This window comes from Alnus glutinosa, chromosome 12 (genome assembly GCF_958979055.1).
Source record: "Alnus glutinosa chromosome 12, dhAlnGlut1.1, whole genome shotgun sequence".
NCBI classification, from domain to species: Eukaryota; Viridiplantae; Streptophyta; class Magnoliopsida; order Fagales; family Betulaceae; genus Alnus; species Alnus glutinosa.
The window spans coordinates 11,161,667-11,233,755 of record NC_084897.1 but is presented as its reverse complement, the minus strand read 5'-3'; the positions used below and the strand labels follow the sequence as shown (position 1 = coordinate 11,233,755).

Here is a 72,089-nt window from a genome sequence, read left to right as displayed (position 1 = left end):
TTGTTTTATGTCATATTACTTTATCCTTTTTTTAAGCATATTTGCAATTAATTGTTCTTGTTCTATATTTCAAATTATATTGATGCATGAAGGACTGTTTTAAAAATAGTTTTGAGATGAAAATTGTTGGTATAAATGTTAATCTTGAAATCACTGTTTTAAAAGAAGCTTTGGTTATAAAGGATTTTCTAATTATTAGTAAATTGTTTAGTTGGTTCCCGAGACGGGAAGTTACAGCTTTTTGAAATTAATGAGAAAAGGAGAGTAAAAACCCTCCCACACGTTGCCTCAAGAGTTATCAAAGGAATAAGAATAATTTATGAGATTGAGATTTTTATAAATAAGGCATGTATGTGGAGGAGACTATTATTTTGGCCCCAGATATATTCACAGAGATTTGCAGAGTTTAAGCTCGGTACCGTTGCTTGGATGGAAGCGCAACCGCTGAAGGACTTAGAGAATGCGGTAATCCATCCCTATGTCATGCTAAGTGCACTTCAATTAATTAGCTGACGGGGCAGGCCTGTGGCCAAAGTTTACCTGCCTGAGGTCGCAGTAGACCGCGTAACCCTAGTACACAGGGCGTAATAGTGTACATGGGCCCTATATATGAGAAGTCTTAATTGTTAACAGGTATTTTATGTGTTAAGTAAAATGCCAAATTTTGATTTGTGTTCTAGAAATTTAGATTTCAAGTGTATTTTAATAATTGTTTTAAAGAAAATGAAGTTAACTCAACCGTTTTATGGTTGAGGATTGTCTTACTGAGCATTTCTCGCTCACCCCTTATTTTTGTTTTGTTTTCAGGTTATGAACAAAGAGACCTAGGCGGCTAGGATGAGATCTAGGCTAGCAGTAGGATATTATTTTTCTGTTACCTTAATAAGTGCACTCGCACAATAAATCCAGTTTTCCTTTGCATTTTCATTTATGGTATCAAACAGTATTACTCTTTTTGAAATAAACGTTTCTGCATTTATTAAAGCTTTGAGTTTTAAAATTATTATTATTCTCTTTATTTAATTTATGGGAAAAATATATATTAGCCCCCCAAACTACCACCCTTTCTCCGGATGGCCTCCCAAACTACCAATGCTTAGATTCTGGCCCCCCAAACTACCATTTTCTGATTTTTTGGCCCCATCCGTCCATTTATGCCGTTAATTTTAAACAAAATTCCAAAAATACCCCTCCTACACTTTGAAATTCTCACGGTTAAGGGAGGGGTATTTTCGGGTTTTTGGCCAATTTCCGTTAGAATTAACGGTATAAATAGACGGATGGGGCCAAAAAAATCAGAAAGTGGTAGTTTGGGGAGTCGGAGTGCAAGTGTTGGTAGTTCGGGGTGCCATCCGGAGAAAGGGTGGTAGTTTAGGGGGCTAATATATATTTTTCCCTTAATTTATTTAATTCAGCATATTAGCTAGGTTGTTGGCAGACCTTACGAATCTTTGCAGTTTGGTGTATGAAAATGGACGAACCTAACCCTTAGCTGTTTGGGGGCATTACAGTCGGTGTGTGCTCCTTGTTCGTGTGAAGTCTATCTTAGGGGTCGGCCCTAAGGTAAAGGAATCCATCAAAGACCCCTTCAAGTTGGAGAATTGGTTGGGAAACGTTCACAATGGGCTTCGTGTTATAATTAAAGGTATGACTACTACAATAGGTTTTGTGAGTATGAGTGCTTTGTAACTTGCTTTGTTTTTGGATAGTGGAGTTTCTGGATTTGGCTGCACCGAAGTGGTTTTTCTCTTCACAGAGTTTCCACTTCGTCAACAAATATCTTATCTTCTTTAAATTCCGCATTTAAGATATTTTGCTGCACACAAACACACACTTAGTTCTTTTAGAAGTTAATATTTATTTTCATACCCCAACAAAGTTTCCTGAATTTTTCAATGTAAGCACTCTGTTAGCCATTTCCGTCGTCTTTGACAGAAAATGGCTCATGTGCGCTGCATGTGCATTTTTTGGTACAAAATTTTTGAAATTGCCTCATATACACATGTTGATTCTGAAAATGCCCGCATTAAAAATCAAAAAAGAATGGGGTGGCTACGTGGCCAGATGGGGGTGGATCGGCCACCCCTTTGGCCAAATGGGAGTGGCTGAGCCACCTTCAAACGATTTGTGGGTGGTTTCGGCCACCCCCATTTGGCCCCTTGGGGCTAACCGAACCACCCCTATAGACCATAGGGGTGGATTGGCCACCCCATTCTGGCCAGATAGGGGTGGATTGGCCACCCCCAAAGGCCAAATGGGGGTGGCTAGGCCACTTATTTCTTCGTTCTTTTTATTATTATTATTATTATTTATTTTTTTAAAAAAAAGCCACACACACATATGTGGGCATTTAGGTCTTTTCAATAATTTATGTTAAAGAAGACATAAATAATTACCGAAGTGCTTACATTGAAAAATTCAAAAACTTTGTTAGGGGTACATTGCCACTTTTAAACATCGGAGACAAAAGTGAAAAAGTTGTCAAACTTGGAGGGGTAAAATATATTTTCCCCAAATACGAAATTTTCTCTTGAGATAGATGTTATGGCTCAGTCTTTGGCCGGAGCATCTTGGTAAGGAATACCGAAATACCATGTACATGTGATAAGTTTTTCACAATTATGAGAATAATCAATAAACTCAGTGACTCAAGGATAAAGAGACAGAGAATTAAGTGGCAGTATCTTTAGTTTTAATTTTGTTATGGAAGATTTCATAGAGGAATTAAAAATCAATATTAAGTAAGTCTAAGGGACTATTTGATTTAATAAAAAAAATATAAATTAGAGTATAATTACAATTGTTTAGTGGAATCAATTGTAATTAAATAGTGACTTGAGAAGTCAGGACTATTTAGAGCTAATTTTTATGTTTCCTTTAAGTCCCTCACAAAGCTTATGTAATTTAACAAAGTCAGGATTTTTTTTATTTATTGGGCTACTTGTTTTATCTATTAAAACATGAGTTAGAGAGAAACTGTGCGAAGATGCAAAGAGAGGGAGACTGGGCTTGGGATGAAACCCAAGCCCAGTTCTAGTTTTATTTCAAGTCTTAAGTGCAGTGTGAACAACCAAACATAGGTGGTCATCTTTGGTTACCCAAACCTTTTGAGGTTTGGATGTGATCACAAGATGGACAAACTTTCCTTGAGTTGTACTTTTAGTCAACACATCAAGTCTCTCACTAATGAACACAACTTGTTCAGCTACGGCTTAAACTTGATTTTATATACAACCTCATCTTCCCTAGGTGCATTTTGTTCAGTCCAAGGCTTTTGGGATCTCAAGAGAAAAGCATTTTGGTCTTATGCGACTGATGATCCCACAATGGTAACACGTAGGAACAAACTTATTTGAAGTTTTATTTCTGCAAGAAGTCATGGATTTGGGCTTAACATCAGTCTTTCCCTTGTTCACATAGGCTTCTTTAGCCTTGACTTCGTTATCAAACACAGGCTTGACAAACCTGGTTTTATTCAAAGCCACACAAGCATGTGATGAGGAAAACATTAACATCACAATTTATATTTGAAGAGTGTTCACCAAGCATATTTTTCAATTGATGATTGGAGAGTTTGCACAATTCTGTCTCAAGAATGTTTATCTTGTCCTTTGGCCATATATTTTTGGCTTCCAAAGAATGGCAAATATTACAAGCACTCTTAAATTTTGAGAGCAAGATCTCTTTTCCTTCTCAAGTGTCTTAAGTTTCTTGAAAATTCTTTTATCGAGGTTAGACATATCTTCAAGGAGTTTGTCTTCTACAAAGTCGAAAATTACACGATTCTCAGAGGTCTTTCAGACTGTTGGGGATCATTCACATACAGAGTAAGCGCAATGGAAACAGATCCGAAGAAAGTTTATGCTTTATGATAAACAATGCTAGATATAACAAATACATAAGTTTGAGGTACTTACAATCCAATTTGGCCTCTCCTAGGCATGTAGGGCTATTTAACTCTGACTGGGATTCTCCTTGCATGTTGAATGATCAAGAACATGTTATTGACATTCTTGGTGTTCTTGATTAAACCTTTAGATATTCTCTTTGATGATTGATTATGACTGCGAATGTGGGCTCACACACTATTCTCAAATCAATAGAATAGGTAGAAGCATAACCTTGTGAAAATCAAATATTCTCACTTGACTATTTATCACGAACCTCTTTGTACGTTTCTGTGCATTTCACAAAAATATTTATGAAACTTGAGTCTTGCAGTTTTTCAAGTTATTTATGAATTCTATTAACAATGAATTCGTGAATTAGTCTTCATTATGGTCCTCTATTTATAGACTTGGATTTACAATTATGATTGGCTTAGAAGATAAAATGGAGTTGTAGTAGAACTAGGACTGGAATCATGGATGAACCAAGATTGAAGCCACAATAGAACTAGGGCTGGAGTCATAGAAGAATTAGGACTCCTAGTCCTATCATACTAGGTGCATGGCCAAGGGGATAAAAACACTCCCCTTGGCCTTGCATCACACGACCATAGGGAGTAAAAATCTCCCCATGCGCCCTAGCCCACTACTACATACTTTCAAGTATGGGCTTGGGTTTTATCCCTTAGGCCTAATTCTCCTTTAACAGTTTAACTCCACTTAAGTAGGAGTGGGCAAAACCCGCCCAAACCCGACCCGCTCAGCCTCGCCAAGTCCGAATTTTAGGTTTGAAATTGTGGATCCTGGTACAATATCCATGCAGGCCAAGGCGGGTCACAGATATAAAAATTTTAAACACCCGAGTACCCGTCCGCCCTGTCCTGCCTCGCACGTCTAACACTAAAAGACCAAAAGATACCCTAAACTACCCTACCCCCTCATCTAGCTTTCATTTTCGTTCAACTTTCACCCTCATGCCCCTCTGAAAGTTTTCCGCTCACATAATATTCAAACCTTTCCACATGCAAAGTAATGCCTTCCAAGTTTTTCTATCTCTTAACAATTCCTTTTTTCGTCATCCTTTTCTTCTTTGGCTCTCTATCTTATGGTGACAGCAACTCAACTAGTACGGTCTCGCTGGGAACCATTTGCATTTCCACCCCATATCCTTCTTATTGCAAGTTTATGCTCCCCAACCAAAATGGCAATGTCCATGACTATGACCAATTTTCATGCACAAAATACTCGTCTCGCCCCGCCCAACTCATTCAACCTGCCCCTCAAAACCCGAGACCCGGCGGATACTACTCACTGTAGCCTGGCCATGGGTAGGGTTTTTTTAGAACCCACAGTGTACAGGTCCGAGTGCCAAAATGGCTAATACCCAACCCACCCCGACCCATGCCCACCCCTGCACTTAAGCTTTTTTGGAATAAATTCTGAAGCCCAATCATCTCTAAGTAATAAGCCATTTATGAATTAAAATCCTTCAGACCATGCTTTATCAAATAAAACAATCCAAATTAATAAATGCATAACCGAGACCCAAATCAAATGGTCAATATACATCAGCTCAAAGAGGGACCTAAAGGAAAAAATACAATTAGCTTTAATAGATCTGTGACAATATCACAAGACACTATTAATCACAATTGATTCTACTAAACAAATGTGACTGTACTCTAATATGTATTTTCAAATTAATGAATTAATTCTTGTAACGTAATTATTTATTACATTTTACCTGTCCATGTAATCATTCTGTAGTTGAACCAAAGTCAATACACAGTAACTTTGTTCACTACCTATTTTTCTTGATAACCTAATTTAATTATATGATTTATCCTTTTTGTACCCTGTGAAATTTCATCTCACCTTACACAAAACAAAGTTTCAATAAATAGCATTGAAACACTCAAGCATGAGCTTTAGGATAATCATTCCCATTACATCTACATCAAGGGGAATATTCCCTATCTCTTTGTTTCATGGCAAAGGATTTGTATTCTTTCTTTAAAAAGGTCTTCCCACAATGCTCCACGCGATCACCCGATGCACAAATATGTTGACCATAGATTTGATCTCACTCTCATACATGACCTACACTTTACATCTGAGTTCACAATCTTCTTAGGATTTAGAGTAACTGTTATAAGTCGTTATGCACATAGATCATTCTTTATAGTGTTGAAAGAATGATAACTTAGGTAGTCTATTCAGTGCATGACACTAACTTGCTCTTACACCAACATATTAACCCGAAGCCTTACTTGCTTCTCCAAATCAAGATGGATCGTTAAGGTTGATATGTTATAGTCTAGATGGATTTTTCAGTTCCATTTACAACTATGAACAATCTTTTATAAGTTATAAGGACCTATGACTATGATCTTCTATGAGATAATCTCATTACTCACACCATAGTCAAATACAATGTAACTTAGAGACCTTAAACGTATATAATATGAAAATATTCAAACATATATGTACATGTAAAACATTAATGTATATGTCTAATGTTCAATATTATACAATTATAAAAAACCATCATCAATGCAATTGAAGTTTTGGACACTAGTCCCAACAATCTCCCACTTGTCCTTAATTCCAATTGAACACTTATTTGTAATCCATATTCACGAAGTGAAACACCTAGTGTCTCACCAAAGCAAGTAACTTGTGAACGAGATGTTACATAACTTAGTCTAATTAGAACAATGCCATTGTGTTATCTTCCTAAGAGATTTTCCCTACGAGACATCTCTCTCTTGAGATAAACATTCTTGGTCTAGTATGGAGTTAACAACCTTTTTGTTGTTATACTTCTGCAACTAACTATCATCCAATGTTTGAATTTTGACTGCTGATAGTACTCCTATATCATCATTAATGATTAGAGTCTTATCAATTCTATGTATTACCATTTTACTTAATATCTCCCGTACTCATAGCTATATCATAGTCTTTGATCTAACATTCGACTTCTTAGATCAAACTTGATATTCCAATACTTGGATGCATGCATAAGTTCAACAAAGTACTTTTGCATCTTGCATATTACATGCTTCTAGATCCTTGTTAAAACATTTGTCTAACTATATCTTTCAGATACATTTGTCATGGTGATTATCTCAAAATAATCAACCTTAGACTTTAATCTTGAATAGACATCAAGCATGGTTACAGGTAAAGAATTTTCTCATAGTATATCCCTTTCTTTCTGAGAAAAACTCTTTAACCACCAGTGCTTCAAAGATTTTATCTTTTCTATCTATTCTCCCTTTTACTTGTAAACTCAATTACAACATCTGAATTTTAATGTCGGTAGGCACTTTTACAAGTTGTCAGACTTGGTTGGAATACCAATCAAGTTTACATAGACTTGATCTAACTATCCGCATCTGAAACCATTCCACTGTATTCTTTGGAATATGATTCATCTAATGAATCTCAACTTCCACTACAATATGGTTACTACTTTAGATATGTAAATAGTAAAATACATAGTGTATCTGAAACATCCGTAATGTCTTCAGATAAATATTAAATTATCACTTTTAATATCTGAGCAGTCTTTTAGAATGTCCCTACTCTTTCCTTTGATATACCCATATAGTCTTAATTTTTAGGAACTTGGTGTGAACCAACATCTTCCTAACAAATAGGACTATATAGTTTTCATAACCTTTGTTTCTTTAAGGAAATTAGGTAGAGTATCTTTTATTACGAAAAAAGTTTATTCCTCATATCTACTATATCTTTGGTGTGAACCAATGCGTAATTAACTAACATACTATTCATATTTTGATGAGTTATCCTAAGAGACACTTTGATTAAATCAAAAAAAATTTATGTATCTAAAAACTCAAAGAATTTCATACATAAAACATCTCTTCTTATAACAAATCAAAATATCCTAAACAAAACATATATACCTTTGCATGCTCTCTTTTCAAAGAAAATAACCTATTGTTCATATTATCCTCCAAGAATGATTCTTAGACTTGGATCTCATCAAGATCCAATGGGCCTCTTGAACTCATCCCGAACTAGTCTGTGGATCCTTGATGAATGCACAAATACAATACAACATATTGGCAATACTTATGTTTTGTTAGCTCAAGAATAAACATCAAAAGTAATAAATAATTCTAAAATAAATGACATTCATACAAATCATAAATTACTAGATTATCAACAATAAATACTCAATTGACTATCAATCCTTTATTGCATTGGCATATTACAACAATATCCATAAAAAAACTATAAAAAATTACATTTCTATAACATAGTCTGAAAAATAAATGATTTAAACAAAAGAACATCCATGGAATCATCATTCTATCTTCAAATTTCAAGGTCTATCTTTCCTTTTCTTGGTTCCCTGGTTTCCAGGAATCCCTGCAATCATATTGTAGACATGTTTTAGTGAGAATCCACCAAAATTGAATAAAAAACTTTAGAAAACTTTAGACATGTTTTCAGACTATTAGCAATAAATACTGAATTGACTATCAATCCTTTATTGCATTGGCATATTACAAAAATATCCATAAAATACTTTAGAAAATTACTTTTCTTTAACATAGTTTGAAAAATAAATGATTTAAACAAAAGGACATTCATGGAATCTTCATTCCATCTTCAAACTTCAAGGTTTGTCTTTTCTTTTCTTGGTTCTCTGGTTTCCTGAAACCCCTGCAATTATATTGCAGACACGTTTTAGTGAGAATCCCCCAAAATTGTCTATCTTTTCTATTCTTGGTTCTCTGGTTTTCTGGAACCATTGCAATCATAATGCAGACATGCTTTAGTGAGAATCTACCAGAATTCCACAAAAAACTTAAGAAAAATTTTAGACATGTTTTCAGACTATCAGCAATAAATACTTAGCTGACTATCAATCCTTTATTGCATTAGCATTCATCAAAAACTTTAGAAAATTACTTTTCTGTAACATAGTAAGAAAATTAAATGATTTAAACAAATGACATCCATGGAATCATCATTCCATCTTCAAACTTCAAGGTCTATCTTTTCTATTCTTGGTTCTCTGGTTTTCTGGAACCACTGCAATCATAATGTAGACATGCTTTAGTGAGAATCCACTAGAATTCCACAAAAAACTTTAGAAAATTTGGACATGTTTTCAGACTATCAATAATAAATATTGAATTGACTATCAATCCTTTATTGCATTGGCATATTACAAAAACATCCATAAAAGTTTTTATAAAATTACATTTCTGTAACACAATCGGAAAAATAAATGATTTAAACAAAAGGACATCCATGGATTCATTCCATCTTAAACTTCAAGGTCCGTCTTTTCTTTTTTTGGTTCTTTGGTTTCTTGGAACCCTTGCAATCATATTGCATACATGTTTTAGTGAGAATCAACCAGAATTTCATTTGTCTCTTCCTTACCTTTCGGTTCTGAGAAAGAAGTTTCACCAACCATCATACCAGATTTTGGTTTCATCATGCTATCCGCTGTAACGACCCGCTTTTTACAAAAAAGCGTAAGTAATTATACCTGGATAATTACGTGTCATTAACCATTCAGAGACGATAAATCTCGCAGCGAAAAATACAAATATCTTTTCCTTTATCTTTTTTTTTTTTTTTTTTTTTTTTTTTTTTTTTTTTTTTTTCAAACATCAGGGACAATTCCCTTACAACACATTCAGAGTTTTAATTGAAATTCCTCTAAACATACATTGAAAATCCTTTAATGTTCTTTACACTAATTACAATGAAATACGTGTCACAAATGACACAATAGCATACATGGAAAGTTTACTAAATACAAGTAAATCCTTAAACATGTTACATACCAAAGAGTACAAACATTGATAAGTACAAGGCACTAAAACCTAACTACAATAGTTTTAAATCTCTTAAGCTAGCAGTTAATCCATTCTATAATCTTCAGAACTTGCATAGACATCTATGAGACGGTGGTTATAACCACAACGCCATTGTTCCATAAGTGAGCTAACTGTCATTCAACAACATCATGATTTATGCGTTATTTAAGGAATATAATGCTGACATGACATAATGATGTAGTGATAGTTTTCTATGCAAAGTTTAACAGTTCAATATAGTTATTGCACTCCTCTCGTTTAGAGCCTGTACTCGATTAACGCCTTTCTCGAAGCCGTTCCCTCTACATTACATTTTGATTAGCTTCTTTTCACACTAGTAGAGTACGTTTCACGTCACTCTACTAGCACTTTGAGAGCCATTCCAATCAATGTGAATTATTGGGTTTTCGGTTTGAGGCACTATTCCCATCTTGAACCTTTGGGAAACATTGCTCCCAATATTAACAAGTTGATTCTTAAAAGTATGCAATAGTCAGTCGCACGCATCCAATTAAAATAAAACATAAACACAACACTATTGAAATCCAATACTACCCTTAGTAAGTAATTTATACTTACAACCCTTTCGTGCAATCTCAGTTCATCATCTGCATCAAATACATACATATATGTGCATAGAAGGTCAATAACATTTCTTTTAGAAATTCATGCCTAAACATGAATCTTAATCACACACACATATATACATAGAAACAATTATCTTTGGAACATCTACATTAATTATTACTTAACATAACATGGTTAAGTCTCAATATTAACACTTAACACTTTTAACAAAACCTAATCATTTTTAAGGAACATCAATCCAAGCACTAAATCAACTAACAGAAACATCTGTTTTAAAACATATTAACTCTAACAATTATTTCAACCAATATATATTAGAAATCACAGTAAAATAGCATACTCAATTTCCATAATTAATTCACAACAATACTCATATATCTAATTTTCAAACCCTTTCCTTTTAAAAGAATTCCTTTTTTTAAAATATCAATATCAAATTGTTAATAACCAAACATAATTTGTCAAAACCACATATAGGCAACATTAGAGGTACATATGATAATTTCCATAATACATACATTCGGCTATTTCAATTAAAATAAAAATACACTCAAAACGTAGAGCATGATCCAAAACTCAATAAATTCACAATCATTCCAATATCCAATCTTCAAACACCACTAAGCTTCCAATAGTTGAAGACAACCCGAACACTTACCAAATCACCCAAATCAAAACGTCACCATACTCATAATTGTGTCTATAAATACATCTAAAACCCAAAACACTGCTCAATACACTACACGGCCAGCAAGAATACCAAACAGAAACTCAGCTAAAATCTCCATCAGCAGTGAACATTGTTGAAACACATACACAAAACACCCAGTACTTATACTACAAACAAGGAACACCCAAAATCAGTAAACACTCCTCTCACTGAACATCAAACCATTATCACGGCTAAGCCGTATTTCACACACACTGCTTAACCGGAACACACACATAGCTAAGAACCAACTATATCATTCGGCCACCCCTGCATAAAGACAACCCAAAATAGAACATCGGCTGTCACATATACACAAGGAATTGGCTAACCAAAACAACACATAGTTGTCCAACATAGGGAAAAACACTATCTTAACCAAAACCCAAAGACTTTAAAGCCACGGGGATTTGGCCAAATAGAAAAATACCCACAACTCACCCGTATTACCCATACACGGCCAAACACAGTTACACATCACCAAACACCTATCCGGCTAGCACAAAAATAGGGGAACATCACCATAACCATACGACTAGCATATCTAAAATCTCTACACAGCCAACACCAATTCAGGGAACAACCCACATAAAATATATATCCAACAACTAGTAAAACTAATATCCATTCAAGTATGTCTAAACCAAATCAGCATTTACACACACACCTAAAATCATTAATAATTCTATAGCTTTCAAAATCTAGCCAACAATAGGTGAATCGGTCCAACCACAAAACAGGGACTATTATAATCAAGTTAATAGATTAAGCTAAATCATAGGGTTTATATACCTTGGGGATTTTCACAAAAAATCCACCGGAATTCGCCACTGATTCCGCCGAAAAAACACACATGGAGGACCGGGTCTTCCTCACGGGTTCAACAGGTCACTGGTCACGGGTTTCTCTCTCTGTCACACCCAGGCAAGAAGAAGGAAGAATGAAGAAGAAAGAAGGAGAAAGAAGTAAGAAGAAGAGTGGTGCGGTTCGGTTCTATAGGCTGGGGAGAGAGTAAGTCATAGGGTGAGTCACCGAGCAATCATGACAGTGATTTGTCATGATGCTGAGTCATCAAATGAAATGATGACTTTATAAAATATCAGTAGATATTATGATTAATCTATAGTTAAGATTTATCTTAGTTAATTTAACCTGGATTAATATGTAGATATTTATTCAAAACTTACTAATTACATTTTTACCGTAGATATTTCCACATAGATATTTTCATATCAAATCTTTACCATTTTCATCTAACTCATTAAGATTATAATCTATAAGTCCGTTTTGAGTCTAGTTCGTTTCATCGTTAATATTATTTTCTCAATAATATTATAGTACCATAAATATATACCAAATATATATTTATATATATTACACGGTAATATTACACATAGTAAATATTACACAATAATATTATTCATTAATATTATTATATCAATTAGTCCACTGAATAATTCTGTCTGTCAATTTATTAATCCTGTAATATTATTAGAGTCTAATAATATTATTCTTTATTTATAAAATCATGGTTTATAAATAATAAGACTAAGGAATATTTATTTTCATAAATATTCATATATTCCTTATTATTTATCGAGGATTAAAATCGTGTTTAAAGCCATGTATTTTATTAACAGTAGGACGTGAATATTGTTTCCTACAATATTAAGCTGTTCGAACGTCGAGTCTTGAGAATCGAACGTCAATTCTAGACTTGTCTATTTTATTCAATCTTAAATTCTAATTTAAGACATTTTATTTATTTACTTAAAATCTGGGGCGTTACATCCGATGCTACGCTCACCAATTCAGATGAAGAGCAAACCTCTTTGCCTTTAAGCTTACGTCTGAATTCTTAAAAAGTGTGTATCATGGATTTGAGGATTTCATCAATCTTAGATTGATCATCAACCCCAGTGTTAAATAAACCATTTTGTTTAGATTTGAGAACCTTATTCTGTATTGAAACAACTTCAACCATTTTTTTTTTCTGTGTCCTGTTTGGAAATATGATAATGTTCCCCAAACCTTACTTCCACATATTCCAACATATCTAAAGCAACCTAAAAGTTTTTGAAAAATTAAATGACTTCTAATTTATCAAGTGTGTGCAATAGTGTGCAACAAAATATCATAACACGAAAATTAAAGATTGACTTCAGTTTCAAGCACAGCAACAACACTTGGCAATGGCTTGAGAGTGAGCAGATCAGCACAGTAACTCTAAAATATAACTCTCTAAGCACTACAGAATTCACAACCGAATTCCTGCAGTTCTCAAGCCTAGGGACCTCTATTTATAGGCTGCAGGTTCAAATGAGTGTTTGCCTTGAAAAACCTAGGAGCCGTCTGGACGGACAACTGTGCATCGACTTTCCAAAATTTCGTTGAAATTCTTTCCTGATTTGAGCCTCGTCTGGATGGTGTTGCCCTGTTGTCCGGACGGTCGCACCTTCACTGCACACAATTTCCATATTAAGGCTTCTCGCGTCTGGACCATAGGAATGATCGTCCGGATGGTTGATCTGATGCACGCAATTTCCATATATGTAGCTCGCGCATCCGAACCATGAAGACTGGCGTCCAGACGTCTGAATTTTGAATGCCCGACTTGCCTTATGGATGAGCGCATCCGACGGAAATCCACATCGTCTGGATGGTTGCAGCGATCTTCCCATATCTGTGTTTTGGAAAGAAATCCCATAGCTGATCGAACTCTGAGTGGCGTCTAGACGTGGTGTTGAAACTCCGAACGGATGCAAGCTGGAGCAATTCGAAGCTTTTCGACACAGAGGAAGGTCTGGACAGAAAGTTCTCGTCATCCGAACGGATGATGCTTGGACAGTTGAGCGTCTGGACGGTATATCATGTTGTCTAGACGGATGCAAGGGATCCGATTTCTTTGACTTGGAATTTGTGTAGAATCTTCTAGAAACATATCTCTAAAGAAGACTTCTGAAAATTGATTGAACCCCTGATTTAAAAGCATCATTGTTTATGTTACTGACTGATGAGTGTCCAGGCGTTTCACTAGGCCATTCAGACAATAAACTCGGGATCCGACTTTTGCTGAGCTGTAGACTTTGCAGAGTCTTTTTGGAGTCTGGACATTCATTCTTGACGCTTGTGACACTAATCTTGTCATAATAAGGCCCTTTCCATATTAGAGAAATAAACTCTGAATATTTGAATACTCTGAACTGATACGGCATCCCTGTGAAATCAGCAACAGTACATGATAGTGATTTTGTCCAACAAAATGCAACCAACACAAAAACTAACAGTTTTGCAACTTTACATAAAGCTCAGCTGCTAATGATGTTAAGACAAAACCTCTTGCAACATCAATAATATGCGACCACCGGTTGTAATTATTTACTTCAACATCAGTGACTATTAATGCAAGATAGTCTGGATGAGTTTGCACAAGATTGTGTCCTTTTAGTGTCATAGATTTATCGTAATCCTGTTTCCAATCTTTATAGGTAGATTCAAAAATTATAATAACATAACCAATAGGGATTACAAAAGGATCAAATGATTATAAAAAATAAAAAAATAAAAAAAATTGTAAAATAAACAACAATATCATGACATATATCAATTTTGCAAATAAATATAATATGAAAACCTAATGACGACATATAATATTTAAAATGCAACGACAACCTAATCCTGTAATTAAAAAAAAAACCCCTAAAAAGAGCAGGTCCCGCGGCTAAGTCGAGGTGCCTTTAATCACCTTGATTTAGGCGAGATTACTTTCTCATTATTAACATCCTTTAGATATGAACATCTTACTGCTTTACCTTCAGTCTCTAATTTTAAGATAATAGAGCTCTGAAGGGAGGTTAATACCTAATATCCTAAATTAGTTAAGTGTATACCATTAAGTAGATTTGATGTGATTGTCTAGTAACTCCAGGGAAGCATGGTCATTCTCAATACATAACCACATCTCCTTTATCTCTTAATGAAGTCTAATCTTGTAATCTATAAAGTAAAGATACCCTCCGTAGGGAGCAAGGCTCATGGCCAAGGAGAGGTGCCCGTACTTTAACATTACTATAGACCTATGATGGAGATTATAAGAATCAGCCATATTGATTCTCTCTCTCACTTGATATATTAAACTTATGGGTTTTGTTTAAAAACCAATTGTAATCACATTACAATTGTAACTTGATTTTCTAATTGGATTACCTTCCCAATCTTATAAGCGATCTCAACTACGTTAGATTCCTTATCTCATTAGGTAATAGACATTTTAATTTAATATAATCATTAATCCAATTATTTTTCCAAAAATAGAAGCCCTATTTAACATGATGTTGTGATCTGTTGTTACCGTGCACACACCAATGATGAATTATATGAGAAGAAAAAGAGAGAGAAAGGCACAATATTTACGTGATTCGGCAATTTGTCTACGTCCACAGGAGTGAGTGCGGATATATTCAATAATCTGTTTGTTCAGGGTTACAATACAACATATATATATAGTAATCCCTACCATCCCCCAAGAACCCCTAGTAAACCTAGTAGTAATTCGTGTTTTCTCTAACACGCATCCGGACGGCTACAACCTAGCATCTGGACGGTTACATTAGGTATTCCTCATTCACAGCCATCGCATTGCTGTCCGAACACCACATCGAACAGGTGCTCTCAAGTCTAAGTGTCCGCTAAACTGTCTGGACACCTAAGTGAACATGAACTCCCTGTGGTTGCTGTCTGCTTTCCTGTTCTGACACTTCTTCGAACACTAGTGGACGTCTGGATGGTCACCTGTGAATAGGAGCCACTTGTTCGAACAATCTCCACCTTGGACGAATATTCACCACCTTGAAGATAAACAAGTATCGTACCTCCACCTGGAACTGGAAAGTTGGGGATGTCGCCTCCTCTCATCTCCTTTCTAGCACCTGGAGACATTTATCAAAAATTGGTAGCGGGCTAACCGGCTACTTGGATTTTACATTTATAAGTTTACCACTCGCAATAGTACGAATCAATTGTACTATAGTAAAGGTGATCGAACCACAGAGATTATTGCGAAATAGGATATCTAAAGGAACGTATCTAACTTAACTTAAGAGTAAAAATAAGAGTAAAGGTTGTAGAATTGAAGCTACAACAATAAGGTGAAGAAATGAAAGCGGAAAATGAAAACAAACTTAAAAGAAACTTAGGGTGTTGATCTTATCCAATCCTCAACCAATGAAATGCTTAAAGTCTATATGGTTTTTGGAGAGGATTTGGATCAAACCCTAAGAACTAAGTTAGCTAGAAATGAAGTAAACTAATCTAAGCATGAAATTAAAGGAAAACAGTAAAAGAACAAGCTAAAATTGAACTAAAATAGTAGATTAAAACTTAAGAAATTCGGATTACAAGCAAAGAAATAAAACCTAAGCTAGAACATAAAGAACAAAGAGGAAAAAGAAGAAGAAATTGCTCTCTGGGACTAAGCCCAGAAAACGTAAATTAAAGGAATTACAAAAACACTAAAAATTGAGTGATACACCTGAGCAAATCCGAAATCCCCAAAAGATGCATGTCTAAACCTAAATCCCTAATCTCATATATATAGAGAATTGGATTTACAAAAGACCATCAAGAATTAATTCTAGCCAAGTATTCAGAGCTGGTCGGCGTCCATTTCTGTCCACAAAATCCAACTTATGATTTGAATTGCATAAAGAATTCAAAAGATCTTGAAATATCTGATCTTTTGGAAGACGGAAAATTCGATCGATCTAACTTTCGATCGATCTAATTTTATTTCGATCGATCTAAATTTCGATCGATCTCATTTAAAGTCGATCGATCTAATTGCCTTAGCCAATTCTTCAGCTCCCAGGAACAATCTCGAACTCTGGAAATGACTAAAATGCCCTTGATGTATTTCCAAGTCTAATTCAAGTGTTTTGAATTAGATTTCAATTAAGACCTGAAAATAAGACAAAACACAAAAACTACAACAACACGTTATTTATACAACAAGAACTAGGTCTAACAAATGCAAATTAAGGGGTCTTGAATTGAATAATTCAAGACTTATCACACCCCCAAACTTACATAATGCTAGTCCCTAGCATTACAACTAGAAATTAAAATATAAACAACTAATTTGCATCCTCTTTCGTGGGAAACACGATTGCATTTAGCACATGCAACAAGCCTTTTAAACCCCTAGGCTACCCTAGTGGACGAGTGAAGTCTCGTGAAGGTTTAGCAGAAATGCTACCTACAAACATTATCTTTACAAAATATACATGTTACCTAATAGAAAGAAGTATCATCAAAACAATGGTTCATAATTCATGACAACTTTAAACTAATAAACTCCATCTTCACATAGTTTAGAAAATCATAGTCTATTCACTTACAAATGGCCGGCTAAGATCTCATATGTTAGAAATGATGCAGTTTGATATTAACATACAGTTATGAGGCTTTAAAAGAATATAACCTACATACATGCTCCAGTGTCTCAAAATTCTTTATATCTCTCGCTAGATGGAATAACTAAGGCATAGGCATACTTTATTTACATTATTTATTATGGTTGTGTAATGCTCAACTCCTTTAAGCTTCTAAATGACCTATGTACCAAGTGTTAGGCCAGTGACTCCCAAACCAAATGGCTTTAGGGCACTAGATGTAAAACATCCCTAAGGGCTTAATAACTCAAGTCAAGAAGAACTACGAAGTCAAACTAACCATTTTTTATTTACTTACATCTTTTGACGCGAACACTTAATGCTTAATGAGGCAAGAGGTCCGGTTACTCAATAAAGTTTTTTTTTTTTTTTTTTTTTTTTTTTTTTTTTTTTTTTTAATGTCCACGTCATCCATCTAACAAGTAATCTTGGTTTTCCGAGACACTAAAAACCGTATGCGAGGTATTAACTTAAGTACATACCCCACAAACAATATGTCAATGTATGTCATGATTTTCAAATTTCTACAAGTGAAATTCATAGCCAAAAGTAATTAAGCAAACTTAGACTCTCTAATTGTGTGATCATGTGTTCAAAATTTTAAAATTGTCAATGAAAAGCAAATCACAATTATAAATCAACTAATTTCTACAAAACAACATAGATATTCACAAAGAAATTTGAAATTTTTTTGTACAAAATTCAGACTACGTGTACTTCTATACCCCCAAACTTAAAATAACACATTGTCCCCAATGTGTATAAAATGAAAACATGATTAAGGATAAAGAAAACCTGAATGGGGAGGCATGACTCAAAGCATACCCCCAAACTTAGAGGTAAGAACACTTAACCTGAAAAAGAAAACTAAAAAAAAAAGTGAAAGATAACAAATATTAACAAGCATAAAATATAAACAATGAAACAAAATGAATGGGGTGCCTCCCAGGAGCGCTAAGTTTAACGTCTTCAGCCAGACCCATCAAAACTCACTACTAATGAATGGATTTGTGTCTGGCAGTGGTTGGGCAAAATTTATCGTTTCGTGCCCATTCGGATCCTTGAGACTTAGAGGATAAGGCACTTCAAGTTTAAAATGTGCCTCAAGGAATTTTGTTGTGGAGTGTGGTGCTTCAGTAAACACTCCCTTACCCTTGGCAAGTTTTGTCTTTTCTAATTTCCCTATTGGTTCGATCTTCGTCTCTCCCACCTTTGGATTAATGACTACCCCTCTACTCCTAGGATTAATAACAGGTGGACTAGAACACTTCCCTATCTCTCTCTCATTAAAGGACTTAACTAGTTGTCCAAGTTGGACTTCTAACTTTGCTATAGACTGAGTGTGGGAATTCAGAATCTGAGTCTGTGACTCAAATTTACTGAGACTAGTCAACACCTTTTCCTCAAATGTAGAATTACTAGGAGGTGGAAGGGCTAATTGCTATTGTGGGTTAGGAGGACGACTATTAGGTGGAGGCTGATAAAATTGATTGTTAGACTGCTAATATGCTTGGTTTTGCAGTCCAATATATTGTGGAACATTAGGTCACCACATATTACTATTGTTTCTCAAACCTGGGTTATAAGAATTGTTAAAATGATCACTACCTGGTCTAGAGAAAGCTGCGTTCATCTGCTCAAAAGGGGGCTCAGAAGACTGTCCTACAATAGGACAATTTCCGGCCTGATGTGAAGGGTCAAAGCAAAATGAACATGCATCATGTGGTGTGTGTATATGAGATGCAGTCGCAGGAACAAAACCAGATGCTAACAATTGATCTAATTTTCTAGATAAGGCATCCACTTTGGCATTCAAGTCCAAAGGTTGGGATACCTCATAAAGAGTTTGGCTCTGAGCGTTTGTCCTACGACAAGATGATGAATGGTGTAAAGAGTTTTCAGACAAATTTTCAAAAAGTATCCATGCATCATCCTCACTCTTCAACATAAAAGTACCCCCACATGAGGCATCTACCATCTGTTTATGAGGCTCAGTCAAGCCATCATAGAAGCACTGTACAAGCTGCCACTTGGGAACAGCATGATGTGGACACTTTCGTAAAAGGTCCTTCATCCTCTCCCAAGTCTCATGAAATGGTTCTCCCTCTATTTGTGAAAAACCAGTTATGGCTTTCCGTATATGATTGGTCTTCCCTATGGTAAAGTACTTCTTAAGGAACTCGTGTTGCATCTGAGCCCAAGAAGTAATAGAGTTGGTCGCTAAGGAATTTAACCAATACTTTGCTTTGTCTTTAAGAGAAAACAGAAACAAACGCATCCTTAAAGCATCCTCTGTAAAATTCTGCAACCTTATGGTGGAGCAGATTTCAATGAATTCATCTAAATGCTTATAAGGATCCTCGGTACTAAGTCCGTAAAATAATGGAAGCATTTGAATGAATCCGGACTTAATTTCAAAATGAGCTGACATAATGTCCGGCAACTGAAGGCTTGAAGTAGGTGTGTATGTCGAGGGAACATAGTGATCCCTCAACAGCATAGGCTTTGGTTCTTTAGCCATTGGTGAATTAGAATGGGCTCTTAGACGTGAGTTCCGTTTGGATCTACTTCGTCTAGAAATCCGCTCTAAGTTTGGGTCGTATGGAAAAATAGGCAATGATAATGAACGACGACCAAACATGCACCAATAAAATTTAATCTATATATACAAGGTACAGAAAAGAAATAAAATGAAAAAGGAAGAAAACTAACCAATTCTGTAGTGAGGCAGTGCAGCAGCAGCTGAAGTGCTGATGCAGGAAAAGTAGATCGATCGAAATAAAATTAGATCGATCGATTTTTCTGCAGAAACAGAATTCTGCAGAAAACAAACAGAACTGAATTATGCACTAAAAACAGTAAAAACAGAAAGTAGGCAGTAAGGAAAACAGCTTATAAACAGAATTTACAATATGTACTAAATCAAACTAAATACAATCCTAAATATCCCATAAACAACCGTTACAATCCCCGGCAACGGCGCCAAAAATTGGTAGCGGGCTAACCGGCTACATGGATTTTACATTTATAAGTTTACCACTCGCAATAGTACGAATCAATTGTACTATAGTAAAGGTGATCGAACCACAGAGATTATTGGTTGTTTTGCGTAATAGGATATCTAAATGAACGTATCTAACTTAACTTAAGAGTAAAAATAAGAGTAAAGGCTGTAGAATTGACGCTACAACAATAAGGTGAAGAAATGAAAGCGGAAAATGAAAACAAACTTAAAAGAAACTTAGGGTGTTGATCTTATCCAATCCTCAACCAATGAAATGCTTAAAGTCTATATGGTTTTTGGAGAGGATTTGGATCAAACCCTAAGAACTAAGTTAGCTAGACATGAAGTAAACTAATCTAAGCATGAAATTAAAGGAAAATAGTAAAAGAACAAGCTAAAATTGAACTAAAATAGTAGATTAAAACTTAAGAAATTCGGATTACAAGCAAAGAAATAAAACCTAAGCTAAAACATAAAGAACAAAGAGGAAAAAGAAGAAGAAATTGCTCTCTGGGACCAAGCCCAGAAAACGTGCATTAAAGGAATTACAAAAACACTAAAAATTGAGTGATACACCTGAGCAAATCCGAAATCTCCAAAAGTTGCATGTCTAAACCTAAATCCCTAATCTCATATATATAGAGAATTGGATTTACAAAAGACCATCAAGAATTAATTCTAGCCAAGTATTCAGAGCTGGTCGGCGTCCATTTCTGTCCACAAAATCCAACTTATGATTTGAATTGCATAAAGAATTCAAAAGATCTTAAAGGAAGACGGAAAATTCGATCGATCGATTATAAAGTCGATCGATCTAACCTTCGATCTATCTAATTTTATTTCGATCGATCTCATTTAAAGTCAATCGATCTAATTGCCTTAGCCAATTCTTCAGCTCCCAGGAACAATCTCGAACTCTGGAAATGACTAAAATACCCTTGATGTATTTCCAAGTCTAATTCAAGTGTTTTGAATTAGATTTCAATTAAGACCTGAAAATAAGACAAAACACAAAAACTACAACAACATGTTATTTATACAATAAGAACTAGGTCTAACAAATGCAAATTAAGGGGTCTTGAATTGAATAATTGAAGACTTATCACAATGCTTGAACTTGCCTGCGGTAACGAGTTTCGTCAACATGTCTGCTGCATTCTCAGAAGTGTGGATCTTCTCAAGTAACAAATCACCTGTAGAAACCAATTCCCTGATCTTGTGAAACCTCAAATCAATATGCTTGGTTCTCACATGATACACCTGGTTCTTTGCCAAATAAATGGCACTGTAACTGTCATAGTTTAGCTGAACTCCACCTTCCTGAATACCCAGCTCCATGACTAACCTCTGAGCCACAAAGCTTCCTTAGTGGCCTCAATCGCTGCCATGTACTCTACCTTAGTCGTGGACATCGTAATAGTAGATTGGATCATGGATCTCCAACAAATAGATCCTCCCGCAAGACTAAACACATACCCTGTGGTCGATCTCTTGTCATCCATATCCATTGCATAGTCTGCATCTACAGACCCAACAACTGACACATCACTCTTTAATCTGGCAAAAGTGATGCCATAGCTTGTAGTACCCTTCAAGTACCTAAAAATCCACTTGATTGCATCCCAATGTTGTCTCCCTGGATTTGCCATGAATTTGCTCACCACATTGACTACTTGAGCTAAGTCTGGCCTAGTACATACCATCACGTACATCAGACACTCCACTGCCCTAGCAAATGGGACGTTGGACATGTATTCAGTTTCTTCAATTGTCTTTGGACACTGTGAGGTAGACAAACGAAAATGATTCGCCAAAGGTGTACTTATCGGTTTTGCATTCTCCATGCTAAACCTCTCCAGCACCTTCTTCACATATCCGGCCTGGGATAGCCACCATTTCCTGGTATTCCTATCCCTGCAAATCTCCATCCCAAGAATCTTCTTGGCTATGCCAAAATCCTTCATGTTGAATTCTTTGCTCAACAAGGCCTTCAGCTTGTTGACTTCTTTCATACTTCTAGCTGCGACAAGCATATCATCCACGTATAGTAACAGAAAAAAATATATGAGCCATCATCAAGGCTCCTCACATACACACAACAGTCATACTCACATTTGTTGTAGCCAATCTTGATCATGTAGGAGTCAAACCTTTTGTACCACTGCCACGGAGACTGCTTCAGCCCATAAAGTGACTTCTTCAATTTACAGACTAAGGGCTCCTGTCCAGGTTGACTAAACCCTTCTAGCTGCTCCATGTAAATCTGCTCCTCTAAATCACCATGGAAAAAAGCTGTCTTCACATCCATCAGCTCCATTGCCATGTCAAAATGTGCTACCAATGCCAAAACTACTCTGATGGAAGTATGCTTGACCACTAGGGAAAATATTCCCTCATAGTCAACCCCTTTCTACTTGAACTTTTCTCCCCCTTTTTCTGATATTGCTTCCTTCTTCTTGAACACCTATTTGCACCCTATTGCCCTCTTCCTCTTTGGAAGCTCCACCAAATCCCACGTCTGATTCTTGTGCAAGGACTCCATCTCTTTCACCAGAGCACCCACCCATCTACTTTTCTCCTGGCTATTGATAGCCTCTTGAAAAGTAGTAGGATCTCCGCTACTAATAACAAGAGCATAAGAAGCCATGTCTTCGAAACCATACCTGATTGGTGGCTTGATAGTGCGCTTGGGTCTATCTATGGCTATAGTGTGCTGCTCCTCAGTGCCTGAAGTAGAGGACTCTGTACCCTGAGAAGTGTTCTCCTACATAGAAGTCTCTAGCTCCACCTGCACCACCTGCTTATCACTGCTACCTCTTTCTGGCATCTACTGCTTTTCTCCCTAAGTGCTCTTTGGATCCCACAGCTTGTAACCCACCCTTTCTCGTACCCAAGAAAGATACAGTGTCTAGACATCGGGTCAAGTTTCGATCTCTCTTCACTAGGTATGTGCAGATATTCTGGACAACCAAATACTCTCAATCCAGAGTAATCTACCTTGTTACCTGTCCACACCTCCTCTGCAACCTTGCCTCCTAGTGTTACACTTAGTGATCTTTTTATCAAGTAGAAAGCCATACTCACTACATCAGCCCAGAAAATCTTCGCAAGTCCAACATTCGACCTGAGACATCGTGCTCTCTCTGCAATCGACATGTTCATCCTTTCCACCACACGGTTTTTGCTGCGTTGTCATGCGTACTATGAAGTGTCTTCTTATCCTATGCTGCTCACAAAAGTCTCTGAACTGATCATTCATGTACTCAGTTCCATTGTCTGATATGAGGCACTTGATCTTTCTCCCAGTCTGGTTCTCCACTTCAGCTTTCCACAATTTGAACTTGGCAAACGTCTCTGACTTGTGCCTCATTAAGTATACCCAAACCTTTCTAGAAAAATCATCAATAAACGTAAGAAAATATACTTGTCCTCCTTGTGATGCTATCCTCACTGGCCCCTAAACGTCAGAATGGATGTAGTCTAAAACACCATCTATCTTGTGTGCGGCTGATTTGAATTGCACCCTGCTCTGTTTTCCTAGAACACAAAGCTTACAAAATTCAAGTTTACATGTTTTAACACCCTTCAATAGATTTCTCCTATGAAGTTCTAATATGCCCTACTCACCCTTATGACCCAACTGCATATGCCACAAGACAGTATTATCAGACTCAAACTCCACAGAATCTGCTCCACCTACAACTGTAATACCTAACAATTTATAGATATTTTTCGAATTCTTCTCTCCCTTCATCACTACCATCGCACCCTTCACTACTTTCATTATCCCGCCTTTAGACTTATAACTAAACCCATTAGAGTCTAAAGTACCCCGATGAAATTATATTCTTCTCTACATTTGGTACATGTCTAACATCACACAACGTTCTAACCGCACCATCAAACATTTTAATTTTGATATTTCCTTTGCCAGTATTTTGACAATGTGCACCATTACCCAAAGTATCTATACTAGAATTAACTGACCTATAGGTGTCAAACCAATCTCTGTTGGACGTCACGTGAAACGAACATGCTGAGTCCAGAAGCCAAGAATCCACAGAATGCTCTAAAGTTCCTGCAACTGAGAGCATATCACCATCAGCAGTGTCTGAATCATCCTCCACTACGTTTGCAGACCTTAAGAAACCTTCGTTCTCGTCATCCTTCTTTTTATTTTGGGAAAAATATATTTTAGCCCCCCAAATTACCACCCTTTCTTCGGATGACCCCCCAAACTACCAATGCTTAGATTTTGGCCCCCAAAACTACCACTTTCTGATTTTTTGGCCCCATCCGTCCATTTATGCCATTAATTCTAAACAGAATTCTGAAAATACCCCTCCTACACTTTGAAATTCTCACGGTTAAGGGAGGGGTATTTTCGGGTTTTTGGCCAATTTCTATTAGAATTAACGGCGTAAATAGACGAATGGGCCAAAAAATCAGAAAATGGTAGTTTGGGGGGCCAGAATCTAAGCATTGGTAGTTTGGGGGGCTAATATATATTTTTCCCTTTTATTTTTCAAGTCTGGACAATCCCGCTTCATGTGCCTTTTCTTCCCGTACTTGTAGCAATTGACGTCCTTCCTCTTCCTGGACTTTGACCAAGAATTCCTTGCATTCGAACCCTTCTTGTTGCTGCTTCTTCCACGTTCCTGGTTACCCTTCACAATTAGCCCTTCTCCTTGAGAACTCTCATCGACTTTCTTCCTTTGATGAAACGCAAGTAGGGCTGCTGTAATGTCCTCTAACTCCAAGGACTCTTTCCCCCATGTTAGAGTTGTAACCAAATTTTTTTCATATGTGTTAGAAGTTGAGAGTGAATCCAACAACATCAATGCCTTGTCTTCGTAATCGAACTTCACATCAAGCCTCTTCAAATCGCCGATTATTTGATTGAACACATTAATGTGTTGGCTCAAGTCTGAGCCTTCCGCCATCTTCAACCCGTACAACTGCTGCTTCAGATAGAGCTTGTTCGTCAATGACTTGGACATGTATCGGCTTTCCAGTTTCAACCAAATTGCTGCCGGAGATTCTTCGTCCATGACATGAGACATCACGTCATCTCCTACACAAAGCCGAATAGTAGCCACCGCCTTTGCCTCGAGCTCCTTCCAATCTATGTTTGCCATATCGTTTGGTTTTGTCCCATATAACTCCTTCACCATACCTTTTTGCACCAACAAATCCTTGACACGCCTCTGCCATAACCTGAAATTGCCCGTTCCATCGAACTTCATCACATCAAATTTTGCAGAAGATGTCCCAACCCCAGCCATCGAAGAACTTGCTTCTAGAACCTAGCTCTGATACCAATTGTTGTGATCTGTTGTTATTGTGCACACACCAATGATGAATAATATGAGAAGAAAAATAGATAAAAGAGAGAGAAAGACATAGTATTTACGTGGTTCAGCAATTTGCCTATGTCCACAGGAGTGAGTGTGGCTATATTCAATAATCTGTCTGTTCAAGGTTACAATACAACATATATATAGTACTCCCTGCCATCCCCCAAGAACCCCCATTAAACCTAGCAGTAATCTGTGTTTTCTCTAACACGTGTCCAGATGGCTACAACTTAGTGTCTGAATGGTTACATTAGGTCTTCCCCGTTTGTAGCCATCGCATTGCTGTCTGAACACCACATCAAACAGGTGCTCTCGGATTTAGGTGTCCGTTGAACTATCCGAACACCTAAGCGAACATGAATTCCTTGTGGTTGCTATCTGCTACCCCGTTCGGACACTTCTCCGAACACTTGAGGACGTCCGGACGCTCCTTTGAGTCGTTCGGACAGTTACCTGTGAATATGAGCCACTTGTTCCAACACATGAGATGGTTGACCTAATTAAATTAGGAACCCTTCTTCCATAAGGAACTTCGTCGCGTATTAGGTTCTTGGAGTTTCATCTCTCACTCCCATTAAGGAAAACATTGTCAACCCTAAACTTGGAGTTTCATCTCCCACTCCCATTAAGGAAAACATTGTCAACCCTAAACCTAACAAAATTATGTCGTAGGTTCTATGGAGTTTTAACTCCTAAACAAATTCTTATTCATAACTTTTCCAAATTGTTAATCTTAAACATGACATTCCAAATAAGTTGGAATTCCTCATGTTTAAGTCTTGTGAAAAAATCACAACCAATTCTCTTAATAAATTATCAAAACCTGGAATATTCTTCGAAAAATTAGATCCCAAAAATATTAGGTTAAGGATTTTTGGATCCATACTGTTAGAGTTTATGGATTAGGATTACTGTTTGAAAAACCCAAAATAATCCAAGGCTTGCCGCCCCTTAAGTTGAGGAACCTTAGGTATTCCACCCCTAAAGTGGCGGCCAGTCACCACAACCAAGTGGTGCCATAGTCACGGGTTAGACCCGTGGCTCTTCTCCATTGCCTAGTCATGAGCAAACCTTATGCCCTAGCAAGCATTGTGATTAAATCACTATGCAACCAAACATTTATGAATGCAAAATCATGCTTCAATAATATAAAACTCTTTTCAAATGATTGACAACATGAAAACTATACACTCAAAAATCTAGACAAGATTGATTTCATAAACGTGTTTTAATCCTCAAGAACTTGAATAAAATTTGAAGTTATTCTAAAGCACATCCAAGCAACTTGTAACCTTATTTTCTTTTGATCACTAACATAGTAACATGTTATATACCATATATAACAGATTCCATAATCTAAGAAATTTCATTCTTTGATTATGTATAAAAAAAGAAACCTCAGAGCAGAATAATATAATATAATACAAATTTTTAAAAATATGACCATAAGAATAAGACAAATATTAAAAAATCTGACCGTTACGAAAAGACAAACATTAAAAAAAAGATTAAATAGAGAAAGAATAAATAAATCTGAAAATATATTAATTAAATGGAATAGTGATAGTGAATAGTTAAAATGATGAGGCTGCTGGAGGTGCATTAAACAAATGGCTCACTAGAATAGAGAAAAATAGTTTTTAACTATTTTGGTTAGTAAAATTTGGTGAGGCTACTAGGAATGTTCTTAGAAGTTATAAACATGTACCATGAATTTAAAATTTCAGACTTGGTATGCAATAGAAACATAGTGAAACGTGCTGAGAAAAAAATTGAAAACACTGTTTCGACTTTTCCAATGCGTTAATCAACCATTTTACATATGAAATCAATTGTCAAATCAATTTTTAAACACAAACAAGTCATGCTCAAAAAATCGAAATAAAACAGTTGCTGCAAGAATTCAGAAAATTCTAGATCTGCTGACAAACAAAGATTGGACATAACTCTTTCGATTTTCATCGAAACGTGAATCCCTTTAAACCATTGAGTCAACCACGATTTTTCATGCAGAAAACAATCCCAAATTTTTTTTAAGACTTGTTTAAAGCATCCTCAAAAATTTGTAATTACAACATCCCTTACTGTAAAAATATTGCAACATTGTTTTGTATAGTAAAATAAAAATAAAAAACCAAACGTGCTTCTATTGACTTGAAACGTTCTAGATCAGATCCTCACATGTTAATAAACATGTTTTAGGATCGAAAACGATCAATCAAAATCCTCAGAGCTTTTGGATTAAAAATCCAACACAAGCAATATAACATAAAGCCAAAAAAATGAAGAACAAGTGTAAAAATCTAAACCAGGTTTTCTTGAAGTTGGCTCTGATACCACTTGTGGGGGATCATGCACATACAGAGTAAGCTAAACGGAAACCAATCTTAGGAAAGTTTTTGCTTCAAGATAAACAATGCTAGATGTAACAAATGTACAAGTTTGAGGTACTTAAAATCGAATTCAGCTTTTCCTAGGCATTTATAGCTATTTAATTCTAACTGAGATTCTCCTTGCATGTTGAATGATCAAGAACACGTTCTTGACATTCTTGGTGTTCTTGATTAAACCTTTAGACCTTCTCTTTGATGACTAATTATAACCGAGAATGTGGACTCACAAACTATTATCAAATCAATAGAATAGGTAGAAGCATAATCTTGTGAAAATAAAATATTCTCACTTGAATATTTCTCACGATCCTCTTTGCACGTTTTTTTGCCTTCCACGAAAATATTTGTAAGACTTGAGTCTCGCAGTTTTTCAACTTATGAATCGATGAATTCTATCAATCAATGAATTCGTGCATTAGTCTTCACTATGATCCTCTATTTATAGAATTGGATTAACAATCATAATTGGCTTAGGAGATAAACTAGAGTTGTAGTAGAACTATGACTGGAGTCGTGGATGAACCAAGACTGGAGCCACAATAGAATTAGGACTAGAGTCATAGAAGAACTAAGACTCTTAGTCCTATCCTACTAGGTGCACAACCAAGAGGAGAAAAACACTCCCCTTGGCCTTGCATCACACGGCCATGGGGAGAAAAAATCTCCCCATGCGCCTTGGCCTACTTCTACACACTTTTAAGCATGGGCTTGGGTTTTATCCTTTAGGCCCAATGCTCATTTAACTCCATTGAAGCCTTTTTGAAATAAATTTCAAAGTTCAATCATCTCTAAGTAATAAGCTACTTAGGAATTAAATTCCTACGACCTATGCTTTATCAAATAAAGAAATATAAATTAATAAATGCATAACTGAGGCCCAAATCAAATAGTCAATTTACGTCAGCTCAAAGGGGGATCTAAAGGAAAAAATAGAATTAGCTTCAATAGGTCCGTGACAATATCACATGACACTATTAATTATAATTGATTCCACTAAACAAATGTGTCTGCACTCTAATATATATTTTCAAATTCATGAATTAATTTATGTGACGTACTTATTTATTATATATTACCCTTCCATAGAATCATTCTGTAGTTGAACTAAAGTCAATACACTGTAACTTTGTTCAGTACCTCTTTTTCTTGATAACCTGATTTAATTACATGATTTTTCATTTTTGTACCGTGTGAGATTTCATCTCACCTTGCACAAAGCAAAGTTTTCAGTAATACCACTGAAACACTCATGCTCGAGCTTTAGGATAATCATTCCTATTAAATCTACATCAAGGGGAAGATTCATTATTTCTTTTTTAAATGACAAAGATTTGGATTCTTTATTGAAGAAGGTGTTCCCACAATACTACATGCGATCACGCAATGCACAGATATGTTGACAATAGATTTCATTTCACTCTCATACATAAAAGTTACTTACACTTTACATCCGAGTTCACAATCTTCTTAGGATTTAGAGTAACTGTATAAGTTGTCATGGACATACATTGTTCTTTATTACAATGTGGAAAAAATGATGACTCACGTAGTCCATTCGGTGCATTATACTACTTTGCTCTTACATCAACATATAAACCTGAAGCCTTATCTGCTTTTGCTAATCAAGATAGATTGTTAAGGTTGATATGTAATTATCTACATGGATTTTTCAATTCCATTTACGAGTATGAACAATATTTTATAAGTTACAAGGACCAATGACTATGATCCTCTGTGTGATAATCTCATTACTCACACCATAGTCAAATACAATGTAACTTAAGGACTTTACATGTATATAATAGGAAAATATTCAAACATATATGTACATGTAAAAACATTAATGTATATGTCCAATGTTCAATATTATACAATTACAGAAAAGCATCATCAATGCAATTGAAATTTTGGACACCAGTCCCAACACATACCAGTCGTGGAAACATCTATGTTCTCACAAGACTACACACAATTCACGGATGGATCCATGAAACTAGGGTCAAGGATCACAGAGGAAAAAAACTTTTCATTTAGAGTGTACACTCGCTCTAACACCAATTGGGAAATATAACACACAATCCTGACCCCAAACGTAGTGGAACAAATGCATATATAAAATACCAAGCCAACAATTATCAACAAACACACAACACAATATTTTTATTGACGAAGAAGAAAACCTTGCACCAAGGAAAAACCTCTCAGGGGCAGCCAAACTCAGGATTTCATTATACTTGAAGAAAAACTAACAACCCCTTTGTAACTTTACCAAGACAATTTGTTGGACGACCTACTCCTCACGTGTGTAAACTCCAACTCCCTTCTGGGTCGGTCTTTAGCGAATGAACTCCTTACCGATCCCCATTGGTAGACTTCAGTTATTGCATAGATTATGCAGTCACAACACGTCGGCTTGAATCCATTCCAAGAGTTTTTACACAAGCAAACGCTTGACACAACACTCAAGAACCTTGTGTAGTATCATACCAAGGTCTTGGGGCTTGTCTCTTAATACTCTCTATGGAGGCTCTGAAAATCATGTTTCTAAGAGATGTAGAGAGTTGAGACAAAGCAGGCTTTAAATAGCAATAGCGTTTTTTGCGTGCCAGCGTCCAGACAAGAAAGTGGGATGTCCGGACATCACTTCAACTCGAGAGTAGGAGTTCGCTGTCACATTCAGACGTTATTTGATGTACTTGTCTTTTTGCAGCAATCTTCAAATCTTGCCTAAGTACAAAAATACCCAAATCTCCTAAAACATAAAATAAAGTTTTGAACACCAAATGAGCCAATTACAAAACCTAACATTGAGTTGAAAATTATTTATCAATTTTTTTTAGAATTGGGTACAATAGAGTTACCATTAAAAAAAAAAAAAAAATGTAGGAAATCTTAATCCTCATTATGCATACTTAGATCATGCCTCTATTTTTTTCTTTTTCTTTTTTCTAAGCAAATAAGGAAAAAGCTTACAAGAGGGGGGGTGTCTTTCCCATTATTGATCCGAAAGGAAGAAATAATGGGAGCACTTTCCCATTCTTAATCCTCATTATGTATACTAGCTCACACCTATTACGTCTGCATGGATGAGACCTGATGGACCGTCTATATAGGTAAGAGCAGGGCCTAGAAGATTTGTGATTTTGTTTTCTAGCCTCATCATCCTCATTTCTTTCATGGACCGAGAACAATATTCAAACCCAAATCAGAAATCTTTCTGGCCTGACTGCCATTTCCTTTGGAATAATTGTTACGAATTTAAATTGTAGCATTTGTACAACTTAAGCAATTGGTCAAATATATCATGTTTTGTCCCAGTGAATACCTGGTGGGGGTCATTTTAACCCACAAAAACACCATCATATTTTCCTTTCACTACAGTCAAGGTGTTGCACTTTAGACATTTGTTTTTTATTTTTTGGTAAAGGAATCATATAGGGATCTAAAGGCCTTATTATATGGGAAGGGCATGCTCAGTGAAAACGACCTGCTCCAATTGGGTATTTCACTATTTCTTCTCTTGGAATTGGGCCTTGTAACACACACAAGATTAACGTTTCATGAGAAGAATATGAGAAGTATTTGATGTGCATTCCATATAGAGATTAGATGGGTAAAGGGCAAAATGTTCGTTGCAAAGAGATGCGGGGAGGCAATGGGTGATGCCCATTAACACAAAACTATTCACTAGAGAACGCACGTGATGAATAGGATTATAAATATTACATCACAATTTTTTTCTTTTTTTCTTTTTTCTTTTTTATTTCATCCATACAGGGGCCAATACAGCTTATCTAAATAATCTAACCCCAGAGTTTTTCTTACAACCCACGTGGACGCTTTCAAAGCTTGCTACAACTCAAATTACAGATTGAATGCGTTTGCATGGGGATCCTGGTAAGGCCACAATATATAAGTTGGACAAACAACAGGAACTATATACACCTCATTATCCATCCAATACACACCACATACAGAGTACCAGTTATTTCCCTACTCCCATCCCACCCTTATTTTTCCATTTCTGCTTTCTCCCTCCAGAGATTAATTACCCATGGAAAAAGTCTCCTCCATCACATTCCCCTCCCTCCCACTAGGGCCTCTTCACCATCAACACCAGCCAGCCAAAGAGGCAAAAACAATCTTCAGCATCCAGGTGGCTCTATTTGCATAGGACACGAGCTTCACCGCCGTTGGTGGCACATCTGGCAGATGGTGGCCGACTTGACATTTGAAAAGGTGCAATGTTCACAGGACCAGCGGCCTGAATCATCAATATTTCTGCTGGAACTACTTGATCTCGATGTTGGGCCCTTGCCCCTCCCGCCTCTCCCCTTACCGCTCCCACCCCCCAAGCTCTTTGAGCTTGCTGTCCTGCTGCAGGCACCATGGGAATCGACATCTGATAGACCATTCTCTAGAGCTCGGACTAAATTCTCAAAGTAGTTCCGAGTCACACTGTTGCCATTGGAATCACAAGACAATCAGGCAGGAGCCACAATATTTTTAGTCAACCAATATGCAAAGTAAAAAGGATAAGTGAAAACTGAAAATCAGCATCTAAAAATTTAACAGCTACTTCATTCTGCTGAAGGTTATGAGCTAAGCTTCTGAATGTTCATGGCAAGCTACGAAGGGTTTTTGACTGTGAAAAGTTAGCATGAGACATGAGTTAAGAAACCAGGCCTAAAAAAAAATATAATGCTGATGCGGCTTTACCACCTAGACCAGGGGGCATTTTAAGAGGAGAAATGCTAGGAGCACCAAATCTTTTACCAAGAGATGGATACCAAAATGATGTGGAGCTTATTCACTGGAGAGGATCAAAACTAATAAAAAGAAATGCTACAGGTACCAATGAATAAGCTTCACATCATTTTGGTATCCATCTTTTAGTAAAAGATTTGGCACCCCTAGCATTTCTCTTTTCAAAGACCAAGTTTACTTTTCGGAGTGATAAATATTACTAGATTTATCTAACACCACTAGTACGTTCACCCTACTCGGTATCTTTGAATTTTCCAATATTTTTGAGTTCTACAGAATCCTGAATTATGTTAATTCTTGGTTGAGCCAACTTAACCAGACAAAATCTCGAGTGAAATTTTCTGGAGGAAGTCACCTGGTCAGTCCAGCAAGTTTTGTGCGGAACTCATTGAAATCCTTTGATGGACCCTCTGCATTGAGGTAAACTTGTAGCTCCTTCTCTGCACATTGATGAAGTCGCTCCAACCCAGACTCCGCCTCACCTGCATGACACAGATTTCAAATGGAACAAAGCAGGCCAAGATAACATGTCTGCTTCAAGCTGGCGGAAAAGACATACCTTGCAAGTACTCAAAGAACTGTCTCTTGGCATGTTCATTATCATGTAAATAATATCCATAGGCATATGTCCATTTGAGAACTCGTCTACATTCAACTATCTGCATACACAGCATATTTGATGAGGAAGAGCAGTATACCTTCTGTCATGCAATGCAGAACTTCTGATTTACCTGTAGCCAAGCCTCTGTTATGAACTTTAGCTGTGACTCGGGTTGGCACTGAATGTCGCTCAGCTTCTCAAGCTACAAAATACATGGACATAAACACTCTTCACAGCTAGGAAAAACAAAGAAATCAAAGATTGATAGTCTCAGGCAACAAACATTCTTGTAAAAATATCATAACATAAACACCCCAACACTACCCAGCCACCATACCCAACCCCCAACACCCCCCCCCCCCCCCCCCCCCCCCCCCCCCCCAAGAAAAAAAAAACCCAATCCTATATTAGAAAAAGGGAAAGCTTCACAGCTATGCAGATACACAATTTGGGTTCAGGACATGTTTAATATTGTATATAAATCATAACTAATCAGGGAAAAATATCATTCCATTGGGCATATTTTAAGAATTGAGTTCAATAGAGGAAAAGAAATCCCAGAAAGCTTGAGGGGAGGGGTGGAGAAGCTGAGACGGCTAAGCGTCTTTCTTGACTCATTTCACACTTGTTCAAGAAAATATAAAGATCTGAATTTAAAGCAATAAACTTAAGTTACAAAGGCCTTCAAAAAACATTGAAGAAAAATGTCACAGGGTACATCAGTTCTGGGTTCAAACTAGATAAGTCTTACCACTCGGTTTTCCCAAAACTTGACCTTCGAGAATAACTCTTGATTACATCTTAAACGACAAAAAAGGCTTTTAAAAATTATTTAACTGGCTATTAATCTAGGAATTTTTTTAAATCGTGTTATTTACACAACGATTAGTTACCAACCCATGGAAAAAAAAAAAAAAAAGAATACACAGCATGAGAAAAAGTCTAGTCTTTAGTACAGTGATATCCCCATAAATCAACCATTTGAACATCACTAGCCAACAAACTAATGGTACGAGGTTCCGCTTACATGCACAGTTTGCATTTGCTGCAGGTCTGCGAGTGCTTTTTGCCTAGACTGCAATGAGGAAAGGAAAGTGATTAACTAGTTAATTTTTACTCCCAAAAAAAAAATAAAAAAAAAAAAAAAAAAAAAAAAAAAAAAGAAGAAAGAAAGAAAGAAAGAAAAAAGAAAGAAAGCTATCACTGTAAACTAAAACATGTAATGTTTGACAATGTTAATGTTATGAAATTAAAGTCATTCTAAAATTCACACTTTTCATTCATACACTAGTATTTATTGGAGCAGATACAATATTCTAGATTTATGAACATCTCATACGGACACCTTCTAGAATAGGGACACTTATCCCTTTCTCTCCAACACTCACCCTCAAGCTGGATCTTATATATATATCCTATGAGCAATATAAACCCATCTTGTAACAAATGAACTCTTATTGACAAAGACTTTGTAAACACTCATCTGCAGGCTGAAATAACATCAAATTGGTTGAAAAACATGAAACGGTCAAAAACACCACGAAACCAGCCATAAATCCACAAAATCGGTCAAGAAAAGAACTGTACAGACCAAAAATCCGTCAGAACCAGCCGATATATCACTAAACCGGACGAAAAACAAAGCTGAACCGACCAAAAACACAACAAAACTAGCCAAAAAATTTCTGAACCGGCCAAAACATCACTAAAGCCGGCTGAAAATGAACAGCACCGGCCAGCACCAGTAAAAACAATGCCAGTAACCGGCTGAAACAATGCCGGAAACTACCGACCTGGCCAAAACACCAGAAACTCCAAACCAACCGAAACTTCGTCGGAAGCCACTGAAATCTTGCAGTAAACAACAAATCCGTCTTAAACATGCCGGAAAACTCAGTGGGGAACATCAACATTGATTGAAACTCTCCGGAAAACACCAATGCCAAGCGAAACATGCCAGAAAATACCAGAGCCTGTTTGGCAACTTGTTTTGGAAACAGGTTTTCTGTTTCCAAAACAGCAAAATCGATTTTGTTACTGTAGCATTGCGTTTGGGTACCTGTTTTAAAACAGAAAACAGATGAAAACGAAAACGGAAGAAACACGAAATCTGAGAACAATTTAAACCTGTTTCCAAAAACAGGTATCAAGTTTTCATATACAGTAATGAAAACACGCAGAGAATGGGAAAATCGATTTATGTTTAAGTGCTCCGTACTCCCACTTTGGGACAGGTCCGGCGTTCGATTCCTGAGAGGTGTTTTTTTTTTTTTTCCTCCCCTTTCCCATTCATGAGTTGTTGCTTGTTCACCTCTATTATTGATTTCACTACGCGATTTCCCTTTTTTTCTCGCCTTTAGGCTGTGATTTCCTTTTTCTTTTTTTCTTTTTTTTCTCCCCTTTAGGTTGTGTGATTTCCCTGCTCACCTCTGTTCTTGATTTCACATTCAACTCTTTTTTATTTTCATTCATTTTTCCAGCTACGGCCATCGCATTGAAAGATCTTGCTTGATTTTTTCCGAGCAAGAAAGTACGTTTGATTTCTCGACAATCTGTTTGGTTCTCAAGAAAATTGAGACTTTCTGTGAATAGGTTATGGTTTTTGGCAGCTCGACGCTTTTTCTTGGGAAAATTCTTTGTTGATTTTGGTTGTGAGAAATTTTTGTGGCCCTGAAGATTGGTGCGATTTAGGTCTAGATCTGATTGATTTTGTTTGTTGGATTTGTAAATTTTTTGGGGCAATTTTTAAGTTTAATTTTGCTTTAAAATGCTCATGGTAGATTTTTTTTTTTTTTTGATAAATAAGAAAATTTCATTAAAAAAGCGTAAAGCGCCCCTAAGTACACATAAAGTATACACAAGAGCAACTCAGCTAGCCCACATGAAAAACCCATAAAAAACTACATGCCCACAACACCCAAAACCCACATAAAACCCAAGATACAATAGAAACCCTCCAACAAACACCCAAGATACAAAGTAACCCCCATAATAAAATAAAACCCAATAGAACCCCCCATCCAACACCCAAGAAACAAAAATGCTCATGGTAGATTTTGCAATGAATCTCAATGCTAAGCCGGTAGGAATTGAGCCAGAGCTTGTTTGTGTCTTTGCTTATGGAATGCAAAATTATAAGAACAAAGTGGGATTATTCTTTAAGTGATTGTAAATTGGGTATTATAAACTAATGTAATTTAATTTGCTAATCTTAAGACACATGTACATAAGTATTGAGCAAATCAAATTTATTGTCTTACTTTGGTTTTTGTTTTTTACCTAAGCCATTGTCTCACTTGGTTTACATGCTGGTTTAGATATCCATGTTCTTCATGCTTAGAGATGGGCTCTTCAACGATATTTCAATCGACACGGAAGTTTCCTGTTGGTTGAGGAATACGATGGTCGAAGGAAAAGCGGGGTGGTTCTAGTTCCAGAAGGAAGAAGAGGTGAAGGATGGGATCTTTTTGGCGCGGCCCTTCGTTGGGTGAACGAGTTTTTCAGAAAAGGAGCTATTATGGGGAAGGCACGGCCTGTGGTTCAGGCGGTGAGGGGAAGGAGGACCTATGCCGAGGTCTTGAAGAGGAACTCAGAATCGGTTCATACCCTAGCTCCAGCTCCAGTTCCGGGGGTCAGAAGGGAGAAGATGATGAAGAATTCTTACCCTACGGTGAAGAGTTCTACAGCCAGGCATGGACCAACAGTCTTTGCGCAGGAAGGGTGTCCAATGGTAGGAAGGGTGTCCAACGGAAAAGATGCACACTGGCACAAGCAAATTGTCAAGGGTAGGGTGGATACTGACACTCTCCCACATTTCGGTGAAAGTATCGTGATTTCAAACCTGAAAGAGACGTTGTTGAAGCTCAAAGAGGATGTGGACCAGTGCTTGAAGAGGCTGGGCTCAGCTGAAATTGGGCTTATGGGATGGGATCAGGCTAAGCCTCACAAGCCCATTACTGGAGGAAAATTACAAGCTGGTCAAGACATCTCCAAGCCCAAGCCTAAGCCTAAGTGGATGAAGAAGGCCGATACCAAAGGAAAGGCCATTGTTACGGATAACCAAGTCGGTGGTGGGTCGGCCCTTTGGTTGGATGGCTCGGAAACAGGCAAGACGGATGACCTAGGAGCGTCGACGTCATCCGGGCCGGTAGGGAGCTCTTTCTCGGCGAGCGGGCCTGAGGGTAACTGCTCTGAAGCTTTTCTCCTTTCCGGTGGTCAGAAGCAAACGACACCGGTTTGTGCTAAGCGGTTCCAATCGGTGGTTGAGGCGGAGGACGTCGCAGCTCAGACCGACTTCGGGGCTGAGAGGAGTCAGAGGGCGACGGGGATGCATTTTCCGGTGGCTACTTTGACCGATTTCGGGGCTGAGACGATTCAGAGGGCGCCGGTGATGCATTTTCCGGCAATAGGAGTGAAAATTTCGGGGCCATGGTCGTTGGGCTTGGACGTTGCGGATGCTGGAGTTGGTTCTTCAGTGTCTTGGCAGCACGGGTTGAAGAGGCCGCTGATCTCTCCTCAGGTGAACCGGCCAAGGCAGCATGCAGTCTGTACCGGATGCTCTGAATTGGCTGATGTTCAGGAGGATACTCGGGGTCTTGAAGGAGCTGGAAGTAGGAAGGAATTGAGTATTGCTGAAGAGGGGGCAAGAGCGTTGACTGTAGCGGCGGAGGTGGGAGGTGCTGCTGATTTGGGTACATTGCCTCCCCTTTATTCATATTCTCCAACATCAGGGGGCTTTTCGGGGTATTCTGATTGGGTTATTCAGTGTGCAAATGAAATTTATCCCATTGTGGGAATTTCATTTGAAGGTCACAAGCTACAACTGTTGGCACTCTTAACATTTCTTGAGGGGGAACGACGTTCAGAAGCGATGGGTGAGCGGTCTAGCATTGCGGAGAAAGGTAAGAGGGAGGTCAAGAATCTGAAGAGTGCAGTCAATTACGATGCTAGAAGCGCTTCTTCCAGACGCAGGAATAGGAAGGCAAGGGGGGACCAAGTTGTGTTATGAAGCCAAGAATCCTTTCTTGGAATGTGAGGGGGCTGAACAAGAGGAGAAAACGACTTAGGATTAGTAACCTGCTAAGAGATTGGAAGGCAGATGTTATTTGTTTTCAAGAAACTAAGCTTAAAAGTCTCTCTCGTAGTGTTTTGCGCAGCTTATGGAGATGCAACCATTTTGACTGGTGTTCTTTAGACTCCAGTAGGGCCTTTGAGGGCATTCTCATTATGTGGGACACAAGGGTGGTGGAGATGGTCAAGAAATGTGTGGGGGAATTCACTCTCGCAGTCTCCTTCAAGAACGTTGCGGATAATTTTGTATGGGCCTTCGCAGGGGTTTATGGCCCGAATTCTGGGTTCGATCGAAGACGTCTTTGGGATGAGTTGGCTGGTTTGTGTAGTTGGTGGAGTCTGCCGTGGTGTATAGGGGGAGACTTCAATGTTACACGCTTTCCGAGTGAAAGATCTGGTGACGTTCGTCTTTGCTCGGCTATGATTGAGTTTTCGGATTTTATTGCAGACCAAAGACTCGTAGATCTCCCCCTAGCTGGAGGCACCTCTACTTGGTCGATTGCTCATGATCCTCCCATGTGGTCAAGGATTGACCGCTTTCTAGTGTCACATGATTGGGAAGCCCAGTTTCCTTTGGTTTCGCAAAGGAGGCTTTCTCGCCTTATTTCATACCATTTTCCAATATATCTGGATTGCGGCGATGTTTCTAGAGGGAGAAGGCCTTTTAAGTTTGAAAACATGTGGCTCAAGGAAGAAGGGTTCGTGGGTTTGGTGAAACAGTGGTGGGATTCTTACTCGTTCCAAGGTTCGTCTAGCTTTGTTCTAGCGTGTAAGCTGAAGGCTTTGAAGCAGGATTTGAAGAAATGGAACGATGAGGTGTTTGGCAACATAGAGCAAAACAAGAGGAAGTTGACTGAAGGTATTCAGGCTTTTGATGCTATTGAAGAAAGAAGGGCATTAGGGGAAGAGGAGATCTTGAGAAAGGCTGAGACTGTCAGGGAGCTAGAGAAGTGTTCTCTTTCGAAGGAGGTGAGTTGGAGGCAGAAATCTAGGATGTTGTGGTTAAAGGAAGGGGATAAGTGCACTAAATTCTTCCATTCTATAGCCAATTCCAATAGAAGGTACAATTCTTTGAACTCCTTAGTGATAGGGGACTCTCTATCCTCTGATCAGTCAGAAATCGGTGTGCACATCGTCAAGTTCTATAAGAAGCTGTTTACGGAGCAGTGCAGGTGGAGGCCATCGGTTGAGGGTATCTCCTTTGATTCTATTCTAGAGTCTGAGGCCAGTTGGATGGAGAGAGCTTTTGAGGAGGAGGAGGTCAGGAATGTAGTTTTAGCAATGGAAGGAGATAAGGCGCCAGGTCCTGATGGCTTTTCTATGGCCTTCTTCAAAGAGTGTTGGGATGTTTTGAGGGGGGACATTATGGAGGTGTTTCGGGAGTTTTTTATGGGGGTTCTTTAGAAAAGAGCCTCAATACTTCGTTCATTTCTCTTATCCCGAAGATTCCAGTTGCTAACGATTTAAAAGACTTTCGACCTATTAGTCTTGCAGGTGGAGTTTACAAAATCATTGCCAAAGTTCTAGCAAATAGACTTAAGACGGTTTTGGAAAAGGTTATTTCTAAATCTCAAAGCGCCTTTGTCAAGGGGAGACAAATTTTGGACCCAATACTTATTGCTAATGAATGTCTGGATAGTAGATTAAGATCTGGGGAGCTTGGAGTCATGTGCAAAATGGATCTGGAAAAAGCTTATGATCATGTTAATTGGGATTTTCTCTTGTTTGTATTGAGGAGATGTGGATTTGGGGAAAAATGGTGCTCTTGGATAAAACATTGTATATCCTCTGTGAGATTCTCAGTGATGGTTAATGGCTCTCCTAATGGTTTCTTCAGTAGTTCTCGTGGGTTGAGACAAAGGGATCCTCTCTCACCCTTGTTGTTTGTTTTTGTGATGGAGGCATTGAGCCAAATGATTTCAGCTGCGGTAGGAGGGGGCTTACTTGAAGGATTTAGTGTGGGTAATGTCTCATTCTCACACTTGTTATTTGCAGATGATACTTTGATTTTCTGCAATGCTCGCCATGCTCAATTGCGTTATCTTAGAAGCCTCTTTCTTCTGTTTGAAGCTGCTTCGGGTTTGAAGGTTAATTTGGCCAAGTCAGCTTTAATTCCTGTGGGAGACGTAGTTCAAGTGGAAGGTCTTGCCAATATTTTAGGGTGTGGGGTTGCCAATCTACCGGTGAAGTATCTAGGCCTTCCGTTGGGGGCTTCCTACAAATCTATTCATATCTAGGATGGTGTTATTGAGAAGGTTGAACGTCGGTTGGCCAGCTGGAAAAGGTTATACCTTTCCAAGGGAGGTAGAGTTACCCTCATCAAGAGTACTCTTTCCAACTTGCCCACGTATTTTTTGTCTCTTTTTCCTATCCCGGCAAGTGTAGGTGCTCGTATTGAGAAGCTACAACGAGACTTCCTTTGGGGAGGAATTGGTGATGAATTCAAGTATCATTTGGTGAAATGGTCTAGAGTGTGCACTCCAGTTTCAGAAGGCGGGTTGGGTATTAGAAATCTGGTGGTGTTTAACAAGGCTCTATTAGGCAAATGGTTGTGGTGTTATGGGATTGAGAGGGAAGCTTGGTGGAGAATAGCGGTGGATTCCAAGTTTGGAAGTTTATGGGGAGGTTGGTGCTCCCTAGAGCCTACAGGTACTTTTGGGGTGGGGTTGTGGAAGAACATCAGGAAAGGGTGGAAGAATTTTGTAGGATTCTCTAGATTTGAGGTGGGAGGCGGGGCTAGAACAAAATTTTGGCATGATTTGTGGTGTGGGAACTCAACTCTTAAGGAAGCTTTTCCTGTTTTATATGGAATTGCTCGTGCGAAGGATGCTTCAGTTGCGGATAATGTGGAGCTTGGGGTGGCTTCAATCAGTTGAGCGTGTGCTTTTTCAGAGAAGCGCATGATTGGGAAGTGGATACCTTTGCTGCGTTTTTTCAGGTATTGCACTCGATCAGTTTTAATAGAGGTAGTGAAGACAAATTGTGGTGGATCCCTTCCAAAAAAGGTTTGTTCAAGGTTGGGTCTTTCTTTAGCTCTCTGGCTTGCGATGTGAGAAGTAACTTTCCTTGGAAGAGTGTATGGCGGACTCAGGCTCCTCCGCGGGCAGCTTTTTTCGCGTGGTCTACGGCTCTAGGCAAGACCCTAACAGGGGATAACCTCAGGAAGAGGCATGTCATTGTGGTGGATAGATGTTGCATGTGCAAGAGAAGCGGGGAATCAGTGGATCATCTTCTGCTTCACTGCGATGTTGCATACGCTATGTGGAGTGCTATTTTTTCTCGTTTTGGTCTGTTTTGGGTTATGCCTATGAAAGTCCTTGACTTGTTTGCGTGTTGGTGGATGGCTGGTAGGCTGAGGAGTGCTGTTATTTGGAAGATAGTGCCGACATGCATTCTTTGGTGTGTTTGGAAGGAAAGAAATGATAGGTGTTTTGAGGATTTGGAGAGATCCTCGGAGGATATTTTAGCTTCTTTTTTTCATACGTTGTATTTTTGGACGGTGGCTTTTGTGTCACCGTTGTCGTTTACCTTTGATGAATTTCTCATTCGTTTTTCACTTTCTAGCTAGGTGCGTTCTCTTGTATACTGCCGGTGTATTGAGGGGCGCCTTACGCTTTTAATAAGACCAACTTATTACTTATCAAAAATATTCTTGAGATATCCATTTTAGCTGGAGCTTGATTTTTACATTTGTATGATTGAAGTTTGTTGTATTCTGAGATTTTGGTTTAATAGAAATTGATTTTGAGAATGTTAATGACTTTGGGTTAGTATGGGATGGAGTGACATGTAGAAACAAGAATGGAACATTTGATACTAGAGGCGTTTGTTTTGTTTAGATATTTGTTCTGTTGGGGGGGGGGGGGAATTTGTTTTGCAGATATTTGTTCTTTCGAGTGATTGCTTTTGGTTCATTGTATGCCTCTTCAAATTGCAATTACTACCTGAGCTAATGGCTTGTTGATACTTGTGAATCCTGTTCATGCTTTAGAAACACTACTTTTATTCTCATTGCAGAGAAATGCAATATTTGGTAATACTCTCCACTTGCTTATGATGCAAGTGTCATGATTCTTGATCTTACGATTGAGTAACAATTGTTCGGTGTGTTGTTTCAAATGAGTCACCCAGCCTAACGCATGATGGGCCTGGTCTTTATCAATGGCAATTTCTGATCGAGATAATTGGTTTTGTGTGGATATCTCACCTCCCTAACCATGGTATTTTCATTAAGTGTATGTCACAATTGTTTATCTGGTTTTTCTTTGAGCATTTTTGTGGGGCATGAGATGTGCCTGAATTGACTCTCCCTCCCTCCCTCCCTAATCTCCCTAACCATGGTATTTTCATCAAGTGTATGTCACAATTATTTATCTGGTTTTTCTTCAGGCATTTTTGTGGGCTTACCGAAGTTCTTTCTTGAGGATTTGCTAGATGATGTTTCTCTTAGTCATATGTAGGCGAAGGCAACTTTGAGTCCAATATACCTATGGATCTCGAGAACACTTGGGACACAGGGCATGAGATGTGCCTAAATTGACGCCCCCTCCCTCCCTCCCTCCCTTCCCATAGAGTTCATCTCATTCCATTCCCTTTCGTCCACTAGCGGTGGTGCGTGCCCGCGCATCCCGCTAGCTTTCTGGCTTAGTTCAGCTTCTTCTTTCTTCTCCTCTCGTCCTCTCCTTAGTGATCTCGACGATGGAAACTAATCTTGGGTGATTTGTCGATTCCAATTGGCAAGCATAGAGATGGAAAGAAGATTTTTGGTGGAGGCAAAATCGTTCGTTTTCTCGGTTCTTGATGTGGCGTCGGTGCTGCGGGTGGAAGAAAAGAGGAAAGATTTTTCCGGTGAGGTAAGCAACCAGTGCACCGAGTGGCTGGTGTCAATGATGGAGTTGTTGATGGGTTCCCCTAGAGATTCAGATTTTGTTAAATCTTTAGGGAGGGGTCAAAGGTGTCAATCATACAAAGAGGCGGGAACAAAAATGGCCGGTTTGTAGAGGCAGCAACCTATATGGTGGGCGAAAGGAGAGGGTTCCTTCTTGTTCCAGAGGGGCGTAGAGGATGGGGTTGGCTCAAGTTTGTTGGTGAGATGCAAAAGGCTAGGGAATTCCTTGTTGCTACGGTAGGGTGTGGTTTTGGGTCTTCTTTGCTGACGGAAAAGGTAGGTAACAGGCCCTCGTTTGTGGAGGTGGTGCGGGCGAAATTGTGCCCACCTGTGACGGCTTTGTTTACGTCGTCAAGGCAGGGGAATCTGCTGGGCAAATAACAGGCAAATAGTGTTAGACTATTGGGTTTTTCGTCTGATGGTCCGCAGGGTAAGGACTGTCTTTGCTCTGTCCCAAGTGATGTTGCGTGTTCTACTGTTTTTGAAGAACAGGGGTTGTCCTCACAGGTAGGTGTGAAGGAGACGCTGGCTCTTCTTGGGGCGTGGACGAGTCAAGTCCTGGTTTTTGGACAGGCCCTAAGGGAGCTTTTGGAAGCTATTAAGGGCTTTGGAGGTTTCTCAAGTCTTTGGGCTTTGGGCATTTTAAGAGGCCTTTGCGTAAGCCCAAGAGCAAACCCATCTGGTGTGCCCTCAAGAAAACGAAATCTGGTTCACGGGGTTCCTTGGACGTGGATGCCAGTCACGAGGTTCCAAGCCCCCGAGTTTTAGCACCGGAGGCAAAGGCGCCTATTTCTCCGGCGACCATGTCTAAAGATTCTTGTCACAGTGGGTGTTCTCCACCTTCTCATGTTGGCGCCAGTGGCTCTTCTCCTGCGATTTGGCAATTGGGGTCTAGCTTCTCTATTCCCCCCCTCGTAGCTTCTACCAAGTCTGAGGGGACCTCTTCGGCAGATATGGGTTTCTCTTCAGCACCTCTGGTAGCTTCTCCAGCACCGGTAAGTAATGTTGGGTCTTTTTCTTTGGGTGCCTCTTCTTCGGTTACTGCTTGTTCGGTTCTTCAGTCCTCCAATGTGTTGCCTTTGCAAGTTTCGTCTTGCATCACCTCCTCACAGTCTTCTTCAGGGGCAGCTGAGTTGGGAAAGATGTTGCATTCCTCTTCTCCTGTGTTGTCGGACTCTAAGCCGTTCCAGAAGTATTATCGGAAGGCTAGGGAAGCCAGAAAAGTGCATTTGGACGAGAAATTCTTTGCCGATTCTATGGAAGCTTTGAGGCCAGTTGCTCAAGTGCTTGGGTTTCTTTCTCTGCTTCTAGATCCAGCCAAGAAAGCAACTGTTGTGCTTCCATTGCAGGATTCTTCTGGTGCAGAAGTTTCTGTGAAGGGTTTTCTTCGGCGGGGGTTTCTCAATCCGAGCCCGGTTGTGCAAGCTAATCTCTCACATAAAGTGTCGGTTGTGTTTGCGTCGACTCCCATTGTTAAGGAAGGTGCGTCAACTCTGGGTTTTCCCAACACCATCAAGGGAGAGGATTTCAGGGTGAATGGCTTGACCCAATCTCAAAAGTGGCCTGTAAGTTTCAGTCCGTCTGGGGAGGTGGTTGCATGAGAGAAGGGCGACGAGATTTGAGATGGGGAGGATGGTGACTCCCATTACCCTTTGGTTGTTTTACCTCCTGATTTGGCCTTGGATTGGGAATTTGATAGTGATGAGGATATGGATCCGTCCTTGGTGATGTTGGAAGCTATTGAAGAGGACTTCAATCGGCGAGTTAAGTAGTGCGTCCAAAGACTAAAGGTATGAGGGAAGTTTTGAATTTGGTAAGCTCCATCAACTACGGTGATTCTAGCGCGTCCTCCCAGCTTAGGAAAGGCAATGCGCATGTGGTGTAGGCTTGGGTCTCCCGTAGGTTTTGGGTTTGAGAGCTTGGGTTTTTTAGGGTTGATGGGTATTTGAGGATTGTTGGATTTTCTTTCTTGTTGTAGGCTGCTTTGATTGTTCCTGTGTATACTCCTTGTGTACTTGAGGGCGCCTTATGCTTTTTTTAATAAAATCTTTCTTATCAAAAAAAAAAAAAAAATGAGATGTGCCTAACCTTTTGGTTATCTCTCAGACTCAGCTGAGCATGAGATGACCATCTCGAGGGATTATGCAACAAATGTGGCAGCAATAGACATGATTAGATGTGCCTAACCTTCTGGGTTGCCTTTGACTAGTTTTCGTGCCTACCATGTTTATGCACTTTTTGTAATGAGAAAGACATTAATTGGCATTATTAGTACTATGTATTGAAGAGGCTGTGGAAGACATTAACTAATTTTATGCACTTTGACTGGTCTCGTTCTTTGTACTATTGGTTGTGGTTTTTATTGTGTAATATGTATTTAGACTTTGATGTTTGTCTCTAACTATGTTGGTTTATAGCTATCAGTTTAATGTCATGTTCACATTGTGCCTGATTTTGTTTATAGCCCTAGTGAGTTGTGCTGAATGTTTTTCAATTTAGTTTGAAAATCACCCAATGGGAGGAAAAAAAACAGAAACTTGAAAACAAACGATAGTAGAAACGCCAAACAGTTTTCTGTTTTCTTCTTCAGTAGAAACTGTTTTGAAAATATTTGTCCAAACACTTTGATTATTGTTTTTTGTTTTCCAAACAGTTTGCCAAACACTTTTTTAACGAAAAAGCAATTGAGAACTGTTTTCAATTTTTGTTCTAGAAAACAGTTTTAAAAAACAAAAAACATAAACCGATTTGCCAAACGAGCTCCCAATGTTGGTCATAACTCTCTGAAAAATACCAACACCAGTCCAGAGTCACTCGAAAACACCCACACCGGCTGAAATCTCGTTGGAAAACTTCAACATCATCAAAAACATGATTCAAGGGTCGACTTGGGTTTAGGTCGACCCTATTAGAATTTGGGATTATCCGATTTTAAGAACAAAGCAGGTTATGGGCCGAGCCCAAGTTGACATGACTAGATCGGATTGGGCTTGGTTGGATCCATTATGATGGACCGGCCTTTAAACTTGGGCCAGACTCGAACCTAAGCTAGATCCAGGTTGGCCTGGACTCGGCCCTAGAATAACGTTATGTCAAGTAAGAGATTAAACAAAACTAGGATATCCTTATCCCAGATAGGGACAACATGCACCCACAACCAAACACCCCATTTCTTATTCAAAACACGCTGGAGATTCGTCGTCGACAACCACCATGGGAACACGAACAGATGCCACTGACGACTGCAACAGTGTCAACAAACCACCACAACAATGACAACTGTAACTAACTACCGATACCACCTTTGATTTGCCTAACTGTCAGCAACCATTAAAGGTCGGCTCACCACCTTTCACACCACCATTAACCACAACCAAACAACAGAACCCCGTTGGCAATCAAAAAACAACTAAAAAAAACTAACCACCACCGTGTAACCACAGAAAACCACTAGCTACCACCATAAATGGCGCACTACTTTGTTTTTTTGTGTCCCTCATTCAGCCATTGATCACCACTTCGATGAGGTCAATGGAGATGGCATGAGGCCACTTGAAAACAGGGAGAAATAGAAAATGGCAATACACTTCCTTTTTCTTTTTTTAAAAATCCTAGGCTATAATAACCTATCAAGAAAGTCTAGTGATTCCAAAATTCACTCTTTCCATTCATACACTAGTATTTATAGTTGTAAAATACAATGTTTTGGATTTAGGACACCTCACTACCTTCTAGAATAGGGACACTTGTCCCCTTTTGTCTAAATAGTTAACATGTTTTTTTTTATAAGAAAGAAAAGTTTTATTAGAAAAAACGCAAGACACCCCTAAGTACACAGGGAGTATACACAGGAACAACCAAAGCCAACCCACAAAAAGCACCCAACCAAACCCTAAAGCCTAAAAGGAGCACCTGAGAACAGCCCACAAGGAGGAAAGCCCAAAAACCCGAAAACCTCTAAATCCATATTGGATTAGAATCCTATTCGGCTAAAGATAATGCTATAGAGTTGAATAAGGATTCTTCTAAAGCTTTAGAGTTAAACAAAGACTTTTCTATTTAGACTTCTCTTTAGATTAACTCTAGACTAGTTGTGAATGTAATCTACTAGGACTCTAGAGCTATATGTTCACATTAGATAGATAGTTTGTTTCATGTTCTTCAGGTTGGAGAGCTGTTGCTTGAGTTGTAGAATTCGGGATTGAGATTGAGCAATAGAGAGAGTCTCCAGGGTGATCCAGATGTCACGTGATGTAGAGAGACCGATTACATGAGGTAATGTTTCCACAGACAAGGTGGAGATGATGGCGCTAAAAATCATCCGATCTTGATGATACCAAGGTAGATAGGCTGGATTGGTAACAAGAAGACCTGAAGCGCGGTTGGGGACGAGCTTGGAAGGCTGCAGAAGAGTTCCATCAACATAGCCGAACAAGTTTTGGCCTTCTAAAAAAGAAACCATTAGAAATTGCCAGAGAATATAGTTTTCTTGGGTGAGTTTTTCTAAGATATGGTGATGGACATTTTGAATAGGTATTGACATTGCAGGGGAAGCAACGGTGGTGGAGATAGGAGGGGGGTTGGAGGTTTGAGTGGAATCGATTTCAGATGTTGGGATAGCCATTGACATTTGTCATGAAAGGCTCTGATACCATATAGAGTTTTAGATTGGTTTGCAATTCTGCCTACCAAACATGAATGGTAGTAGTTGAATTTATAGAAGAATCCGAAACATCTAGATAAGACTAGATGTGTTTTACATGAAACAAACTATCTATCTAATCTGAACATATAACTCTAGAGTCCTAGTAAATTACATGCACAACTAGTCTAGAGTTAATCCAAGGAGAAGTCTAAATAGAGGAGTCTTTGTTTAACTCTAAAGCTTTAGAAGAATCCTTATTCAAGTCTATAGCATTATCTTTAGCCAAATAGGATTCTGATCCAATAATCCAAGAGGGCACAAAACCCTACTACATGATTGCCATGCCTTTCTTGCGCCTAGAGGGAGCGCTTGCATCGCCGTAATTAATGGAACTTTTCAAATTCAAAAGCTCTCTCTTTTCTTTGTTCTTTTGATGTGCTATCATCTTGTCCCGATGGAATTCATCTTACATGGCATCAACGATTGCCGAAGAGTCCTCGCCATGAACCCCGTCCAACATCCAGTCTAAGGGCAACTCATCCCAAAAATCATCATCCTTATCCCAAACAACTAACTCCCCATTAAGATCAAACCCAACAGGCCATTCCTGAGATTGAGAAAAACCTTTGCCCTCTACGGATGAAGGAATGATGCGACATCCATGGGGGGAGTCAAGCCCTATCATCCCAACATCCTTGGCCTCCCGAGACGCGGTGGGGGCTATCGCAGCCAGGCGAGGGTTGTGGAACCCCTTTCGAAGGAAACCCTTCTTCGCAGAACCCACAGAATTCTTCACCAGAAGCACTGCAGCTACTTCCTTTTTAGCAGAACAGATAGGCGTCTTCAAAGCAGCCAGGGAATCTGCTAACGGCCCCTCATTCCACTTCACTGAGTGACCTTCCTTGAGATCCCTAGCCTTCCGATAATATCTTTGGAAAGGTTTAGTAGGCCATAACGCAGGGAGAGAAGAACGAATCTTCTCACCCAACTCAGCCACTCCTGAGAGAGAAGAAAAAGGGAGGAAAGGTTGAGACAACCCAGCACCAACACCAAGTAAGTTGCTAGACAGAAGGACAAAAGCATCGGGACTAGGCAGCGCGACGAATTCAGCCGCTGGAATGAGAGGCAGATGGCTCGACACACTCCCAGAAGATGACAGCCCTAGAGCCACCCCAGATTCTGTCCCCGACGCAATTTCCGACGAATTCTCCAACTGAATCTCTGTCGTACCCATACCCACATCTCCAGTTGGAACAAGATTCCGACAGCTAGGCCCACCCCCGGAATCAACCCAAAGTTTGTCATCGATGTCGTCTCTGGCCGAAGAGAGCACCCCAAAACGACCGTTGACACCGGACCTGCATCCTCAGAAGTTTATGTCTGAAACGATGCTTTGGTTTTGATTTTCGGCAAGAAGCAACCCAATCGAAACCCTTTCCGTTTGAGGCCTGACCCGGACCCAGCAAACCGGCCCAGAATATTCCCAAGAACCCGGCCCAAAGCCAATTTGAAGCTGAGGAGCATCCTGGTCCACGTACACAAATTTGAATTCAAACAAGTTGGACCTCGTGCAAAGTAAACATCATGCATCTTCTTCTTACCCAGCGGACAACGAGGTAAACCTTTGTCCAGCAAATCAAACGAAGAGTTCCCTGACCATACTGGAGGCTTGGACTTCTCCGTCGACCCGTGCGGTTGCTCCTCCAGGTCAAAGCAATTCACCGCCAATCTCCCGTCTTCAACCACCCTACACAATGATACCGGAAATAGGTCCAACCCACGCAATTCTTCATCCAAACCCCGCAACCCAGCATGCGTACCGTGAGAGACAACTTTCCCCCGAACCACTGCCGCATACGATGGAGAAGACCCGCCCAGCCGACTAGAAGAGACACCCCTTATTTGAGTCCCCTCCGAAGAAGACACCTCAGAACCCATCGACTGATCTTTAGGACCAAGGAAATTGATCATCTTCCGCAGTTCTCCCGCAACCCGAGCCCAGCCCCAACCTTCACGGCCTTTAGGGAGCCAAATAGCCTTTTCGACCACCCTCAGCGAAGACTTCCACCTCTAGGTAGCGGCCGAACTTGTTCTCACCCCCTCGAACCATCAATACTTTCACATCCTCCCGGAAGTACTTGACGAATTCCTTCGCTGAAACCTTCAAGGCCTCCTCTACAGAAGCCAACAGCCAAGCTAAACCTTGAAGACCCAAAAATATGAACCCGTAGAACCCCTTTCTCCTCTCCTCCAAGCGCAATTCCGGCACTTCAGCCTTTGCTGAAAAGGAAAAATGTTTGGCTTCCACAAAGAAGCACCACTCTATCTGATGCAAATCTGAAGAGCTAGAAGAGGAGACACCCTAGAACCATACCCACATGTAACTTCATACCTAACGATTTTCTTTCTTTTCAACATGAACATAAACTCTTCCAGTACATGTGTTTCAAGGTATTCGATTAGTGTTACTGATACTACTTTGGCAATAGATTGCCCAAAAAAAAAAAAATTATGATATCTAGCATGATAAAGCTCCCGACTAAGTACTCCACCTATACCAATGCCTGACACATCGCACTCCACCTCGAATACTTTCGTGAAATTTGGGAGTCGCATGACCAGGGCTTCAGTCATTCTCTTTTTAATCTACTCAAATGCCTTACTTGCAGCCTTGCAGCACTTGTCCACTTAAATTCACCTTACTTCATACATTTTGTTATGGGAGACATGATGGTGTTAAACCCGTTAATGAACCAACGATAAAAGGTAGTGAGCCCGTGAAAACTGCGAATGTCATGAATATTCTTGGACTCCGGCCAATCGATGATCACCTGAATTTTTTGTGGGTCAGCAAATATTCCCTCTGAGATGCCTATGAATCCTAAGAAGATGACTCTATTGGTGAAGGAGGACCACTTCTTATGGTTGGCATACAAGCTTTATTTTCTTAGGGTGGCACAAACTTGAGTGAGATGGTCCAAATGTTGCTCCTTAGACTTGCTATATATGAGGATATCATCAAAGTATACAACCAAGAATTTTCCCATGAAAGCTTAAGCAATTGTGTCATCACTCATAAAGGTACTCAGAGCGTTTGAAGGCCAAACGGCATGACCAACCATAAATACAAACTATCCTTCATCCTGAAGGCAATCTTCCACACCTACATCAAGTGTGAAGACAAGAGTTGCATAATCATTATTGATAGCAGGAGTTGCCTTAATGCTGTCTCATCCAGTATTTATTACACGCTTAGGTTTGAAGTCAGTTCCCCATCCCAACCCATACAGTACATCATGGGTTGATACATCCTCTATAACAGTGACAGAAAGGTGTCTTGTCCCTATTCAGTTTCTTGACTACAAGGACAAGATATGGTGTGATGTTATTCCTATGGTAGTAATGAAAGTAGGGGAATTAGGGGAAGAAAGAGGAGAAAGAAGCTAAGAGAGGATAGAGAAAGAAGACAAAAAATCTAGAAAGAGAGAAAAAAGCTAGGGAAAGAGAGGGAAGAGAGAAGAAGCTGGGGAGAGAAAGAGAGGAGATGAGAAGAGTCTATCGTCTGATGCGGCGGTGGCTTCTCAGGCAGTTGTTGAGCCACCCCCGGTCGGGTTTGTCTCAGTGGGGTCTGGTTTCTCGTCCCAGTTCGCGTCCTCTAGCCGATTGTCTTCTCCGGTGTCTCTAGATTCTGCTGGTGGTGATTCTCATCTGGCTGGGTCTCTATCCAAGCCGAGTGAGGTCTTTGCTATATCAGGTCCAGCACCTTCTTCACTAGTCCCTCCCCTCTCTTCTCCGGAGTTGCTGAGCCAAGGCCTTGGTTCACTTGCCCTAAATGTAGTTTCTGTCTAGTGTTCTTCACAACAAGCTTCTCCTACTTCTCCCCAGGCTTGGAAAGCAGATTGTGGGTCAGCTTTTCCTGGTGTTTCCTTAGGGGCAGAAGAGTTGGGTGAACGGTTTCGTCTCTTGATTCCCGTGATGCCGGAGTTTGGGGTCCAACACCTTCTTCACTAGTCCCTGCCCTCTCTTCTCCGGAGTTGCTGAGCCAGTGCCTTGGTTCATTTGCCCCAAATGTAGTTTCTGTCTTGCGTTCTTCACAACAAGCTTCTCTTGCTTCTCCCCAGGCTTGGAAAGCAGATTGTGGGTTAGCTTTTCCTGGTGTTTCCTCAGAGGCATAAGAGTTGGGTGAACGTATTCGTCTCTCACTTCCCGTTATGTCGGAGTCTGGGGCGCCTATCTATCCTTCGAAGTCTGAGTCGGTGATGAGGTATTCTCGAAAGCAAAAGGATGCGCAGCTGAACAAGTTTTTGTTAGTTGAGTCTTTGGCGGTGATCACTGCCTCTCCTTCTCTGCTAGGCCATCATCCTTCACCACCTTTGGAGTTCATGGCAATTAGGGAGCCTCCGGTCAGCTTTTGTCAGCGTGAGTTCCTTCTTCCGCACAGTTGTTCTTCCCCACTGGTTGAGGTGGTTGAATCTTCGAGGGAAGGTGTTTCCAAAGAGGTTGTAGGTTCTCTTGGGGCAGTGTTCAATTCTGCGCTGTGCCTTCAAACTATGGGGATTTCCTTTGAGGGGAACGTAAAAGGTTTTTTATATGTCATGGCTCAAGTGGTTGAGGGGCAACATCTTGAGGTCCCAGTCTCCACTCCTAAGGTTAAAGGGAATAGAGAACTTCATAACCTTGACTGCGATATCAATTACGATGCTAGGAGTTTGGTTCTACTCGGAGCAAAAGCAAGAGGGTTGCTATGAGGTAATGTTATAGAGGGTTCTTGGGTTTTTGTTGGGATGCTTTAGGTTTTCTGTTGTGGTTGGGTCTTTGTGGGCTTTTTTCTTGTTTCTCTCGTCTTTTTTGTTCTCTTTGTTTTTGCGTCCTTTTGTATACTCCTCGTATCCTTAGGGCCGCTTTCATCTTTTATAAAATTTCTTACTCATCAAAAAAAGGAAAAAAAAAATCACCACATTACAAAATTGCTAAGAGTTGACAATAATAGCATTTCCCAAATAGATATTCTACCAATGAGATGAAGGCAATGAAAATGAACTTGAGATCAATTCTTTCTCACATTTAAATGGAAAGAGAAACAACAAATCAAGCACCTAACTTAACTTCACATGCTCAGGAAAAAATAAAAAAGAAAAGAAAAACCATCTAATTTCACAACACCAAGAAAATGAAAATTTCTAATTCTGCAGCCATTTTAGAAACTGAGCATTGCAAGCACAATGATAAGAATCATGTCAATATTGCTTCAATTTGATATATTAGTACATACCGATTGGTTGGTTGCCCATCTTTCATAATAATGAGTATACCTCTCTAGGGAGTTCTTGGCCATCTCCCTTCGCTTCTCAGCCTCGTCATACTGCAAGCAACAGTAGTAAAAGAATTCATGAAGCATTAACTAAATGTCCTCGATGATAATGCCACAACATTATGCAAATAGCATGACAAGATTTTCTTTTTAGAAAAAAAGGACTATATTAGTATACCACTCCTTCTTGCTTTGCTGTTTCATATCGGTTACACGCATAGAAGCCACCTGTCCTCTCACCATGGTCTGACCATGCACCAAGGCAAAGCCTGCAAGCATGTATTATGTATACGTAAATATATTATTACATAGAGAGAGAGAGAGAGAGAGAGAGAGAGAGAGAGAGAGAGAGAGAGAGAGAGAACACATGCAGAAAGAAGAATATAAGGTTAACAAAGCACTCTAGTGGCATAAGATCCTGAAAATAAAGCACCTACATTTTTATCGAGTACATAATGACATAAATAAATAAATCACAAAGCAACAAAATTTGGGTTTCCAGCAAACAAGTGGCGTCTACATAGAAAAGAAGATTTAAGTTAGAAACAACCATCTACGGTGCACAATTTGAGAGCTAGTATTTCTGAGAAATTATGTACAAAACCACAACTAGAAAATGATCGTGAGTTAGGACAAGTATATGGGCTTACCAGCAAAACTCAAATTTACAAGGTGGTGTGCATGTGATATGCATACAGCCTTGGTTTTTCTCAATCGGCCGCTTGCACTTTGGACAGGGTTTGGAATTAGCCAATATCCTGAAATTTATCAAGGTAAATAGCTCAGCACCATCTATGGAAAAAAGTTATTAATAGCGAAATCTCTCTTAAAGCCACCTTTTATGAGATATCTGACGCATAACACCAGGTGATTCGGCCTTACCTAGGAGAGGCAAAACATTGGCACAACAGGAAATATAACCAAAAAAAAAAAAAAACTCAAGAGATTTGAATATGTGCAACCTATCACTGATCCAAAACCCCATGTTTGCAGGATTTTCTTCTTTCTTTTAAATGGGCTTGGAAATTGTACACCCACGAAAAACTTAGATTACATAATGTTAAAATAATGAAAAAAATAATTACATAGAACAAATTAGTCTTGGATCCAACTATTAACAATTAAATGATGATAAATACTACTTCATTCGCAAAGAATCACCAGCATTTGACCTTCCTTTGTGTCCTTAACATAGTTCCTACTTAAGTCACTCCTGTCAATTGATTGTGTTCTTCAGTTCATCGTTACTTCGAATGGTGAAGATTTTATTTACTGTGAACCAATATTGGGTTGTTTACAGCGAGGAATTGAAAGAGTTGCAGAAAACCAAATATTTATATACAAGCAAGATGAATGAGAAATTCATTATGTGTAACACCATGATGAATTATAAATAACTTATACTTTAAATGACTATCCCGTGCCTTTAATCTTGGTATCAATTGTTATCTTAATAACAATTGCCATATGCCTTGTGTGGAGGCAGATTAGTTGTCTGAAGAGCACCTCCCTCATGACTTATGTGGTTGCATTTGATTTGAAGAGGAACAGGAGGGCATTTGATCGCAGGGACAATCAATGGACAAAATTAAGTGGGATTTTCTTAAAGTTCTGTTTCAAAGGCTCTTGGTAACTGAATAAAAGAAAAAGGGTCTCGGTCCATTCTTCATTTGACTCTTCCACGTTCATTCTCAATTTTTTAGTTTCTCTCAGTTTTAGATTTTTTTTTGATAAATAATAATTTATTGAAGAAGAAGAAAAGCTCGCGTACATGAAAAGTATACAAGAGAGCAACCACCCTAATGGGGTCGCAAATCTAAAAAGTTAACAAGATCTACAAGAGTAGAGGAAGAGAAATTAGGAACAAAGGATACAGCCCAATTTAAAAGATAACTCGAGAAGGAGGATTTTAGTTGACTTGTATATTTCCAGTTTTAGATCTTGACCAGTATATTTACAGTTTTAGTAAATTACTTTTGCCAACAACTAAAAAAAAAATCAAAATGACAGGAAAAAGCTTAAGATGCTATGACTTTGTTCCAGTACCAATTCATGTTTTCAGATTCAGCACTATTCTTCAGTATCCACTTTGCCACAGTACCACAATCAACTGGACGATGAGCTTCTTCAGTACACTACAGAGTCAAATTCCAATTGTGAAGAGTGCCAAAAAAACACAAATTAAAAAACCAAAAAAAAAAAAAAAAAAAAAACAATACAGAGATACATAAACAACTTAAATTCCAGCAAAAGATTACTAAATATATTCCAAGTAAAAGAGCTAAATAATAAATGAACTCAAAGACACTTACATTCCAGCAAAAGCTGTATGAGCAGCGACAAGTAACATCATAGCTTCCACTGCCTACAATAAAATCCACAGCATAATCGCAGCCAGGAGCCGGACACCACTTGGTCTACAAAATAACCCATAACATGACCAGTGTGAATAAAATAAGAAAACACAGTGCTTGATTTAAGAAAAATGTGGGGCAAACTTAATGTTTCTAAGCGAAGTCACAACTTACAACCATAACTACTATATACAAGAAAACTAATAATTACATGCAGAATAAATAAATAATCAGAGCAAAAAAAAAAAAAAAAAATTGAGACTTTTTCATCATCAGAATTCAGGTTCTAATGACAATTTAAATTAAAAGAACATAAATCGAAGTATTCAAGGAAACCTACTCAGATTCTAATAAGCATGATGAAGCAAACTCTGTGAGCACTAAGTCTCAAGAACGATTCTTTATTTAAAGATATTGTTTTTATAAGTGACTAAATTTTATTATGAGCAAAGAGGCGCAACCCAAGTACACAGAGAATACATAAGAGGGACACCCAATTAAGGAGAAGAGGAAAACACAAATCTGTGTCTTAACATTCTTGTTTGCGCCACGATGTGTTTCCATATCAGTAGGTCAAGACTCAAAAGTTTAAAGGTTTACTTTTTCCTCACTATTCCTCTCTGTAGTAGATGTATCCTTTATGAAAGGTCCAAGCACCAATTTTCAAGGCATTAAATGCTTATTATCGGAATGTCCAAAGAAGGCACTTATTATCAGACGGAGGGTTATATATGATTAATCGTAATGTCCCTAGGTCAGGTTCCATGTCTCAATTAATGTACCCAAAAAGAGAGAGAGAGAGAGAGAGAGAGAAGAAAAAAAAAAGCATTTAATCATATCATTGGAAGATCTTTGTAGAATATAAGAAGTACTAGTTGCACATTGGATTTATCAGAGATACAGGGGACAACTATTCATCAAAGTTCAAAATTTAAACTTACCTTCCTATTGTCTTCAATATAAGATCTGATGAAGTAACGACAATACTTATCCTTGTCATCACCAGAAGTTAACAAATTAATCATATCTTGACCAACAGCAGCACCACAAGATGGATCCGGGCATCGCAACATCAAACATCCAGGACCATCATTAATGGCTGTGCTAATATAACCTGAAGAAGAAACGAAAAGAAGAAAAAAGAAAAAAGAAAAAAAAGTCACATCAAATCCAACCAGAAGTGAAGCTCCAATTGAAACAAGAAAATAACAAGGTTGAAAAAGACACGAACCAAACATTGGATATGAATTCCCCAAGATGTATCAAATTATTCAAATGAAAATTGGGTTAATTGCTTCAGTAAAACAAAGCTGGAATAAGTAAAATATAACCAGTTAATGTAATCATAAATCACAATATATATTATTGTGTATAAAATATGAAGTTATCATCTACTCAATGTCATACCTCTGTTCCATAGACATCAAAGGTTCTGGAATCCATAAATACTAATAATAAAACTAAAATTAGGGTAATAAGAACACAGTTGTCCCCCCCCCCCCCCCCCCCCCAAAAACCAGACTGAAACATCAAAATTTCACAAGAAGTGAAAACCAACAACCTCCCGGACTGTTTGTAACCAACAAACAATCCAATTGTGGGCAGGGTACAACTTGGAGCATCTATGATTTTTCACTTTCCCCCATATACCCCCTTTCACATCACTTATTTGTACCGATGAATACAAAAAAAAAATGCATACGTAATTAAACAAAAATCTATGGTATGGTAACAAGAAAGTTAAGGTTCCTTCTACAGTGTCAAAACAATTGACCCTTTCTTTTTTCATGATGCAAGTATAATCTGATTCAACTGGCTTAAAAAGTCAGGTGCCCTTCTGGAGTTGTACATCAAGAATGAGAAACTGATAAAATTTGTTGATACTTGGGGATGTCAAATTTATACAAGAATCCAAAACCGTGAACCATATCCACCTGATCATGAACCAACTGATAGAATATACAGAAAATGTATTATATTTCCATATATTCCATATTTGGTTGATATTGCAATATTCTCTATTTACAGGTCAATTGTAACCAAATCATGGTACCATACTTTGTATTTACTCTAAACCATATAAATAGGGACCTTTGTATTGTAGACAAACAAGTCAATGAGCACAATGTAGCCCTTATGGCTAATTCATAGTGGTGGACGTAGGTGTCTAACACCGAACCACCCGTAATTCCTTGTGTTCCTTTCTCTCCCTTGCTTCCGCATTTATTACTCTATTTTAGTTTTCTTCATGGTATCAGAGTTATGGGCTAACACCAGTTGTTTCGATCTTGGATTGCAATTTTTAATTTTTTTATATTATTATTTTTTTTATTTTCTTATCCTTCTTGGAGTGCAGCTGCTATGTTTCAATTGGTACAAGTTGATCAAGGGCTGCCTATGAAAAGGGAAGAACAAGTAAGGAGGACGCCGCTGCCACGTTTTGCTGAGAACCTTGTGCCCATGATGGTTTTCTTTCTGTTGCATTTTTTTTTTTTTTAAACCCTTGTCATGGGTTGTTGTTGCGATTCTTTTTGGTACTTACCCTTGTCATGGGTTGTAAAAGCCACATGGGTTTTAGTTTGAAAAAAAAAAGGGGGAGAGAAGTGGAAACCGAGAAAAGAAATGAAAAGAAAAACCCGTCTTTCGGAATTTTTTTTTTTTTTTTTTTTCTATTTTCAAACTCAAGCTTCCAAAATCTTCCACTTTAAGTTTGAAGGGGATGTTAAAATATACGGAAAATATAATATATTTTCTATATATTCCATATTTGGTTGATATTATAATATTCTCTATTTACGATTTAATTGTAATCAAATGATTACCATACTTTGTATTTACTCTAAATCCTATAAATAGAGGCCTTTGTATTGTAGACGAAAAAGTCAATGAGCACAATGTAGCCCTTAGGGCTAATTCGTAGTAATGGACCTAGGTGTCTAACACCAAACCACCCATAATTCCTTGTGTTTCTTTTGATAAAGTCCATTGAGTCTTACTCTACCACAAAAGGCACCTTAAGGAAAGAAGTTTGCTTAAAACTTATAATATACACAACTCAAGCATACCTTGGCAATGTGGGACTCTTAACACCCCCCCTCATGTGTGGCACTACTATCCAAACACGTGTACAACGAGAGGGAAGGCCCAACATTGTCCAAGGCCCTGAAGCTCTGATACCATGATAAAGTCCATTAAGCCTTACTCTATCACAAAAGGCACCTTAAGAGAAGAGATTTGCTCAAACCTTATAAAGCCCACAACCCAAGCATATCTTGGCAATGTGGGATTCTTAACACCTTTCTCTCTCTTGCTTCCATCTTTATTATTCTATTTTAGTTTTCTTCACCAACAACCAAAGACAAAGCTCCTGACTTCCATGCAGCCCGCATGGCTTCTTCGGAAGTACTCAAGACCTCTGCCAAGGGGACCCTCTCCCAACCCTTCTCTTTGTGATAGTCATAGATGCTCTTAGTAGGATGCTATCTTGAGCAATGTTTGGGGGCTTTTTTTAATCACGTTTCCGAGTAGGTAGCCTCAACAATTCCCCTTTTGGAAATATCTATCTTTTGTACGCAGATGATACACCTATTATGTGTGGCACAAACAATGATCAAACTCTTAATTTGGATCATATTTTCATGTGTTTCAAGGCCATTTCAGGATTGAAGGTTGACCTCAAAAATATGAGTTAATTGCAGTAGCGGAGGACCCGCATATTGGGGAGTTGGCTAGTATTCTCTGTTGTAACATCTCTTCTCTTCCTCTGAGATACTTGGGTCTCCTTTTCGGTGCTCCTTTTAAATCAAAAGCCATTTGGAATGGGGCAGTCAAGAAACTGGAAAAAAGGTCAGCTAGTTGGAAGAAGATCTACTAGTCTAAAGGGTGGCAAAATCCAGTATTCCTACATCTCATCTCTCTTCCTTTACCAGCAGACATAGTTAGGAAATTGGAGTGCCTTCAGAGAGATTTTCTTTGAAATGGTCCGAGTGGGGAACCCAAATTGCACCTGGTGACTTGAAAGACTATTTGCTCCCCAATTCCTAGAAGAAGATTGAGCATTAAAAATCTCATGTCATTCAACAAAGCTCTTCTCGGTAAATGGCTTTGGAGATTCGGGAATGAAGATAACCATTGGAAAAAGGCCAGCACCACCTCTACCTCCCAATCTTGTACAGCTCATAAAAAACGTATGTTCCAATGCATAACACCATTGGAAACCTACAAATTTTCCATGACCCTCACATCCTTACTTTGCGCAATACGAAATAAACCCAGAAAAGCATCCTTCAGAGAATGAAATCTCAAGAAAACATCCCACCCCCGCCTTATATGTTTCCACACTCCAACACCAAAAGGCCCCTCAACTTCCTTAGTATACCAACCTCCATTCAAACAACCATATTCTGCTTCCACAACCAAACACCAAAACGCTTCCCTTTCTATAACAAATCGCCATAACCATTTACCCAACAATGCTTGATTAAACTTACACAAATTTCAAATACCCAACCCACCAAACTGCATAGGAGAACAAATCTAAGACCATTTAACTAAATGGAATTTAAACTCCTCATTTAGACCACCCCATAAGAAATCACTTTGAAGTAAATCTAACTTGTTTGCCACACCCAAAGGAAGAGGGAACAATGATAAAAAATAAATAAATAAAAAAATAAATGTGGGTATATTAGACACGGTACTTTTCATCAACATCAACCTCCCTCCCTTCGACAAATAAACCCTCTTCCAACCCGCCAACCTGCTTTCCATATTCTCGACTATACCATTCCATATACAAGTTGACTTATAAGGTGCCCCCAACGGAAGAACCAAATAATTTATTGATAACCGTGCCACACTACACCTAAAAATACTATCCAAACTATCTATATCATCCACATCACCAACTAGAATAATCTCTGACTTCGACAAGTTAATCTTTAACCCTGATACCGCTGCATTATTTCTCAATCCCACTAAAAACCATCTACAAGACCCCTATCTACTGTGGCCACCATCATCCTACTTAAGAGCCTCCATAATAATCATAAAAAGCAAACGAGATAACAGATCCCCTTGTTGTAAACCCCAATTGCTACTAAAAAATCTAGAAGGGGCTCCATTAATCAAAATAGAATATCAAACAGTAGAAATGCAAAAAGCTATCCAAGCTCTCCATTTCCCCCCAAAACCCCTTCCTTGCAACACATATAATAAATACTCCCAATTCACATGATCATAAGCCTTCTCTAGATCCAGTTTACATAATAAGCTTGGTACCCTAGATCTAAGGCGACTATCTATGCACTCGTTAGCAATCAAAACCGAATCCAAAATCTATCTCCCCTAAATAAATGCATTTTGTGACTTGGAAAATGATCTTTTCCAACACGTTTCAATCTGTTTGCTATCGCCTTTGAAATTATTCTGTACACAACGCCCACGAGACTGACAGGACAAAAATTCTTAACATCCACCTCTCTAGCTTTCTTGGGGAAGCCATCAGGTCCCGAGGCCTTGTCTCCGTTCATTGCTTGAACCACCTCAAACACCTCTCTTTCTTCAAAATCTCTTTCCAACCATGGACCTTCCTTGACACCAATGGAATGAAAACAGCAAGCAATGATGTGCTGTTATCCATGAATATAAAATGTTGACATAATCCTTTTCAGCTTGACGACCAAAGTTTCTATATCTTCAAAGCTCTGTACATTCCGCTCTCCAAATACATCACATTAAACACAATGGAGCCAACCTCTAAACTTCCTCCAAACTTCAAAAATGTTACCATGCCCCACCTGACCTTCCTAACTCACCAACTCTCTCACCTATCTAGGCATGACCCAATCAACACCAAACAAATTGAAAAGTGAGCTCCATAAATCTTACTACTTCACAATGAAGAAGAAGGTGATCAATGGATTTCTCACTCTTCTCGCACCTACAACACCACTCTACCACCATAACATTCCTCTTCCACAACTTATCCAATGTCAATATTTTCCCTAGTGCAGCCGTCCACACGAAAAACGCCTCTCGAAGGAGCCTCGATTCTCCAAACACTCTTCCATGGAAAAGGGAAACTAGTAGGCAAGTAAAAAAAAATTTTGATAAGTAAGAAAAGTTTCATTAATAAAAGCGTAAGACGCTCCTAAGTACACAGTGAGTATACATAGGAACAACCAAAACCAGCCCACAAAAGATAACCCAACTAAACCTACAAGGACCTAAACCCTAAAACTCGAAAGGAACACCCAAAACCAGCCCACAAAAAGAACCCAACTAGACCCACAAGGAACTAAACCCTAAAACCTCAAGACCCACAAAAGGCACACCACCCTATGTCATGTGAGCCTTGCCTTTCCAACGCCTAGAGGGAGTGCTTACATCACCATAATTAATGAAACTTTTCAAATTCAAAAACTCTCTCTTGCCTTTGGTCTTTTGGCATGCTATAATCTTATCCCGATGAAATTCTTCTTCCATGGCATCCAGGAATGCCAAGGACTCCTCGCCATGAACACCATCCATCACCCAATCCAAGGCCATCTCATCCCCAAAACTCGTCATCTTGCTCCAACACAACTATCTCCCCAGAAGGATCAAACCCGACAGGCCATTCTTGATATTGAGAAAAGCCATTGCCCTCTACAGATGAAGGAATGATGCGACAACTCGGGGGGGAAGGTAGCCCTACCACCCCATCATCCTTAACCTCTCGAGGCGAAGGTGAGACCAACTCAACAAGCAAGGAATGAGAAGTGGTAGTACCAACTCAACAAGAAAGGAGGTTTTTAGTGGAGTCGAAATCCTTTACCCTCTCGGTCTTGGAGGGGGCGTCAGTGCTGCAGGTGGAGGAGAAGAGAAAAGGTTTCTTTGGCGCAGTCGTCCTGAGCATCCAGTGCTCCGCTTGGCTCACGTCGACGATGGAGTCTCTCTTGGGTTTCCCTGGAGATCAAGAGTTCGTTAAGTCTTTTAGGGAAGGGTCGAAGATTCTGATTGCCTGTAGAGGTGGAAACAAAGATGCCCAGATCTTAGAGGCGGCAGCTTATGGGTTGGGCGGTCGGAGAGGGATCATTTTGATCCCTAAGGGTCGTGGAGGATGGGGTTGGCACTATTAGCACACAACACACTCCTAGTGGTTCTCAAACAATTAAGACTCCTAGTGAGTGTGTTGACAAGACTCCCGGTTGATCAAACTCCTAGTGAGTGTTGATAACACAACCGGTTGATAAGCAAACTGAATACTAGTAAAACTCTTCCACTTAATCTTATCCTTATCAACCAGTTGTGTTATCAAAACTCACTAGGAGTTTGATCAACTGGGAGTCTGATCAACTGGGAGTCTTCTCAACACACTCACTAGGAGTCTTAATTGTTTGAGAACCACTAGGAGTGTGTTGTGCGTTAATAGGCACAAATTTTCCAGCGAGTTGAGAAAGGCTTCAAACTTTCTCTCTGCTACGGTGGGATGTGGGAGTGGTTCCTTGGCTACGACAGTAAAGAAGGGTGGGAAGGAAGAAGGGGAAAGGTTGGGCTTAACCTTTGAAAGGATGGGGCCTTCGTTTGCGGCAGTGTTGATGTCGGCTTCAGACCCTATTGTGAAGGTGATGCCCATCGTGGGTGGTCATCATCCCAGGTTAATGGCTGCTTTGGCTGAGATGTGTGCTCTTGATCTCCTTTTGGCGGTGAGGATTGCAAACAGTGAGGCTCCAAGATCGACGGTGGACTGCTCGGTGTTGGAGATTCCTCCGTTTGATTCGATGGACATAGGTAAGCCTCTTTGTCCGCTGGGTAAGAAGCAAATCGAAGCTAGGTACTTTGCACGAGGTGAGGCAAGTTAAGCTATTTGGAATTTGAACTTGCGTACGTGGAGCAAAATGTTCGTTAGCTTCAATTTGGCTATGGGCCGGGTTATTGGGAAGCTTTTGGGTCAATTTGCTGGGTACAGTCTGGACCTCAAGTTCAAAGGTTTTCATTTGGGTCGGTTCTTGCCGAGACTCCAGCCCAAAGTCACGCGCTAGACGAAAGACTCTGAGGTTGCGGGTCCGACGGTCATCCCTGGGAGATCTCTTCGACCGGAGATGATGTCGGCGGTAGAATCTGGGTTGGTTCTAGGTTTGTCAACTTCCGAGGGTGGGTCGAGCTCTCTGCTTCTCGATCCAGCGATCGAACCCGTCAAGCCATCCTCTCCTTTCGTCTTTCCCCCCTTGTTGTTATCCTTACAATTACTATTAAATGAATTTTTTTAAGCATAATTTTTTTTTTAGTAAATAATAAACTGGTCTTATTAAAAACGTAAGGCACCCTTAAGTACACCGAAAGTATACAAGAAAAAACACCTAACTAGCAAGCGAAAAATGAGCAAGAAAATCGCCAAAACTAAGCGATAAATGGAACACAAAAGCCATCGTCCAAAGATATAAAGTATGAAAAAACGAAGCTAAAATACCCTCCCTTCTAAGGACCTATCCAAACTTTCCTTCCAAACACACCAAAGAAGGCATATCAGCACCATCTTCCAAATCACAGCACTCATCGGCCTTCCAGACGTCTACCAACAAGCAAACAAGTCAAAGACAAACCTAGGCATAACCCAAGACAAACCAAAACAAGTAAAGAGCACTCAACAAAGAGTAAGCCACATCGCAGTCAAGAAGAAGGTGATCCACCGATTCCCCATTTTGCTTGCACATGCAACATCTATCCATTAAAATAACATGCATCTTCCTGAGGTTCTCTAAAATAAGAATCTTACCTAGAGTGGCTGACCACACAAAAAAAGCCGCCTTCGTAGGAGCCTGAATCCACCACACACTCTTCCAAGGAAAGTGACCCCCACAAAGCAAGTCAGAGAGCTAAAGAAAGACCCATCCTTGAACAAGCCTTTTTTGGAGGAGACCCACCACAGCCTATCTTCATTACCTTTTCTTACACTGATTGAGTGCAACACCTGAAAAAGAGCAGCAAAGACATCCACTTCCCAATCATGCACCTCTCTAGAGAAGCTCACGCTCCACTGATTAGAACCACCCAAGAGCTCCAAATTATCCGTAACAGAAGCATCCTTCGCACGAACAATACTAAATAAAACAAGAAAAGCTTCCTTAAGAACTGTATGCCCACACCACAGATCATGCCAAAATTTGGTCCTAACCCCATCCCCACCTCAAATCTAGAAAAGCCTAAGAATGTCTCCCACCCTTTCCTGATGTTCTTCCCCAACCCCACCCTAAAGGCACCTGTAGGCTCAAAGGAGCACCAACCTCCCCATAAACTACCAAACTTGGATTCCACCGCAATTCTGCACCAAGCTTCTCTCTCAATCCCATAATGCCATAACCATTTACCTAACAAAGCCCGGTTGAACATTACCAAATTTCTGATACCCAGCCCACCCTCTGAAATTGGGGTACAAACCTTAGACCACCTCACCAAGTGATATTTTAACTCATCACCATTCCCTCCCCATAAAAAGTTTCGTTGTAGCTTCAATGCGAGCACCTACACTTGCCAGGAGAGGAAATAGAGACAAAATACGTGGGTAAGTTGGCAAGGGTACTCTTGATAAGGGTGACTCTACCTCCCTTGGAAAGGTATATCATTTTCCGGCTCGCCAACCGACGTTCAATTTTCTTGATAACACCATCTAAAATATGAAGATTTATAGGAAGCCCCAAACGAAGACCTAGATACTTCACCGGCAGAATGAAAACCCCACACCCTAAGATATCGACTAAACTTTTGACTTGATCTACATCACTAACAAAAATTAAATTTGACTTAGCCAAATTAACCTTCAAGCCCGAAGCAGCTTCAAACAAAAAAAAGAGACTTCGAAGATAGCGCAACTGAGAAGGACAAGCATTGCAAAAAATTACAGTTTCATTGGCAAATAGCAAATGAGAGAAAGTAGCATTGCCAACTTTGAAGCCTTCAAGCAAACCCCCATTGACTGCAACAGAATCATTCTACTTAAAGCCTACAAACAACAAGGGTGAGAGAGGATTCCCTTGCCTCAACCCACGAGAGCTATTGAAAAATCCATTAGGAGAACCATTTACCAACAATGAGAATCTCACAAAGGAGATACAATGAGCTATCCAAGAGCACCGTTTCCCCCCAAAACCACACCTCCTCAGCACATACAAAAGAAACTCACAATTTACATGATCATAAGCTTTTTCCAGATCCATTTTACAAATGACGCCAGGCTCCTCAGATCTTAATCTACTATCAAGACATTCATTTGCAATAAGGACTGGATTAAGAATTTGCCTCCCCTTGACAAACGCGCTTTGAGATTTGGAAATGACCTTCTCCAAAACCGTCTTCAATCTATTTGCTAAGACTGTAGCAATGATTTTGTACATTCCACCCACAAGACTAATAGGCCGAAAATCTTTGAGAGCAATAGCACTTGGACTTTTCGGAATAAGCGAAATGAACGAAGCATTGAGGCTCTTTTTAAAACAAACCTCCATCATGAAAATCCCTATGCACCTACATAATGTCCCCCCTCAAAACATCCCAACACACTTGGAAGAAGGCCAGAAAAAAGCCATTAGGACCCGGCGCCTTATCTCCAACCATAGTTGACACTACCTTCCTAACCTCCTCCTCCTCAAAAGCTCTCTCCAACCAATTGGCCTCAGACTCCAAAATAGAATCAAAAGAGATACCATCCACCAAAGGCCTCCACCTACACTGCTTGGAAAAAAGCTTTTGGTAGAACTTGAGGATGTGCACCCAATTTCTATTTGATCAGAGGATTGAGTGTCGCCAATCAATAAGGAGTCCAAATAATTGTACCTTCTATTTGAGTTGGCTATGGAATGAAAAAATTTAGTGCACTTATCACCTTCCTTTAACCACAACACTCCAGATTTTTGCCTCCAACTCACTTCCTCCATAAGAGAACACTTCTCTAAATCTTGACAACCTCGGCCTTTCTCAAAAGCTCCTCCTCCCCTAAGGCCCTACTTTCTTCAATAACATCGAGGGCTTGAAGATCTTCAATAAGCTTCCTCTTGTTTCTCTATACATTGCCAAACACCTCTTCATTCCATTTCTTCAAATCCAGTTTCAAAGCCTTAAGCTTACGAGCTAAAACAAAACTAGACGAACCTTGGAACGAATAAGAATCCCACATGTTTCGCCAGACCCACAAAACCTTTCACCTTAAGCCACATGTTTTCAAATTTGAAAGCCCTACTCCCTCTTGAAACACCACCACAATCAAGGAGGATTGGGAAGTGGTCCAAATAAAGGCGTGAAAGCCTCTTTTGAGAAACCAAGGGAAACCGAACTTCCCAATCTTGTGAAACAAGAAAACGATCAATCCTAGACCACACGGGAGGATCATGAGAAATCAACCAAGTGAAGTATTAGAATCATTGATTATATGACTTGGAATGAAGTTGGTTCCACCAAAAAAGCAGATACTAATTATATGAATCATTAAAGAATAACCATACAAATTATAATAGGATCAAGTGTAGGAAAGTTATCATGATGTTGGTAACTAAATCTGGTTAGGTATCTCTACCAAGTAAATTACTGGACTGATGGGAAGAAGCAACAATCATCCCACTATTTTCCATATATTTTTACTGAATTATATAGAATGATATTCCAGTGGAACAAACCTGCCCAGCATGAATTGCAAAAGGGATGACCACAAGCAACCGCATGAATTTTATCACAAGGATAGGTATCAAAGCATATCCCACAAGCCAACTGTCAATACAAGAAAATGTAACAGAAGAATGTTAGGTATACATAATTATAAAAAGAATAAACAAAATAGTCAGCATCCCAGCTTCCAAGCAAAATGTCGAAAAAAAACTCAATTACTGTAGTAAAGTATGGACTGCTTACCTCTCTAGCATTTGGATATTCAACAACAGGTCTCTCCAGTAAGCCAACTGCCCTCCGAACCTTCTCTTCATCTGCAAACCACTCATCATGCACTTTACTGACACTCCTGCAAATACATAGGAGAAATAAACTCTTCAGAACATCAAGGCACCACAATGCCTCATAACCTAGGGCCTATCAGACACAAACAAGATACACAGACCAAGCCAGGTCAGTATAATGAGTAAACTGAAACACAAGCTTTTTTTTCTTTCATTTTTTGTTTTTCACTTGCACATATATTTAGATTTTTTATTTTATTTTATATAAAAACAAATATGTTCAGAATTAAAAGGAGTTTGTCAGGACAAATGCACTTCCTTAAGAAGTAAGAACCTTATTAGATAAGATAGGACTTCATAAAAGTCAAAGAACTTTACCAATTGTAGTAGCGGAGCAGCATGCTTGCTGCAACGTTTGAAATGGAAAGCACAGTGGATATCCTCATGATATCATCCTCTTGTCGTTGATGAATATCCGCTTCATTCAAAATGGTATAGTTTTGCTAAGACAAAAAACCAGGCACATTTGAGATGAATATTACAAAAATTACAGAAATGCAACCAAAAGACTCATTTCTTTTCACTTGACTATGCATGCACATGCAAAAGTGTGTGCTTGTAGTGGAAAACTTGGTGTTTATAAACAATCCAATAGCAGGAGAACAGAATATTTATGATGAAAACAAAAAGAACTAAAAATCATGAGTCACACACGCATACACGTGAAAAAAAAAAGTTATTTATCTACTTTAATTGATGATTCCCCATAATTACAAAGATGTTCAACTACCTTTCTAACTTCCATGTACAAGAGTCCTAAAAGTTAACTATACCAATGACTGTAGAGTTTACATGCACAAAAATTTCATATAACCTGATTCCACAAAAGGGGAGCGAGGAGTGGGCATATTACCATATAGTAAAAATTATTTATAACCTTATATCAGTAAGACTGCCAGAAAAACGCTTACATATTTCACATAAAAAGACAGATCACCTGGATACCATTTCAGAAAAGTAACCACTACCATGCTAGAAAAATTCCATGAACATCCATGTGTCACAATTATGTCCAAGAACAACAACATGGGTTGACTATTATATGCAATAGAATCGACTTTGCATCATTAGGACATTGTGCACAAGAGCCACCAGTTGTTGGTACAAAGATGACATCTAAAGTTATAAGTATTCAATAAAACATCTCCAAATTTCCCAGTTCCTCTAAAGTTAAATTGCTGAGACTACCTCAAATTAACCACTTCCAAAATTCAAATAAATTTCACGTATTCACATTTAAAAAATAAATAAACTTTTTACTTTATCAAAGGCAACACCCACCAGAGAAAAGTCATTGACGTATCAAAATTCTCCCAGTCTTACTTATACTTTGATAAACTGTCGCTGTTAACCTAATAACAAAATTAACATCAATCGACATTACAATCAATAGCAATAAAAGGCTGAAATTTCTTTTTTCTTTTTCTTTTTTCTTAAAAAAAAAAAATGAAAAAGAAAAAAGAAACTAGGTATCCATGTGATTCAATATAATAATAACTTTATAACACTACCCCCTAATAACCCAATTAACATTGGATGTCTGTCCTCCCAACATGCCTTTGGATTGGGTGTCGGATGGTGTTGAGGATGAAGATCCGTCCTTCGCGATTTTGGATGCCATTGAAGAGGATTTCCATCGGGTTAAAAATGGTGCACGTCTTAAGATCAAAGAGAGGAAGAGAGGTGATGAATCTAAAAAGCTCCATTAACTACGGCGATGCAAGTGTGCCCTCTAGGCAAAGGAAATGAAAGGCTCAGGTGCTATAGCGTTGAGTGCTCCTAGTGAGTTTCGGGTTTAAGGGCTTAGGTCCTTGTGGGTTTGTTGTAGCTTTGAGTGCTCCTTGTGGGTTTCGAGTTTAAGGGCTTAGGTCGGGTTTGTTTGGATTTCTTTTTGTGGGCTGGTTTGGTGGTTCCTATGTACTTAGGGGCACCTTACACTTTTTTAATAAAACCTTTCTTACTTATCAAAAACTAAATAAATAAATAACCCAATTAACATTACCACAACAACATAAGAAATGCGTCCAATTTTTAATTAACTTCAAAGAAAGGAACAATGTCCAACTGTTAGCAATGCCCGAACAAATCAAAGTTCAACCAGTAGTCATGGAACCTATGCATTGTTTTAACAGTATCGTAATGTGCACTACCGAATTCAACCAAATTGACATTATCACAGAAAACTAGGCTCACCAACTAGCCCAATACCAAAATCAATCAGAACATCAATTTAGAAGGGAAAAAAAAAAAAAAAAAAAAAAGAAAGGAAAAAAAAAAAAAAAAAAAAAAAAAGCTTCAAATTTTTAATGATCCCAACAAAAATCCAATGCCAAAACCAAGCAGAGTTGACATTTTCACTACGAGAAACTAAAACTATCATAACCCCCAGCTAAACCCAAAAATCAAACGCAAGCGAGTTTACATTACTACAGCAAAAAAGCTCAAACTTCTGATAATCCCTATTAACCAACAGCAACAGCAACCAGAATTAACATTACACCAAAAAAGAAGCTCGAGTTTCTCATAAATCCAATTAGACCCAATAACCAAAAGCAAGCAAAACTAACATTACTACTATAAACGCTAAAAGATTCTGGTAACAACTATTAAGCCACCACCGGAATCGAGCAGGATTCACATTACCACAACACAAAAGCTCAAAAATTCTTATAACCCCTATTGTCCCCAATTATCAAAATCAAGCAGCGCTAACATTAGCAGAACCAAAAACCCAAAAATTCTGAAAATCCCAAAACAAAAAAACAAAAAAAAAAAAAAAGGAAAACAAAAACAATACCCAAAATCAAGCAGAATTAGCATTACCAGAACAAAAGAGGTCAAAAATATTATTAACCCAAACAAAACCCAATTATCAAAACCAAAACCACTAACATTCCCACAACAACAAAAAACAAAGCCTCAAATTTCCAACAAACTAGGCCACCTGGTGCCGGTGTGATGCGATGTCGTCGGAATCGTCGGAATCGTTGTCGATGAACTCGTAATCGGCGACGTCAGCGTCATCACTGTCGAAAGCGAAGGCATTGGCGGTGCCATCGTCGTCGCCGCCGCTGTAGAAGTCATCGTCGTCATTGTCGACCGAGACGGCGTCATGCTCCTGGTCGTCGTGGGCGTCATGCATGTCGAACTCGTCCTCCGATTCCATATCCGCGAGCTCAAAAGCTTCAGCTAGGGATTTCACAGCAAAAGAAATGGAATTTGAAACCCTAGAATTTGGGTGCTTTTGGAGGTCCAAGTGGAGGGGTGGGAATGAAATTTTTCGGGAAGGGGAGGGGTGAATTGGAGAGAGAAGTGGAAATTAGGAAGTGGTGGAATCGGCTTTGACGAGAGAACTGAGAGAATTTGATGAGGAAAAATGTGTGTGTGTGTGTGTGTGAGAGAGAGAGAGAGAGAGAGAGAGATGAGAGAGAGGAGGCTTTTAGGAGAGAGAAATTACATGAAATGATTTGATTATTTGATTTTATAGTAATTTGCTTTTGTAATTAAGTGATTTCATTTTTTTTTATACATATAAAAATAAATAAATAAAGGAAAAGAAAAGTAAAGTGATTGCCATTTTAATCTATGAAATGGTTTGTGGAGAGAGAGAGAGAGAGAGTGATTTTCTCACCATTAAAAGGAAAAAGGATAGCTTTTTGGGGTTGGAGAGAGTGGGGATTGTGGTAAAATAGGTATTGCAAAACAGAAGTGCTGAATTATCAACATGGGTCTTCTTTTCCACTTTTTCTTTTTCCTTTCTTTTTTCCTGTTTTCCATTTTGACTTAAACCAATAACAAAATTGACTAGTTGTCCGTGTAAGAATTCTTTTCTTCTCTTTTTACCTTTTTTATTTTTTTTTTAATATAAGCAATTGATCTAAAGAAAATTAAGAAGGGAAAAAGTACCGACTTCAAGTACACGAGATACGATTTCCAGCCGATTAGTACTACTATTGCTAGCGCCTTAATACAGTTGTCCCTAAAGATCATGACAAATGCTAAAATTACTACAAGTACACAACAAGTGTACAACACCATGAAATATTAGGGTGGGACTCACAAGAATCATTCTCCAAAGATCATGTATTGACAGTTGTTTCAGTTATTTTTCTGTGTCTGGTCTGATATTATCATCTCTATATTGAGCAAGTTACGTAAATAGTGCAAGATCTGCTGCTTGCAAAATGGTTGCATTTCCCACGTCGCTTTGGC

General features: G+C 38.9%; 1 protein-coding gene and 1 pseudogene across 1 annotated transcript; one reads left to right on the top strand and one right to left on the bottom strand.

Moving 5' to 3' along the window:
* Positions 1–19,542: 19,542 nt before the first annotated feature.
* On the top strand, positions 19,543–19,640 carry LOC133853089 (small nucleolar RNA R71; annotated as a pseudogene).
* A 12,324-nt stretch (positions 19,641–31,964) lies between these two features.
* Positions 31,965–71,429, bottom strand: LOC133883131 (probable E3 ubiquitin-protein ligase ARI8). Its single transcript, XM_062322350.1, has 15 exons — positions 70,822–71,429; positions 68,196–68,320; positions 67,777–67,882; positions 67,545–67,635; positions 56,838–57,010; positions 55,855–55,959; positions 55,589–55,677; positions 54,193–54,300; positions 53,721–53,811; positions 53,504–53,593; positions 34,656–34,703; positions 33,759–33,830; positions 33,587–33,686; positions 33,383–33,509; positions 31,965–32,718 (listed from the first exon to the last, which is right to left on the bottom strand). The coding sequence occupies exons 1-15, from the start codon at positions 71,041–71,043 to the stop codon at positions 32,445–32,447; spliced, it is 1,821 nt and encodes a 606-aa protein (XP_062178334.1). The 5' UTR covers positions 71,044–71,429; the 3' UTR covers positions 31,965–32,444.
* Positions 71,430–72,089: the final 660 nt, after the last annotated feature.

Bases quoted from the DNA above. Each gene is read 5' to 3' on its own strand.
- LOC133883131 (XM_062322350.1), bottom strand. From the start codon at position 71,043: ATGGAATCGGAGGACGAGTTCGACATGCATGACGCCCACGACGACCAG. The intron at 67,636-67,776 runs GTAAGCAGTCCA...TTGTATTGACAG, and splicing joins AATATCCAAATGCTAGAGAG to TTGGCTTGTGGGATATGCTT. The intron at 53,594-53,720 runs GTATACTAATAT...TGTTGCTTGCAG, and splicing joins CAGCAAAGCAAGAAGGAGTG to TATGACGAGGCTGAGAAGCG.